Source organism: Mytilus galloprovincialis, chromosome 6 (assembly GCF_965363235.1).
Source record: "Mytilus galloprovincialis chromosome 6, xbMytGall1.hap1.1, whole genome shotgun sequence".
NCBI classification, from domain to species: domain Eukaryota; kingdom Metazoa; phylum Mollusca; class Bivalvia; order Mytilida; family Mytilidae; genus Mytilus; species Mytilus galloprovincialis.
The window spans coordinates 20,620,995-20,693,083 of record NC_134843.1 but is presented as its reverse complement, the minus strand read 5'-3'; the positions used below and the strand labels follow the sequence as shown (position 1 = coordinate 20,693,083).

At 32.1% G+C, this 72,089-nt stretch overlaps 2 long non-coding RNA genes across 2 annotated transcripts; both read right to left on the bottom strand.

Annotated features, from left to right (window-relative positions):
- Positions 1-17,191: 17,191 nt before the first annotated feature.
- Positions 17,192-17,870, bottom strand: LOC143078029 (uncharacterized). The gene is made up of 2 exons (XR_012979006.1): positions 17,767-17,870; positions 17,192-17,287 (listed from the first exon to the last, which is right to left on the bottom strand). It is a non-coding gene; the product is annotated as an uncharacterized LOC143078029 (long non-coding RNA).
- Positions 17,871-41,733: 23,863 nt separating this feature from the next.
- On the bottom strand, positions 41,734-46,886 carry LOC143078028 (uncharacterized). Its single transcript, XR_012979005.1, has 2 exons — positions 46,789-46,886; positions 41,734-43,036 (listed from the first exon to the last, which is right to left on the bottom strand). It is a non-coding gene; the product is annotated as an uncharacterized LOC143078028 (long non-coding RNA).
- Between the last annotated feature and the right edge of the window lie 25,203 nt (positions 46,887-72,089).

The following is a 72,089-nucleotide window of genomic DNA, read 5'->3' as shown; positions in this document are numbered from 1 at the left end:
GAGGTACACCAATTTGATTTTCAATTTATATGGAATCATAGAAAAATTGGTCTGAACTAACCTCCAAACCATCAATGATTCTGTAATGAGGAGTACCCAAATTGCATCCATGCTTAAATTCGCATCGTCAAAAGTCGAATAACAGAGCTTTTGTTTATTTTTTTCAAATATTTTGAACAATTGGATATTTGTCCATGCTTACTCTTCTTTTTTTAAGAAATGAATACTTGAAACATATTGTATTTTCTAATTTTAAAAAGATGACGTTTTGATGACGTCGCATTGCGACGTTTCAGTACATTTTGCTTTTTCAGTAAACACTTCATCTGTTGATAAATACTGTGAACGTTTTGTGTATATCTAAATATATTTACCTATTTTGAAAAACATGTATAGTATCAAAACATGAAAATACAAATTGTTTAGTCTCTAGGAGATCTTGTAAGATTTCCGCTGCTATTTTTGATAAATAGGTGCAATTTGGGTACCGTTACGTTATACATGCATGTACCGGAACCATTTACCAGACTAAATAGTAACCAGACCACTTCCGTATAATGTGGGCTTGTTAATTCCTTAACAAGTTGCATTTAGAGAATAACTTCCCGAGAGAAACGTTATCTTTTGACATTGAATTTGATTTATCATTTGCCGATAACCAAACCGTAAACTTTAGGTATTTATATTTCCGCTATCCATTTTCTTTACGATATTCTAATAAAGCAAGGTATTTATTTGTTAGACTAGAATACTGTTAAGTTATATACTATTTGTATGAATTGTTGATATATAATGCATCTTAAAGTAAATACAAGTTGATTTTTATCTAACGAGTCTGTTATTCTTACAAAAACCTAAACAGAACCAAACTAAGATCTACCAGCATACCACTAAGTACCACAAAACCTATACAGAACCAACCTTAGATCTACCAGAATACCGCAAAGTACCACGATATACCAGAGTACCACGCTACCAAAGAAGGGTCGACAGTTGTATAACTTTAGTTCATAAATACTTAAACATTGTTATAAAACACATTCTTATAGCAACACACTAAGGGTTACACATTTATAGTTTAACACTAAAGCCTGACCGCTCGGTTTTCGTTATAGTATTATGTTTGTCGAATATCAAGGACCACATAAGTATTTGAAGTATGCCATATATTGTGTTGTTGTTATTAGACCGGAATACAATATTGATTTTTTATTTGTTGTTCCTTCTTTTATAGACTGGTTTACTTTTATAAATAGTGACTTGGTAGGAGAGTTGTCTCATTGGTACTCATACTTGTTGACAATATCTGTTGACATTATTTGACCTTTGTAGTAATCGACGGTAGTAAAACAAGTTGTCTGTGTTTGACGCCCGCCCCTCTTTATGCTTTAATTGTGTGTAGAATGTTGAATTTTCGCGTAAAAAGGACTGACAAAAACATTATGTGCAGTTCCACCTTCATAAATAATTTGTACTACCAATCTCTATGCACATTTGGTCGCTTAAACGTTGAAGAGTAGTCTTATTGAGTATATGTTGGTTATCTGAGTTCTATATATGTAACACTCCCAAACGTGTCCTTCCCCCCAAACGTGTCCGATTTCCCCAAACGTGTCCGATTTCCCCAAACGTGTCTATTCTCCCCAAACGTGTCCATAATATTCAATATTCCCCGAACGTGTCCGATTTCAAAACCCCCAAACGTGCCCGATACTATTGTTATTCGCCCAAACGTTTAGGACATGTTTTAGCGCTAATACATGTCCTAAACGCGACATCAATAACGTTCACGGCAGTTCTATGATGGGGACACAGTTGATGAAGTGGTAATTTATTAGCATTAATTTGTTCAATGCCGGTTGTTAATGATTATCATTACTTAAAATTTAATATGTAACATATGCATTAACTTTCGACTGAATTTGATATTTGTCCAGTTGCAAGTATTTCATGCTCATTTAAAGCGAACATACAAATAATTCTAGTACAGTTGAATTAATCGTTTACTTTGTAAATTATTTTATACTATTAAACTCCGATGATGCCTTTTATATTAATCAGAATATTGCACGGTGGGCTTTCAGTCGAATTGAGCTCCCATCTTTTTTTAACAGTTCTAATTTTTTAATCTAATAAATTATAGGTTACGAGCGTCACTAAAGACACACGAACAAGAGAAATAACGTCCAGTGCCAAATATTCCATTCGTTATTTGAACGATATTATATTTAGACAATATACGTATAGTGTCTTGAAATATGAAATTTATTTGTATGAGACTTAGAAACGGGGAAAATGCGAGGTTCTACCGAGCATTTTCCCGTTTCGTGCCGAATACAAATAAATTTCATATTTCAAGATATTTGCTTTCACAACATGTTCTCATCGCAATTAACTAGGTGATTAAAAATTACATCCATGAGATGTACTCACCTACGTCATAGTTCACCTGTGTAACATACACTAGCTTTAGTTTTGATTTGTCGTTTAATTGATTAATTTCAATAAAGTGAACAAGAAACTGAATTTATTCCAGGGGTGGTGGTGGATTGTGGTAAGTATATTTAACCCTATAAATTCATATAAAATCTCTTTTTGAGATTTCAAAAATTTTCGTCACCCTCTTGGGGTACCATTTTAGGGTATTTCCCTATGAGCGTAGTCAAGGCGGTAAGACATTGAAATTTTAAGGAATTAGAAAGGGAAAATGAACTTAATTAAAAACATTTGATACACATGGTATATAAATTACCAATTTGAAGACATAACAAGTTTAAATACATAAAAGTTTGACCATTGTTACCACACGTTGTCATGGTTGTGACGTGACGTTGTTGATGAAATACGGTAGATCCGGTAAGTAGGCGGGGCTTATATGTTAGTTGAGGTCATTGACGTATAAAGCTAACGTTTATACGTATAGCTTTATCTGTATAGTAAAATAGGTGATTGCAGTATAATAGAACCTATCTACAGTATAAATCTTTATTATCAAACCAGGAATTTAAAATTGGGCATTAGTTTTTACGGTTATTTGGGATGACCACTAGTTGGGATTTTAATCTAAAAAAATAAATGCGAGTAAAGACCGATTTGTTTATGACTTCAGTAAGGATCAGTAAGAAACTACTGCAATGTATGTTATGTAATATAGAGGCTGTTTCAAATAAAAGTTGCTGAAATTTAAAAAAAAATGTTGCCTTCCAAAATACAACTTATGGCACATTATAAAGAGTGAAATGCTACAAACATTTTAATGCGCATAGAAAAAGAATTAAAGTAAAAGTAAAAGATCGTAAAATGATTATACAATAATAATAATAAAAAAAGCCACACAAATAACCTACGTTTTTATAATATGAACACGAATGATAGTTCCAGTAAAATAAAAAGCTTGATATGGACACGTTTGGGGGATTGGACACGATTGGGGGTTTATTAAAAAATGGACACGTTAGAGCGTTTATACAAAGGACACGCTTTGGCGCCCTTTGACAACTAGACATGTTTTTGCAGTTCAGTGACGTCGATGTGGACACGTTTGGGGGAATCGGACACGTTTGGGGGGAAGGACACGTTTCCGGCTGAGTGTTACATATATATGTAACACTCAGTTACGTGTTCAAACTTTTATGTATTTAAACTTGTTATGTATTCAAATTGGTAATTTATATACCATGTGTATCAAATGTTTTTAATTAAGTTCATTTTCCCTTTCTAATTCCTTAAAATTTCAATGTCTTACCGCCTTGACTACGCTCATAGGGAAATACCCTAAAATGGTACCCCAAGAGGGTGACGAAAATTTTTGAAATCTCAAGAAGAGATTTTATATGAATTTATAGGGTTAAATATACTTACCACAATCCACCACCACCCCTGGAATAAATTCAGTTTCTTGTTCACTTAATTGAAATTAATCAATTAAACGACAAATCAAAACTAAAGCTAGTGTATGTTACACAGGTGAACTATGACGTAGGTGAGTACATCTCATGGATGTAATTTTTAATCACCTAGTTAATTGCGATGAGAACATGTTGTGAAAGCAAATATCTTGAAATATGAAATTTATTTGTATTCGGCACGAAACGGGAAATTCCCCGTTTCTAAGTCTCATACAAATAAATTTCATATTTCAAGACACTATACGTATATTGTCTAAATATAATATCGTTCAAATAACGAATGGAATATTTGGCACTGGACGTTATTTCTCTTGTTCGTGTGTCTTTAGTGACGCTCGTAACCTATAATTTATTAGATTAAAAAATTAGAACTGTTAAAAAAAGATGGGAGCTCAATTCGACTGAAAGCCCACCGTGCAATATTCTGATTAATATAAAAGGCATCATCGGAGTTTAATAGTATAAAATAATTTACAAAGTAAACGATTAATTCAACTGTACTAGAATTATTTGTATGTTCGCTTTAAATGAGCATGAAATACTTGCAACTGGACAAAAAGCAAATTCAGTCGAAAGTTAATGCATATGTTACATATTAAATTCTAAGTAATGATAATCATTAACAACCGGCATTGAACAAATTAATGCTAATAAATTACCACTTCATCAACTGTGTCCCCATCATAGAACTGCCGTGAACGTTATTGATGTCGCGTTTAGGACATGTATTAGCGCTAAAACATGTCCTAAACGTTTGGGCGAATAACAATAGTATCGGGCACGTTTGGGGGTTTTGAAATCGGACACGTTTGGGGAATATTGAATATTATGGACACGTTTGGGGAGAATAGACACGTTTGGGGAAATCGGACACGTTTGGGGAAATCGGACACGTTTGGGGGGAAGGACACGTTTGGGAGTGTTACATATATGCTATGTGTTGTCCTTGGTTCTTTTTATCAACCATTTAATTTCTCCAGCCCTAGGTGATTTATATGCATTTCTTCGCGTGTCAGATAATATAAACGTCACATAGGAACATAGGAATAAATATATAATATTTTTGTCGTTCATAGTTTTGAAACAAATATAATTTCACATGGGGAAGGGTGGTATACAGAGTTACAAATTCAAAAGTTATGTTAGAACTAATTTCAGAAACAGACCGAGATTTAAAAATTTCCAGATTCTTTAGAATTTTTAAGAATCCACATATGGTTAATACCACTACGCGAGTAAAATAGTTTTGTCGTTAAAAGTATTTTCAAGTTTATTATAGAACAATAACATTATGATATATAAAAGAACAATAACATTATGATATATAAAAGAACAATACCATAATGGAGGGATCTTTAAAATTACAGAGTCACTTTATAAATAAATATGGACCAAAGAAACACAAAAAGTCTCACATACAAAACACACCACCAAAAATGTAAGATAATACAAACACATTGACGGGATGTATAAGTACCGAGCCACGTCAAATGGATATCTCAGAAAACAGACAAAACAGTAATAGTAATATAAATGATAGAACAAAAGAAAGTTGAGTTTCAATTAAGTCTGTAAGTTCTGATAAAACGTGTGTTTGTGCTTGGTCAGGACTGGTTACTTTTAAAAATTTATTCAAGTTTTTCAATATTTTGATAATTTCTTTTTGTTTAAAAGTTGTGTGTTTAAAAGTTGAGGAAACTTATATTTCTTTCAAAAAAAGGTTTCATATTTTCGTCACCTTTTTCAAAATACTAGTCTAGTTTGTGTTTAGCAGTATACATGGTATATACGATAAAACGATGTACCTGTAGTTTCTACTACAATATATTGTATCTATATAGTCATACCTGTTACCCCCTTCCCCTCCCCAGTCCTGGAATAGCTACCCGGTTTTTTTTTGTTCTTTTAAATTTCGAGCCCATGTCAAGAGTTTGAAACAATGCGTCTGTCCAAATTTTGCGTAACAATGAGGCTGCAACTCCTCAGCAAAACCTACATATTACTATAAATTTAGCAAAAACGATCTCCTTTACAATACATTAAATCAATACCCAGTGACATCCCGAATGTAGACCCTCTCTTGTATTCTATACTTATTGTTTATACCGTCATTTTGATTTTATAATTTTTATAGGAGTTATGATATTTTTACCATATTTTGACTATTTTTCCACCTTACATATTGTGGCATTAAATTTGATTCTTCATTAATACAGCGCAGGTGATATTCCGTTGAAACACAGCAATCTTGTTTTCATTGTCTCAGTTGTAAAGTAACAAGACAAAATATCATAATGTCGATGAATTGAACAAAGAACTGTTTAAAATAATCTCGTAATATTCTTTGATAAATGTTCACTTTGTTTATGTATTTGATTATTTTCGGTACTATGCATCCTATTATTAGCTTTTTTCTGTAAAATAAAACGTTCTTGTTATGTTAAGGTCCACATATTTCATCTGTGTTTCCATATGCTGACCTTATTACAGAATAATATTTGCAACTCATTCTTCTATACATGTAATGGCTGTATTTGATCTATTGCGAATTTAGAATTCAAGTGGCTTCTCCGGATGTCATTTCCTTCACTATAAGAACAAGAATCACTCTAATATATCTATAACTGTTTGTCAATAAAGTTTTATGTATTTAATGTTGATGGTTTAATTTCTTAATGCCCGCGTTACACTGTCCCGATTTTTATATACGATGGACACCCGAATGCTAAAATTGTAAGTTCGTACGAAGTTGGTCCCGATCTCGTTAAAATACCAAAAAGTGACCGAAGCAAGTACGATGAATAACGAAATCTATACGATGGTGCCGAAATTGTATACGATAGCAAAAGATGGACATACGAAGGTTAACCGAAGACGGGTATTTAAGCTTCATATCTCAGCCGTAGCCTACACGATGGATTACGAAGGCTACACGATGGATTACGATGATGGCGCGATGGCCATACGATGTCTAAAAAATACGAACAGAATTTCGACAACATATCGTTTCTGTACAAGTCATGGCGGGTAATCGATCTTTTTGTCTAATTCTTATAAAACTTAGTTTTTTACCCCCTCGCCTACTACATGTAAGTTGCGTGTAGATAAAATTGTTATGGACACTCTAGAACCAAAATGCTCAAAACTTGGTATGGTGTTACTCGTTAAGAATGTCTTAAGCGCTATTGACTTTAAAGTTCAAAGGTCAAGGTCACAGTGGCAGTTGTAATACAAGGCAATATCACCCTTGTGGACACTCTAAAACCAATATGCTTCAAAAGATTTTAACCACATTTGGTATATTGTTCCTCCTTGTAATGATCTGACATTTTTTACGTTCAAGGCCAAAGGTCAAGGTCATGCAGATGGACTTGTTTTTTCTCCTTGAAATAGCATAATACACAGGAAATTGGTGGCTCATTTTTTTACCTGCTGGTTCTAAAGACAATATTAAAGGTATTTCCAGTTACTAAATGTTTTGGTTGATTTCTAAAAAAATAGTTTATGTATCAAATATGCATATTCAATTTATCATTTTCTGCATGTGTCATATACAAATATAGTGTCCATATTTGTCCCCAATATGTTACATACGAGGGGATGCCATGCTCGGCATTGCCATGTTTGAACTGTAAAATGTGTGCACTAGTCTGAATAATCACCCATAATTATGCCCATGTTTACTGATCTATCTTAAAGGTAAGGTAATGGGTTCGTTGATCCCTTTTATTCAAAAAGAGCTCTTTCCAGGAGAATATCACAATAATATAGGCAAAAGGAAGGATGTGGGGAAAGCAACATAGGCGGCAAAATATGACATATAGAAAACAAAATGGTTATGGAGTAAACATTCGTGTGACAACAACTCAGACGATACATAAAAAATCAGAATAATGAATAAAAAGTTGGTTTCCCTATATATGTGTACCTGCAGTGTTGGTGTACGAGGCGCGTTTATTTAAAGGAACCCCAGCATGTAGTGATATGAAACAATCCAGATGGAAAAGGCCTGAACATATCGCTCTTATCATAACTAACGTTTTTGTCTTTTCGTGTTGTTGTTGTGAATAGAAGAAATTTAATATGTACCGACATTGTCTAATATAAATTAAAAACTCTAAATTCTTTATCACCTTTAATTATGTTACTTGATATAAAAAATTGACAAAAATAAAAATATTTTACTTGTAAAAGTAAATCCTGAGCCTGTAATAGCTGCTCTTCTTGTTCCATTTGAATTAATAGAAACAACGCTGTCGCCTTTCTTGTTCTCATAGAATCATATGATTTGAGCTCCATGTTTTGTGAACGTCTTTCTTAACTGTCGTATTGGACTGACCAGTGCATATCGCGCATGGCACTTTAAATGTATTTTAGCGCGAAAATTAACTTACATTTAGCTGGATTTATTGCCGTCGTAGTTCCATCTTGTCGCCTTCGTACTTTTATTCGATGGCAACACGACGGGATTACGAGGTCTTCACGAAGTCGTGTTGCCATCGTAAGACCTTCGGGTACCTTCGTGATTCATTCGTGTAGACATCGTAATGTCAAAACTGCCCGATGGAAACGATTGAAACACGAATGCAATACGATGTGCAAAGATGCATTCCCGGTGACATTACGATATTAAGGATGGTGATACGAACTCAATACGAACCCTCAACATCGGGCTCACCTTCGGGGATTTTTTAACATGTTAAAAAATTTAGAACCCTTCCCGAAGTTATCCCCGAAGGCTAGAAAAAGTGGCCGATGGTTAAAGATGGCACTACGAATAGCCCGATCTGGATACGATCACCCCCGATTTTGAAAATTTCCATTATCGTGTTGCCATCGGCGTAAAAATCGGGACAGTGTGACGCGGGCATTAGGAAACGCATTTCACAATATTTGCAAACCTTTATTTGACGACATTTAGGGATTTATCTTTGGAATTATTTTTTTTATATATAATTTCTGTCAAATGTATGTCAAATGTTCTAAAACATTTTTTTAAATACACGTATGGTAATTGTTCTTTTTTTTCTAAAAAAGGCAATTTAAAAAAAATCAAAATAGTTTATCGATATTTTGGAAGAAGCTGAGATGGATAGGCTTTATTTAAGCCCTATATCTGTATTGATATAACCAAGCTCCTAGGATTTGAATTCAAATTTTAGTCGAAAATAATAATTATGGGTCAAAGGAACGGTAACAAGATAAGGTTCCAATAATATCATGGTTTATTTTGAAAGAGACTGTGCCAACTTCGCCATAGTTATTTACACCAGGGCCATTTTTAAAAATCTCGAAATCTAATTCTAATTTATGTATTACTGAAAAATTATTACACCAGGGTTTTCAATATCACCAACTAGTCAAAATATTTATTAAATTTTATCATCGGTATAAGGACATCATTCGTAAATATAGCTCAACATGCAGACTTCTTATACGTTCAGGTATTTCACATCCAATGTTATATGGAAATATTCTTTATAAATGTCAGTATTCACCTCAGAAGCTAACAAAACCTTTAAATAGACTTATTAAGAAGGGATATAGTTACGATACTGTTGTCAGGTCATTAAAGATTGCATATTTTGGCGTTAATATCGATTCACTTATAGGGTCTTTGCATCGGAACTAAACACATTTATTATTAATAAACCAGTTGTTGGCATGACACGGGTTATGGTCTTCTCATATGTCTTATGATAGAATGATACTAAACCCTTAAGGGGGAGGATTGTGCCTGATATTCATATGATGAAGACATAATTTTTCAATCAGTTTAATTGAAGTCCGGAGCTGGCATGTCAGTTAACTGCTAGTAGTCTGATGTTATTTATGTATTATTGTCATTTTGTTTATTTTCTTTGGTTACATCTTCTGACATCAGACTCGGACTTCTCTTGAACTGAATTTTAATGTGCGTATTGTTATGCGTTTACTTTTCTGCATTGGCTAGAGGTATAAGGGGAGGGTTGAGATCTCACAAACATGTTTAACCCCGCCACATTTTTTGCGATGTCCCAAGTCAGGAGCCTCTGGCTTTTGTTAGTCTTGTATTATTTTAACTTTTAGTTTCTTATGTACAATTTGGAGTTTAGTATGGGATTCATTATCACTGAACCAGTATATATTTGTTAAGGGGCCAGCTAAAGGACGCCTCCGGGTGCGAGAATTTCTCGTTGCATTGAAGACCTGTTGGTGACCTTCTGCTGTTGTCTGCTCTATGGTCGGGTTGTTGTCTCTTTTCGGCACATTCCACATTTCCATTCTCAATTTTATTTGTTTTATTTTATTGACCTAAAACACTTCCAAAGTCTTAAATGATGCACATGTCTTTAGTTTTCTATGTTGTGTCATATATGTACTATTGTTTGTCTGTTTGTCTTGTTCATTTTTTGCCATGGCGTTGTCAGTTTATTTTCGATTTATGAGTTTGACTGTCCGTCTGGTTTCTTTCGTCCTTCTTTTGTTAATAATGCATTTATTATGACTGTTATGTGTAACAATTTGAAATTGACATATTCGACCTAGATACAACAACCGTTCATGTTCCCTGTTCAAAACTCATCCCTCTGAAAAATCCCATTTTCAGACGTTTGCTTGCAAAACATGAAAAGGAGGTTCATGGAAGAGCCTACATAAACGCTCTACACTTATACAAATCGGACATAGAAATTACCTTAATTGTCGAAATAATTGATGCAAGCTACTAGTATACTTTATTGTAGTTTTTAACATGGGTAGGTATTATATTCGTGTAATTTGAGCCCTTCTATTGCTCTGGCAAAAATTATCACGAATATAATGCCTCCCCATGTAAGAGCAACAACAAAGTATAGCTTGCATCAATAATTTCTTAATGAAATTCATTGTAGGGTTCCTCTTACGTTGGTCTCATTTTCATAGTTATTGGTCGTTGAATTTTCCTGGTTAATGTTTGTTTATTGGTTACTATAACAAATAGGAGCATGTCTGTGTGGCATGCATTATTTACTTTGACTTCATTTTCATTGTTCATTTGTTAATGTTAAGTTTTATTGTTCTGTTTCTTAGACAGTATAAGTAATAATATTAGAAGTCAACTATAGGTGGTGTATGGAATTCTTGTAATGTTTACATGTCTAACTGGTTTGGTTGATCTGGCTTTGATCTCATTGGCATGGATCATTGATAATCTTAAATTTATGCGATAATTGTAGTTAAACTTTTATACTTAAGACAATCATCATAAAATCTGTTATATTTATTAAACGAGGCGAGACATTTCAATGCGTGCAAGTTTGTCATCTTTCTGTTAATGAAATATTCCCAATGGAAATATGCTCTCACTATTCGTATCAACTGTAATACACGAACAGTATAGACTGGGGCAGATGTAAGTGTAACTGCTGAAAAAAAAGAAGTTTAAAACTGAAAAGATCGCGTTTGACAAACCAATATTTTGAAATTCTGACGTTTAAAATTAGTTTTAAGTAAAAAAAATTCTCAAAAGTACACAAATGCCAGATGTATACAATATTAATACAGGGTTTTGGAAACAAGAAAAAAATATTATAATCCGTCTCCCTAATGAAATTCCGTTGGGTAATTGATATAACTGCATACTGCATTTTTTTTTCTTTTCTTTTCACATACAATCACACGAATACATACATGTATTAGTATTACCAGTTACAAACGATTAATCAATATCACACTGCTCCCTTGAACATCCAGTTTCACGTGATAATGCCAATAACACTTATTGTTACTATGTTTATTTTAATTTGTATAATGCATCGTTCCTTTGTACCTCGTACTTTTATAAACATTATGATTTAGTTATCCTTCATGGTTATTAACTAGGTTCTTCTTACTCTTGCTCTATGTTTTTATCGTGTTCCTCATTACCAGGAGAAAGTTTTTCTTTTAAAATGGAAACTAGTTCTGCGTTTTGATGTGCTTCGGATGCATTAAAGACTACCGAATTGATTTTCCAGTTAAAAACCAGAACCCCAAGTTTTGCACGATCTGGTTTAAGTCCTGAAACAAGGAAATGAATGACTGCTTTGACAACATCGTTCACCAAGCAGTCCTTTTCATACTCATCTTTGTCCAGCTCAGTAAATTTTAATTCGTAAAGGATGCTTGGTTGGGAAAAATCTACTAGCAAATGTTCTTTCAGACCCGGAAATATTGCATTTTCAAGTGTTGTTCCAAAATTTCCAACATCTGCTTGGTCTTGAATATATCGAATAGTGTTCCACGCTACAAATGCCGCCTGTCGCATTCCGTCACCATACTGCTTAAGGTTGCCACCTGCTTTGCAGTACTCGCGGAAAAACCATTCAAACTCTTTCCAAATTCTATCATCTGCATGGCAGTTAGTTGCAGCTTGCTTGACACAATCCTTAAATATCTTCTCGTGAATTGTTGCCTGTTATTTCAAGTTTGATTGGGGAAGAAAAAGATGACAAGTTTTTGCTTCCAACACGTTTTGAAACTTTGCATAATTCTCAAATTTGATTTCACCACTTTGACGAAGATAATTTATAAAATCTTGAATTTCCATAATGTGTTTTTATAACATCTAGAATCGTGATATTAAATTAACATCAGGTTTGCTGTTTACTTATTACAACCTAGGTGATATATATATTATCTATCTTGTTAATCAAAAAAGTAATTGTTACAGCTGTAACAATTACTTTTTTGATTAACAAGATAGATAATTTAACTGAATTTTGAATCTTTTGTTTCTGTGACTTTAAAAGGTAATTAAATGATAAGACTAGATAAAATCTGTTAAGTTAAATTAGTAGGTTAACAAAACAACGGTTGGTAAATGTATTTTAATTTGTGCTTAGTGTTGCTAGAGGTGGCACGGTAGTATTTGCTTTCCAGAATTTAGGTTGCTCTTTTGTGTACCCTACTTAGGTAAATGTATCTAAACAGTGTGATTGGACAAAAAATACAATATCAACTGAACATACTTTCCCAAACTGAGTGATGAATCAGGTGTAGAAAAATATGAAATAATTTTATATACAGATGAAAATGAATTTTTGAGAATTTTTTTAAATTTTGCATTCACTGCACCATAAAAGACCTAAAAGTACTAGTGGCCTTAGGATTTTAAAAATAGCAAAAAGAGTAAACGGTCATGGTACATATCCAAATTCATTTCTGAATGGTAAAATGAAAATACTTCAGTTAACTGTGAATGTAGAATTTTTTGCAGTGTTAGAAAGTGGTGAAAATTCTAAAAAGGCTATCATTATCCCTTATGGCCAGGAAATACTACCGTGCCACCTTAAGGGGGATATATATTTTTACACTAAATCAATAAAGGAACTTTTTTTACCTATGCAATTTGTAAGTTTATCAATACAAAGTTGATTAAGGGCAACTATGATAAAAACAAGCCTTAAATTCCACCCCTGAGAGTAAAAATTGCTGATTCAGCAAATTTTGCCTGATCTGTAGGTAATAATGTAAAAAATTACCTAGAAAGTAGAAATTCATTATTTTCATGTAACTTGCACTACATTTTTAATTATAAATGCTCGCTTTGACTTTTCACAGTGTCTGACACATGTGCAACCACTGAAATTTGAGACGCGATATTCTTTGGTTGCATGTACATCCTATTATTTTCACCGAAATAAATAAATTGCATAATTTGTTATTTTTTTGAACACAAATACAGCTATACTAGTTTTATTGAGGTTTAATTTGTAGTTTTGATGTAACATGACACCAGTTGGAGCTTTTGGGGAACTAGTAAGTGGTTAAGGGGTCCTTACTTATTCATTAAGCTCTCATACTGGTCTGAAATAGGGATAGAAATAGGGGTTTCTTTACATTGAATAGACCTTATTTTTGACAAAGAATGTATTTATGATGAGATATAAGCAAGATTAAATGGTTTATTCATTTTCCATGCAAATACCATTAGTTGTTAAGATTTTCTGACAGTGAAAAGCACAATAAAGGCAAATTGATTATGTAAGGGGACATAATTTAACTAAATGCATACATGAGAAATAGACAAACAGTCAACTTAGAGATGTGTTCTAGTACATGTAATGTCAAACAGATTTTGGAATAATAGTTAACTGCAATCTAAAGACTCTTGTTGTATTATTCTCATAATCTGAAAATGTTTAAAGTAATATAAGGCATGCTGTAAAATGTGGAATGGACTTTAATACCAGTTTTCATGATTTGGTTCTAAAACTGTTTCTTTCAGTCAGATTAACCATATTTAGAGAGAGTTGGCAATCCACTAATTCCTCCTGAATCATCATGTTTGACTTCTGTGTTGATTTGAAACATCATATATTTGGGTTTTGTTCACTCCTTGAGTAAAAATGGTAAGATGAAAAAAAAGTGAAAATCTGCCAGATGGGGTAGGGATGTAATGTTTCATTTTTTTTGGGTAGGAAATGAATGCAGACTAATATTCTTTATTGTAATATGTTCCAAAATAAGAAGTCAATTCATCATAGGTGTCATGACTGGTTTCAAGTTTGTTATGTCTTGTTTAAGGTGGCACGGTAGTATTTGCTTTCCAGAATTTAGGTTGCTCTTTTGTGAACCCTACTTAGGTAAATGTATCTAAACAGTGTGATTGGACAAAAAATACAGTATCAACTGAACATACTTTCCCAAACTGAGTGATGAATCAGGTGTAGAAAAATATGAAATAATTTTATATACAGATGAAAATGAATTTTTGAGAATTTTTTTAAATTTTGCATTCACTGCACCATAAAAGACCTAAAAGTACTAGTGGCCTTAGGATTTTAAAAATAGCAAAAAAAGTAAACGGTCATGGTACATATCCAAATTCATTTCTGAATGGTAAAATGAAAATACTTCAGTTAACTGTGAATGTAGAATTTTTTGCAGTGTTAGAAAGTGGTGAAAATTCTAAAAAGGCTATCATTATCCCTTATGGCCAGGAAATACTACCGTGCCACCTAGAACGGATATATTACATTACCTCCGTTTGATATTGCAATTTTGTTATTACATATAGTTTATAAATCCCATACCCAAACTCAAACCGCCCCTTTTTACGCGTTTCAAGGACACTTATCATGAAAGAACGATATTGACTAGAGACGGTGACGTTTATTGTCGCTTACAAGACCATATTTACATCCTAAAGTTCTGTAATGCTTTAATATTTTTTTTTTATTTACTTACAAAATCATTCTCGAATCAATATTTTCTCGGTACGGATTTTAGTTCCAATTATCATGCATTCTACTTTCAGTTAACAGCAGATTTATTTCAGTATCAGTAATTTGTACAGACAGGCATCTCAGAATAATTGTGTGACCTCTCTTTTCAAGTTGAATAACCATGATATATTTCATCCATTTCTATTGTTGGATAATTACAGTTTATGTCTTCTGACGTGAGATTTTTGTACTATAAAAAACACCACAAATTAAGCAAACTTACAAGAAAAAACATTCGGTTAAACAGATTACAAGTACACGTTTGATGGGAAAAAGGATAAATGTTCACTCTTTATGAGGATCTAATCAGGATTATATGACAGCTTTTGATATTGTAAATGATATAGCTCCCTCTTGTTTAAGCAGTTTAGTTATACTAAGTCTACTTGCATTAAAATAAGATGTACTAGTAAAATGATAGCATATGAGACAACTATTTACCAGAAACCAGATGACAAAGATCAATTAGATGGAACATAGATATAAGCAACTGGTGCTGCTTCAATGCCATCTTTTACGTTTAAAACTGCAGCAGAACAACTTGCTTCCATTCTTACTGAGCTGTCTCAAACATCACTGAATACTGGGGACGTACTGTAATTCAGATAAAAGGCATTTAATCTAGAATTATAGACATTCATCTCTTACCTCAACTACAATGCAAGGTTTAATAACAGACAGAAATAAAAATTCTTACTTACCAAGATTCCAAAAAAAGGATTTTGCGAATCTCAACTCATCATTACCATGCATGAAAAGGGCATTGTCAAGTAGATATTATCCTTCTGATTTTGTTAAAGTATGTCACATCACTGCCTACTCATAAGTTGAAATAATACGGAACTAAAACCAACAGGTTCGATCCTTCCTATACTACAGAAAATCTATTCTAGATGGAGGCAATTCAAATGCCAGTACTCATTGGTGTACCTAAGGCACAGTACTTGGATAATTACTGCTCATGGTCTTCATCAACGACAGCAACAAACAGCAATTTTATTAGAGATCAAATGATTTGCCGATGTTTGTTTATTACTGTCACCAAAGAAGCAGACAATGACCTTTTACAAAGAAATTTGACATCATTTGAAGACCGGGGAAACATGTGGCAAATGATTTTCAATGCCAAAGAAATTCCGTGTAACTAGACTACTAGTAGTGACCCGGCAGCTTTAGCTTATTTAACAGAAGATGAATATTTGTGTACACCAATTTGAAGCATACTTATTGCCTGGTAAGAAAATGCAATTACTTTTTTGTCATCGATACGGCAGATTTTTTAAGGGCATTATCTCCCCCTTTGGCGCGTTTTCTTCCCTGGGGGAATCTGCTCTTTTCGGTAATATGGCAATTAGACTAAATAATTGGCATTTTGCCATTTTAATATACCTAAGTAATTTCTAATACATATAATGAATCACTATTGATAATTATTAGATTGTTTCGGGACAGTAAAGAGCATGAACATGGTTGTGGCAGTAGCCCAACATCATATATCAGCACAGACTGAAGTGCAGAAAATAAAAATATTTCATACCAAGGAAACTTCTGAGCAATGCATATCATTTAAAATGCAATGACTCTTTAAAAGAATACAATTTGATAAAAACATAAAAGAAATTAAAGAAAAAAGACTTACATAATATAATATCACTCAGTCACCATCGAAACCAATATAATTACACAGAGAGAAGTCAATATGAAGTGGGATGAAAGACATAACGAGACAAGAGTAGAAGATATTTCAAAACATATAAAATCAGTTGTCATATTGGCAATTATACCACATCTCCTTCTTTGTATACTGTTATATCCATCCTAAATGTGGAATAAATAAATCATTCATAAACAAGTTCTGAAGCTATAAATCTGAAACCGTGCAAGTTGCACCAAAGCCTGAAAGAGTTGCTAACTTTCAATTTAATTTATATTAAAAAAACACACAAATTTCATTGTTGCATGAAGTTTGAAAACCTCTAAATAGCTATTGGGATTGTGCTGCTGGCTTGCTGTCTCATCAAAGTTTATCCCAATGCTCATATTTGAAATATATAATAAAGAAAAAATAGATTTATTTCAATTTCAAGCTAAATGTTTATTAAAATGATGACTCTCATTCTTTTTTCACTGTTGTTTCTTCTACTTCTACATCTATAAAAAACCACAAAACACCAATTTGAAAAATAAAATAAAATTGTTGAAATTTGTGTGTGCTGTTAGGTTGTTTCTATATTTAAATATCTAAAGCTTACTGGTAGTTTAAAATCAAGACAACAAATATCAAATGGATAAAAAAAATGTAATGAATAGCTGTTTTCATAGATTTTATGTTTTTTGCAACTGTGACTCTTCCATAATTGCTATCTTGCAATTTGTCTAGTGTGTTTTGTAAAACCTTAAATATTGATAAGTATTTTTCAAGTCAAATGAACTAGTAAATACTTTCAGCATAATTCAACAATATACATGAATACATCTACTTAGTAATTTTTAAGGCCATTTAAAGTTATTTATTCAAATATTACTATCAAAATGTTGTTTTGTTGCTGTCTCGACAACATATGGCTAATTTCAATGTTTTCTCTATAACATATTTGTTTTATGATATGTCTGTAAGAATAACTACATACCTGATATATTTCCCAACCTAATCAAGATCTCTAAGTTAGACATCGGCATATCTATCATATCAGTAGAGCATAGTCAACTAGGCAAAGATAATTCTCCATTCTACTTCCAAATAGATAAAATACTCAATTGAAATAATTCCTATGTATCAAATGACTTTCAAAAATGTATATACGGTTTTATACAGGTCACAAAAAGAACGGGCAATAACCATATAAAAATAAAAAAAAAGATAATCAATGATGGGTTAAATGGTATAATACATCAGTAATGAAGCAACTAAACAATACAAATCTAATAAGAATGTATCAATAAGTACATGGATGCCTCACTCACACTATCATTTTCTACATGCATGTTAAGTGGACCATGAAATTGAGGTCAAACATCTAATTTGGCATTAATATTAGAAAGATCATATCATAGGGAACATGTGAACTACATTTCAAATTGATTGGACTTAAGTTTCATAAAAAACGACCTTGACCAAAAACTTTAACCTGAAAAAGGACAGACGGACAATTTTACCATCGGACGAACAGACCAGAAAACATAATACCCATCTACTATCGTAAGTGGGGCATATAAATTCTTGGTTTTCTTTTTAAGTAAAAAATATTGTACGTGCAAAGCACAAACAAATTTATTTAGTTTTTTGACACGATTAATCAGATTATTTTTATTTTTATTTTAAATCACTACCTTATTGTACATGTTGTAATGGAAATGGGAAAAAAAAGAAAAAATCTGAGCATTCAGAATTTTTTTTTTAAATTGAAGATCCGTATACATTGTAAACATAACCCCGCCTTCTTCAATTTATTAATTCTTTAAAATTAATTAAATTTAGATTTAAAAAAATATATTGAAGGCGGTTTCAGACAGGAGGTTTTTCTATACTAGGCTATTCCTGTAAATGAACATGGTTTAATTAAATTGAGAATGTGTTTTGGGGCCGCAAATTCCCTGCCTGTAACAATATGCACCAGTCAACTTCCGCATACAGATGCATGATTAATTTCATTAAGGCCCTTTTGTAATTATAAGCATTGTGTATAAATTTCATAACATTTAGTTGAAGCAAACAATAGGAAGAAAAGTAACCAACTCTGTATGTCTATAAATAGTTCGTGCATGCGCAAAATTGATAAATGCATTAATTTCCTTACATGAAAAATGTTTTTAAACCAAGTCATAGTCACAGATGATATTGGATATGTTCCTTATGTCGTAACAACAATCCCGTTCCCTTTTCACGAATGTGACCTACCGAATTAGACTGTTTACCCCTATTTGTGACATTTTATTGTTTTTGTTTGTTTTGTTCACACACTGTTGTCAATATAATGGAATTTGTTGCGACTGTCATACAAGTGAGAGGTTTAGCTAGCTTTAAAACCAGGTTCAATTCACCATATTCCACATAAGCAAATGTCTGTACTAAGTCAGGAATATGACAGTTGTTATCCATTCGTTTGATGTGTTTGAACTTTTGATTTTGCCATTTGATTGGGGACTTTTCTTTTTGAATTTTCCTTGGAGTTCAGTATTTTTGTGATTTTACTGTTTTTCTATTAAATACGTCACATGCAAGGAATGTAGCCACCAAACCTGATAATATTTTTCACTTAAAGAAGGTCAACGAAAAGCTTTCCAGAATGAATAGTATTTTCGAACTGGAAAAAACAGCAATTTTTGAAAATGGCCGTGGCCATCTTGAAAACATGATTTTTTTAAGGCCAGCAGTTTTTCTTAAAAGGTATATACCAATGATGCTTCCTGCTAATTTTCCTGCTTGTATCATCATTTGCATAATTCTCTCGATTCTGCTTGCTAATATCTTCCACTTTTTCCTTCTGACCAACCTTCATTATGCATGATTTTGCCTAGCAGATGTTATAGGTGGTCTTCTTGATCTCGGAAGGTTTTAACATCGTTTGTTGCCTATTTGTTATTTTCAAAACGACTAAAGTGGAATGGTGATTACAAACAATATTTGCTATTGTCACAGCGACATTCTTGCTTCTCTCATGCTGATAATCTGCCATCTTGCTGCAGTTAAGAGCTATGGAGGACCCTTTCCAAGGTGTCAATCACATAACTTTATGAACTTGGTAATTTAAAACAATGAGGATAAAAACATCATGTGCAGATCAGAACTTTTTGAGTCAAAATTTATTGATTAAACTCAGGTGAGATTTATATAATGTTTAACACCCATTTAAAACTAGTTCTTTTTCAACAAATGATATCACAAAAAAAAATAAAGAATGTTTTTTAATTTTGAATTTCAATTCGGTGTTGCAATACTTTTTTCCATGTTTATACAGTAAAATCTCGTTATGTCGAAGTCAGCCGGACCAGAGAAATATTTCGAGATACACGTAGTTTGACTTAAAACGAACCTTGGGAGTTCGACAATCTAAGGGACACAGCTCTTGCTTAGCTAGGTAAAGCTAAAATAAATTCGGGTGAATATGACAAAGGAGTCGATATTTTAGTATCAGATCGATGTATTTGTATGTCACAGTCTTTTATTATTATAATGACATTATTTTTTACTTATTCAATTGTTTCAATAATAAAAAAATCCTATTGTTTTTCCAAGAGAGTAATTTCCAATCGATAGTTTCGTTATTCAGGTCGGTTATAGCTGACAAAATTGTTTATTCTTGGATACAAGAGATTTAAGAAAATTTTGATTTCTATTCATTTTGTTTTATCTCACTCTTTCTTTTCAAAAGGAAATATAACAAGATTAAAGACGCCGTTTGAGTAGTTTTAGGTGATCATCAACGGAAGCCATAATCCTCACTTTATACACACACAAGCTCATTAGTGTAAATCACAAATTAATTGTTTTGTAAACATTTTAAATACTTTTTCATAAACATTAACAATGTATCACTAATTATTTATCAAAATTCTATCAAAGACAACCTTAGGTAAACACTCATGGAAATAGCATGTCATAAATCAATACAGTGGTCAGTGACCGGAAATTTAATTACACGTGTATTGTCAGATTAACTCTTCAATCCATTGGAATCCCGGAGGTCATGTTTTGACATATGTGTATTAGTTCGAAATAAAGAATGAACTTTTAATGCTTTTGTTAACCTTGGGACAGTAAATTTAGTTCGACTCAACCGAAATTTCGACTCATCCAATTTCGACTCATCAGGAGTCGAATTACATACTTCTGTATGAAATAAAGTTCGGGACCACGTGAAAACATCGACTCAACCGAAATTTCGAGTCAACCGAGTTCGAGACAACGAGAGTATAATGCTATTATGTAAAGGATATAAGGCTATAACAGTCCATTCTGTAAACAGTGATAAAAGAAAGTGTAGCAGAAAACAAAAGGAACACTCTTGTGAATAAAAACCAAGTTAGAATACAGAACTAGGAAAATAATTGTAAGAAGTGAATTACATTTACAGTGATGAATTATCAGGAATAGACTTTATAATTTTCATTCTAGACGTGATTTAGTAATGTGTAGACACATGAAATTAAACTTCTTACAATTTGCTGGTTGTCTACAGTGCCTAACAAGATTTTGTGAGGTAGACGAAATTGACCTTAAAACGATCGTATTGACTTTTTTGCTCCAAAAATAGGTAGATCGGACATATTTTGACTTTATTTAATGACTTCCTTAGTTTGGGATTAATCGTAATTAGCATGTTCCTATGAGACTGAAAAATGTTGTTTTTTTGTATGATAAATAATAATTTAACCTGGTGTAGCGGTGTGTAAAGTGTATTTCGGCATTTCTCTCCGAAAAATGACTTCTTGATGAAATAAAACGTCTTATTTGTAAACTTTTTGTGTTTTTCTCCTCAATTGACTATTAAAAAATAAACTATCTACTGTGTATTTTGAAAAAAATTGTGAAAATAGGAGAATTGGCAATTCTTACCTTTCATACCTATTATCTAATTGATAAAACATAACATGGACTCATCCAGTGTCAAGATTGATGGTCATTTTAGTTACTGTCACATTCATGCACGTTCTGATTTAATCAATAGTCATGTATGAAAAGCACAAACAGTATGAAGATAAACTAATAATAACTTAACCCAATCAAATTGCGTAATATTCAATAACAATGACCGGTCCACATTATAATAAGGGAAAGGATAAAATGCAAGATATTCAAAGTTTATTTTTTTGCAGTAACGAACAAAAATTTGTCAAACAAAATTTTTGCTATAATTTCATAGACATGTCGTTCTGTATTGGTACAATTTTTGAATCTTTCATTTATGTATTTAAGGCCACACAAAGTTTGGGCTTCAAAAGTCCACATAATTATGGACTTTATACAGAAAATGTGTCCTTTCAAAATATAAAGTGTTTCCAAAACAATACGTTACTACAAAATAAAATCATTTCTAAAAACACTTTCAAAATTTTCATTTCGATTGGTATAGAAGTATTGTCATAAAGTGCGTTGAAATAAACAGTGGTATAGCAAACATCGAATTCACTAGTAGCAAGATTTAGGTCTGAAATGGTCATTTTTGTCTGATCATATCTTAATTGACTGGATTTACCGCTAGAGAAATATGTTAAGACTTTTTTTACCGTTAAGACGCCTTTCCGATCGATAGTCTCATTAGGTAAATCAGTCTGTTAAGGCCTGTCAAGATAGTCAAGACTGAATCTTCTAGCGAGCTGTTAAGACCCGTTAAGACCGTGTCAGACCAAAACAGATCAAATCTCAAAATTAAAGTTCAAAATTGTCAGACTCTGTTCAGATCCGTTCAGTATGACGGTATGATACTATGAGTTACGCCCCTTCTGCTTGATTAGTGCATTTTAGATTAATAATATATTTATTAGGAGTTAAAGTATTATATCTCTGGAATAAATAGTTATAAAAAAAATTGATAATTAAAAGATTAAATCCTCTGTTGATTCCTTGTTTATGGTGTTGTTTTGTTGAGGAGCTAATAAAATTATTCGTCTATTTATGTTGCTTATCTTTTAATAAATGTTATTTTATTTATTTATGTAAAATGTTAAATGCAAGAACGTATGTTAATCGTATACACATAAAAATTTTTGCCATACATTTAACATTAAAATGTTGTGAACCCTTTGTGAAAAAATGTTTCGTATTAGAAAATTAGAAACAGAAAAATCTTAAACGTTACCACAAAAAAAGGAGATGTGGTATAATTGCCAATGAGACAATCCACAGAAATGAAGCGGAAGCAAATTAACACATGCGTATTTTTTTATGCCCTCTCCCCCTCCCCCTCACCCCGTTCAGGTCACCAAAATTTTAAACTTTATTTAAAAGTTTTTAAAGAATAGGTACAAATGTATGTTTACTGTCGATAATGGTAGTCACATTTATATTTGGATATCACGTCTTTCAAAATTCAGTACTCACAATAACATTTCTTGTGGATGTATTTTCTTATTTTTCTTGGAAAACGTCTTTTTGTGAATTTATTCAACAACAAATTAAACTGGCTATCTTTTTTCAAATACCATACAACATTTGTTTTTAAACGGAATGTCGTATTTCCTTCCCCTTTTATTTCAAGGGAAATCGACAATTTGTTTTAATCCCTCTCTCCTTTTTCCTCCGGTCCAGGAAAATGAGTTGGCATTAATAAATAATAAAATGCTTTTTTTTCACAAGATTTATTTTGGAGCAAAATCTCGGACTTATACCTTTCTCTAAAAGCCCAAGCATACAGTTGTAAAATTTGTGTATTTTGTTGTCTGAATTACCATGTACATGCATGAGGATAATAATAGGTCACCATTTATAAAGATATCATATGAAGGTGTTTTACGGATATCATGGATATAAGAATAATGTACAGAAAAGTAAGCCTGGAAGCGAGGTAAAAAATATGGATAAAAGAATATACAGAGGTTATGAAATATAAAGAACATATTGATTTATTTGTTCGTTTTTTAACATCAAGTGGCAAATATTTGATGCATTTAAGGCAGGCAAATATTCAGTAGAAAGATAAATGGTAAAACATAAAAGATATAGAAATATAGAAATGATGATCTGAACTCCCTTCCCCTCAAAAAACCTCAAACGCATAGATGCATATATACATTTCTAAAAAATAATCTGGATCCGCCTCTATAGTACATGTATATGGCTTTTCAGTCAAAATGCTTGAGTTCAATGACACGTGCTAGTAATCAACCGGGTTAACAGGTAACAGAATCAATGATCCATAACGCAAGAAGTGCATGACTATTGTCATTGACAATATACAATATAATAAGGTGCCGTAGGGCTAAAAGTTAAGAAAGAATTAATTTTGTGTATACGTAAACTATTAGTATTTAAGCTGTTGATGTTTGACCGTCAGTTTTAATATATGCCAAATATGATTTATATTCAATAAAATAATGAATCTGAATCTATTATAGCTTAGTATGTGCAATTTAAGGTTCTTACAATATTATATATTTCTAAACACTAAACCAAAAGATAATGCAAAATATTTGAGCGGTGCATGGCAAACCATTGTTTAGTGTTCAAAAGAAACTTTTCGTTTCTTTACTTATATAGTTAAGAGAGTATTCCTTGAAATTGTGTCGGTTATATAAAGTGGTGGGTATTTGTATTCTATTTATTAGGCAAATTGTATCACTATTTATACATTTTATATTCAAAACTATATATACTATAAGTTGTGAATTGGGATTGATTGTTGGTTGTGTAAACTCCAGGGACAAATATTTCATGAATACATGTTCAGGACGAATTGTGGGTTGATGACATGGAACCCACCAGTGTAGTTTTCATGTGGTGTAATATTCAAAAGTAACTTAAATTGATTAACATGAATTTTGAACAAATCGAAACATAACGGGAGCTAGACGCATGGATCACCCGGACCTATCAGTTCTTTTCTCTGTTCTCAATGGGGGTTTTGCTCTCGATTTATTTTGTACTTTTATATAATTTACGATAACTGTGGTTTATACGTGCTGCCGGACGAAAAATATATATATGTCCTCTAGATGCCTTTTTTTTTTTAATTGTTTGCCTTGTCAATTGCTTTGACGTTTATCACAAAACATTTTATTAAGTACTATGTAGAAATTCAAACACACTTTTGAATAAAAAAAAGGTCATTAAATAGCCACACAATTAAAAGAATAAGAAAAATGTAAGTGTTGGAATAACATAAACAATATATATGTGCATTGTTGAAAAATGTAATTTTGATTTTCAAACATTGGTAACTGAACAAAAAGAGAGGCACACCAATCTATTCTCCTTATGTGTAGCGGAATGTAGGAAAAAAATCACAGGAAAAAAAAGTCACAGAAAAAAATCACGGAATGAAAATCACAGGAAGAAAGGTCATAGGTAAAAAGTCACAGGAAAAATGTCACAATATATATTATGTTTGAAATAATCATTTGGAAAAAAATCCCAATATATATTTAGTATGGAAATGATAAAATTGAGAATGGAAATGGGGAATGTGTCAAAGAGACAACAACCCAACTAGAGAGCAGAAAATCACCCAAGGCCATAAACGGTACATTAGATTTTATCAATCAGAAACAGAAATATAAACCGTACATTAGATTTTATCAATCAGAAACAAAAATATAAAACGTACATTAGATTTTATCAATCAGAAACAGAAATATAAACCGTACATTAGATTTTATCAATCAGAAACAGAAATATAAACCGTACATTAGATTTTATCAATCAGAAACAGAAATATAAACCGTTTATTAGATTTTATCAATCAGAAACAGAAATATAAACCGTACATTAGATTTTATCAATCAGAAACAGAAATATAAACCGTACATTAGATTTTATCAATCATGAAATAGATATACAGTCATATTAAAAGACCACAAAAGAATACCATCCAAGATGTAGAGATTATATTCATAAAGGGGAGTAACCCCTGATAAAAACAGATAAAGTGTCGCCCGTTTTATTCAAAATATTTAAAATCTTAACACAACTGAACACGGTCTTACAGCAACTAAACAGGTTGTTCACCTTTGGTCTTATTTGATCTGAACGTGATCTAATCAAGTCTTATTTGAATGCTAGATGAATCTGTCTTGTTTATCTTGACACGACTGATCTGACTGAACACAATATATCTTAACAGAGTCTGAGTGTCTAAACAGGTCTTAACGTTTTTCTCTAGCGGTAAATTAAGTCGATTAAGACTTGATCAGACCAAAATGACCGTTTCAGATTTAAATCTGGCTACTAGTGATTCCCTCACAAAATCTTGTTAGGCACTATAGCTAAAATAAATTATGTATATTCGTACCTTTGTGTTCACTGTTTAAGAAAAAATGTAACATGGATGTGGATGGTTAAAATTCTAAAGAACAATTCTGGAGAGAAAGATTGCTTGATTGATGGTTGCTTAAACGTTCAGTGGCAAATGTGCATGCATGTTCAGGAAGATGAAGAGAAAAACAACGTTTGATCAATGCATGTAGATACGTTAGACCATTGTTGTACCTGTTAGTCTAGGTTAAATTTGTGTTCAAGATTGTTTGCACAATGTTTTAAAAAGGTTCCATATTGGTTACACAAGGTTTTAAAATGGTTTCCGATTGGTTACACAAGGTTTTATAAAGGTTCCATATTGGTTACACAAGGTTCTATCAAGGTTCCAGATTAGTTACATAAGGTTCCAGATTGGTTTTTCATAACGTTATATCACAAAGTTCTTACAACGTTACTGGTAGTCCACACTTTAACGTTCCCACAACGTTAAATCGCAACGTTTTGACAACGAAGCATAAACGTTCCAGGAACATTTGCTGAACGTTTTTGTGTTGTTTTGAGTACCTGTAGGAATCAGTTATGCTACCTTTAGCTGTCCAATATTTTTAAAAAGGAGGAGGGCTATTCTTTAAAATATTTGACTGTTAAAGGTAACATAATGGTTTCTTACAGGTAAATTATCGTCCAATTACTGAAATAAAGAACGGGTAAAAAAATAGAATGACGTCACAACAATGTTTCAAGTTATTATTCTGATATCATTTTGAAATATCTGAACGACAACTGAACGTGTACATTATGACGTCAAACACACGAATCTATACATCTAGAGTTGATGTGAATCTTGCCATTCAGTTACATGGCAAATATTTCTGTCCTTTATGGGTTGATTTAAAATACATTTATAAGTTAGCAAGGAATGTGGATGTTTAATTTGATAGATGCATTTTTTGTCTTTCTTTGTTAAATATTTGTTTGTTTTTGTTCTATTTGAGATTATGACAAGGAGATGACTTTTGTACTTCTGTTATGACAATTTTACCTATACTGTCCGTTTTCTTCACGCATCGTAGTAAATATTATAAAATTTGATGCGACTGTCATACAAGTGAGATGTTTAGCGCTATGACACCAGGTTCAATCCACCATTTTCTACATTTGTAAATAATGATTGTACCAGGTCAGGAATATAACAGTTGTTGTCCATTCGTTTGATGAGTTTTATCATTAGATTTAGTCATTCGATTTGGGACTTTACATTTTGAATTTTCCTCAGAGTTAAATATTTTTGTGTTTTATATTTTTTTCACACATATACATAAACTCGGTGTTGTGTTTGTGTAATTCACACGTAAACTATACATAAGTGTGTTCCCATTGATAAAACTCAATGTTTACATGTAGTTTAAATCATTTGTTGTCTATATGCAGTCGATAGTCAATACAGGGCTTGTGTGATTTAAATGTACACGCACTAAGGTACTTAGAACATGGATTTTACCATGTCTATTGAAAAAGGAGACGTTGTTGGAATAAAATTGATATATATATAACAATTACTAATCAAGTTTTTACCGAATTATTTCTCTAAACTAGATGTATTGCTTTGTTACAAAACAAGATCAACTTGAGGTGGCGTTATTAACCCCTCATCAAGACAAAACGCATCATCATTGCCAAGCAAATATATCAATTTAAAATGTGAAATATTTATCACTGGCCTACACTCTGCTTACCCTTCCGGAGCACCTGAGATCACCCCTAGTTTTTTGGTGGGGTTCGTGTTGTTTATTCTTTAGTTTTCAATGTTGTGTAGTGTGTGCTGTTGTTTGTTTGTCTTTTTCATTTTTAGCCATGGCGTTGTCAGTTTGTTTTAGATTTATGAGTTTGACTGTCCCTTTGGTATCTTTCGTCCCTCTTTTACAATTTACTCATACATGTATTACTAAAATGAGTGTGCGTCAATTGTATTGTTTGGCCAGTATCTAAGATCTGGTAACATTTTGTCTTGCATTTTTTGAAGTTGTTATCACTGTACTGCCTTTTTTTATTTTATTCGGTCCTGCATTGATTTATTGGTTTATCCTGACTTTTTTTACATAAATTGTCGTCCTCCCTTTTTTGTTTGCAAAGTTGCTCATCGTGCATTTTTTTTACTCAAAATTCCTGTTTGACTTTTTTTTCAAATTTATTTCTCAGCCGCCTCTAAAAATCAGATGGTAGCTTCCCAATTGCTAAAAAAGTTGTCCGAGAAATTTAAATTCGATTCTATGTAATGAGCATTCAAATGAAATAAAGTTAACAAGAGTGAACAAATCTCGTTTACATGTTATTAAACCTAGTGTATAGATGTGAGCAAATTCAATGTGAAACCAGTGCACATTACATTAAACTAATTGTAAAGATATTAACTGTACATGACGTTTGGTGTGAACACGGCCTAAGATAACTTACTGTGTCTTCGAAAAAAAGAGATTGAGAAATAATATCAAAGAGCACTCTGAACCAACCCCACGCTCAACAAAATCTTGCAATCGCTATGAACTTGAATTTTCATTTACAAAGGCAATCAGCATGATCAGGGCTCCAGTCATATGTGCAGTAGTCCTTTTCAAAATCCACATTTAGTCCTAACTATCGCTTTCATCAACTGTCCTGTTTGATTTAAACATATTCGATTATTTTTAGAATAGAGCGAAATGACATTGTGGTGATGACCCGTATCAGTACGGTTCTGAAGATGTAAGTGATTTTCACATCAAGGAATATGATTGTAATCGGGAGTGTGTAGGTGATTCTGAACAGATATGTGGAGGTGGATGGATGTTATCAGTGTATGAAACAGGTATGTTAACTGATTATGGATTTTGAATGAACATTTTTAGAAAGGTTGTTCGCTAAATATGGAAAATGACGGTGCAAATCATGTTGTAAATCCTTATTTAATTATCTTCATTTAAATATAATATCACGGTTCAAATGAAAACGATAGTGTTATTCTGTTTATTAACAATTATTTACCTGAATGAGTACATACACTCTGTTCTAGAATAAAAACAATCACAGTTTCCAAATAAGAGTGACCAATACATACTTTTACAGAATTGAATCTTTTATTAGTGTGAGAATTGAAGAAAAGTGACGACCCATTTTACATGACCTCGGCTGTTGCCACTGTTTTTTGCTCTAATTATAGATTATTATTAAACAGTACCTTATGCCGTTATCAACTTATCTTCAAAATAAACTCTGTAAATCCTCTGTAATCTGGCCAAATGAGATTAAAACAAATCCCTATTTCAAAGCGTTGTATCAGTTTTAATTTTCTTTTCTGTTTTGTCCTTATATACTGCGGTCAGATTCATATTTTAGTGCACCATTTGGATTCATTTATTTTGCTCTATTTCGGTTGATTATCGTATAATTGTATAATGCCAATATATTGTTTTTACTTCATTTTTCTTATAAATTTACCACTTTTTCGGTTGATAGGAATAATTGCAAACATAAGAAATAATCTGAATAAACTCGATAAAAAAAAGTTACCGATGCTGAAATTGCACACATTAATTAAGAACACAAAAATTAAAGCACACAAAAAAAGACTTATGGATATAAATTTACTGAAAATGAACGAGATTAGAAGCGTCAACAGGATGAATGTGTTTTGCTATTCAGAGAAAAAATACCATATCCAGAAATCAACGCCACTTTGCTTATTTTAATATTATACTAAAGAAATCGGATACGGGTCACGGAAATTACATTAAAATGATAGGGAATTTTGAATAAATGTCTGTTTTAATTTTAAAAAAAGGTTGCCGGGGCAGAAAATGAATATACACAACAATATACACCATTTAAACGAAACATAATGACTGTTGTTGCAAAAATACAGGTTCCTGAGCTATTTTAAAAATCGAAGCGAGAGGCTTTTAACATTGCAGTGTAAAATACAGGCTAAAATGGCTGAAGCGTCAAATTTGCAAACTTCGTGTTGAAAATAGGCTTACAGGGTCACTACAAAAACAGGTTGCCGGGGTGAAATATGAAACTTGAATTTCCAAAGAATAAGCAAGTCCAAACCTTGTATGTGTAGTCGTTGAACTCTAGGTTCCCACGTAAAATTAAAATGTCACTATTTTAAGAAGAATAAACTCACGAAAGCACGAAAAATTCACTAAATTCGCGTTCATTGTTTTGATTTTGACCGCCTGACAACTTTACGGAAATATCAAAGTGATTGTAAATAAGGACTCTGTGACGGGCAACTTATAATATCCGTGTTTTAAAGATTTTAATGATATCAAGCCTATCAAGCCAGTCCAGTTCAAAGTACTATCACGTGGTACAATCTCATTTACATATTATGAATATTAATTAGCAAAACCACTACTAATTTCTGGTTATGCAGTGAAATGGTTGCATACATTAAAAATTTCATTTGTAATTTCACATTTCGATAAGACGTGTCACGGTACTTGTCTATCCCAAATTCATGTATTTGGTTTTGATGTTATATTTGTTATTCTCGTGGGATTTTGCCTGATGCTTGGTCCGTTTCTGTGTGTGTTTCATTTTAGTGTGGTGTCGTTGTTCTCCTCTTATATTTAATGCGTTTCCCTCGGTTTTAGTTTGTTACCTCGATTTTAGTTTGTTACCTCGATTTTAGTTTGTTACCTCGATTTTGTTTTTTGTCCATTGATTTATGAGTTTTGAACAGCGGTATACTACTGTTGCCTTTATTTAGCACTGAAGCTGATAGAGTCGATTGTATTCATTGAAAATAGTTTAAGGTTTAGTTTTTCCTATTGCATTGGAGATGAATATAAACTTTGCCTTTCTTCTATTTTATTTTTAAACGTATTTTCAGGGTATGTACCTTACAAACAATGTCGAATTTAGTATTAGATGGTCCCAAATAACACGATACTTGAAGCACCGGCCAACAAAGTCCTGACATGTGGAAGTAAAATTGAATGTGCACAGTATTGCCAAATGGCTGACAACTGTAAAGTATTCGTGATTTCTACAGAAACAAGAGAGTGCCGTTTGTATAACAGCTTCAACGTTACGTGTAATGAAATTCAGTTCGCACAGGATTTCCAAGTTTATATGATGAAATAAGTATAGAATATACTTGTTACAAAACTGTGATTAAACTACCTTTAAAGTTTTGTTTTGACTTAGATATGAAACAATTTGTTCATAATGGTATTAACACTGCAATTATTTTTGAATTGATGAGAAACCCTGTTTTTAAAGTTTGACAGATATGAAAATAAGCGGGTTTGTTTATCTCTTATAACCTTCGTATATTATAATAATATAATTTAATATATAGCATAATTGAAAGCATTCGTTATTTTTTTATATCTGCATATTTGAGATAAGGATATTTTTAATTATAGCAATTTTATTTGTTTTTGCAAAAAAAAAAAACATATTACAGCTCATCTAGTATTGAGGGTCAAAGTTGCACACTTTATTATCTTTTGTTGTCTATTGTCTGTCGTTGTATACGTTTTGTAACATTGCTTATTCTATATTGTTGAGTATTAGAACAAAACAAGTATTTTAAGAAAATACCGATTTCAAATGATAATCATAAACGACATTACACTACAAAATTTACTGCTGGACTAAATCAACGTAACCAATGGAAAAAATGAAAGATCTGTCTGAATGAAATTTATTTGATAAATTTTAAAACACATATCGCTACTTAGATGACCTTTTTGCTTTAAATATTCAAGATATTTAAAAATTTAATTGAGGTTGTATGCCCGAGGAAATAACTCTTGATAAATCCACCACAGACTGCAAAAACTGTCATGTTCTTGTATTGGATATTATTGTTTCACACTTGAGACTAAATGCACACATGTTTGACAACTCACATAATCTCCCAATCTCGATAAATAAAATGCAGTGCAAAAAACGATCAAGGAAGCAGAGACACACAAATAGTATTCATAAAAATTCATAAATCAATCAGTTAACAAAAACACATAAAAAAAGGACACACAATTAACCCAGACAGTACCAGTAAAACTGAGATGTAAAAGTGTAGCTTTATTTTCGATCCCCTGCGAAAACTCTGTATTCATCGTAAGTAGATTTTTTTTCGATATGATAGCCTATTTTGAAGTTTATTTTTCATATAATAATAATGTCGATGTCTCCACTCTGGTATGTTGGGTTTTCGGAAAGAAGTCGTATTGTATGATAGTTTGATGATACTATTGATGTAAAACATTTATTCTGAATTGTGTATTTTAAATAAAAACATCTTAACATAATACATATTGTCTTATTAATCATGTATACAATGCCCATTTTGATGTTCAGTAAAGCTTAAATGTAAAAGTGTTGCTTCAATTCTGATCCCCTGGGGGGAACCTAAGTATTAGGACAACGGGAGTAGGCGTGGTCTTCTTTTACAACTTTTAACAACTGCTGGTCTTATCGAAACAATGTATTTTATTCCATGATTAGCACATTCAAAATTGATTTCTTTACCAGCAAATGACTTCACGGCAAACACGCTATTTTGTTCATTAATTAATTCAGAACCTTATATTTAATTTGTTCCACGTATTACCAATGTTATTTCAACTGATCGGGCGGAGCTTACGTTTTTAGTTTGCATAAGGACAGTCTATTTGAAGATGTGTGTGATAAGGATGATTGCCGTTATAATTATTACTGATTTTTAATCATCTATCAGTGTCATCAAAGGAATGTACAGAACAATGACCTGACACTTCATTGATGAGTTTATCCTATAACACCTATCTATAGATGGACTGGTTTAATGTGAGCGAATTGGTTAAACTCCGCCCAGTCAAGTGAAATAAATCGAGTAATATTTGAATGTCATTTTGCATAATTATTATTTTATCATTGCAACCCGGGAAAGAAGGATGATTATAAACTGTATTGTTTTGTTGTCTTTTGCTGAAATTGTGAATTCAATTAAGGTAACTCTTTATTTATTAATCAAAACATAGTAGTATATTATTATTCAATTGTTAACTTTAAAACACCACCTTTTTTTCAGGAAAAAGTATAAAAAAATACAATTTTATGTCATTACATATAAAGGGTGAATTTGCATGGTGTGGTGTGCATGCAAAGTAGGAGACACTCTTTACTTGTGGAGTTCATGCGACCAAATCTCTCAGTTTTTTTTTGGTGAATTAGATAAGATTTCCTAATGGAGTGATGAGACTTTTATATCTGGGAAAAAATCACCAAGCAAAACAAAGCTGTACAAATAGAAAAGTTTCTTGATTGTTTTTATTTGTATAGTTTGTTGAACATTTGTTTTTGCGTTTTTATGAACAAAAGCATCTTGTCGAGAACGTGTTACAACACTTAACATACATGACTTATTTACAGGTTTTTTAAAGGGGGTAATTATTGCTATTACCACACAAAAGCCTTGTCTGTATCATTTACATGTAAAATCAATCTTAGATAAACTTAACAGCTTTTTCTTCAGGTTGTACTTTGTAAATACAGCTGTTTCTCAAAACTCGCCTCTTTTGGGGAGATCTTGAATATTCATAGAAAATTAATTTTGTTTACACACTAGTTCCCAGTTATGCTCTCTGTGTTCCATCTCACAAAGACATAACTTGGGAATGTTACCAGTACATTTACATGTGCATATTGTTTACATTGAGTGGTAACCTTTCATTCGAGGTAGGAGTAGTTAAGAAAATTAGTGTTAGTTTAAACTCTGAGAAGTTCAGGGCATATAAACGTTGAAAATATGCTGCACAGCCCTATTTTTTGACATTTGAAAAAAATGTGGTGCAAAGGAACTTTCAATTCTAGAATAAGATTTTTTTCAAAACTTCATTGTAAAAGTGGTACAGAGCTGTGAAAGGAGTTCCTATGGGAAATTGCATTGTCAATATTTACAAGAATGCAACCTTCAATGTGAGGTTATTCCACGACAAACAGTGGCGAGTGTAAAATCGAGTGCTTTTAAACTGAGGCAACACATTTCTTTGGCCAATGTAACAGACGCGTTATGTTTTAACTTCCGATTATGATATATAGATAAAATCACAACAAGTTGCCTGTTTAAATTATGATAATGATTATCATACTCTAAGATATTTGGGCAAAAGGATTTTCGACGGTTTTAATAAAGACAGTCAGGAGACAGAAGTGGTTCAAGATTGGTGTGTAAAATTAGGGGACCTTGGATTGATTACGATTTTAATTTTGTCATATGGAATTTATTGTTAAAGTATATAATAATGTATATAAGATAAATATATTTTTTACATCAAAATAAACAAAATTAAAGCTTCAGGCAAAAGCAATAACACTGTGAAAAGTGTTTCAATTAAAATACAAAACGTATCATTTACAGTTGGTTGCAGACCAAGCATTACACAAAGTAAACGCCTGTTAACGCCGAGTTCACATATTCAGCTAGTTCACTTTAAATTTTGCGTTTACTAGTAAACGCGCGTTAACTATAATTACGTTTACTTGGTCAAAATGGAAATTTCTAATGTCTACCCAAGTAAACGTGCGTTTACTCTGTGTCCGTTTAGTCAGTAGTAAACAGGCGTTTACGTTTACTTCAGATTTCACAGGTTGATTTTTACGTGCACGTAAAAGTAAATGGGCGTTTACTACAGATTTCACAACTAAATTATTACGTGCACTTGAAAGTAAACGCACGTTTACTTTACGCGTTAACTGATTGAGTAAAATAAAAAATAAACTTCGTGTTTGTACATTTCTTTTATGAAAACGACTTGTATCTTAAGATTTTACGTATATGAGTTTCGAACCAGATCAATTTAAAAATCGCTTTTAATTCGAAATATTAAATTTGATCAATTACAAAAAATCAGTTCCAATAACTTTACTGAGTTGCAGACTATTTTTCCTCTTTTAAAAAGTTACATATTCAAACATCAAGGCGGATAGATGCCCACCAAAGATAGGTTATCCAACACATCGGCAACATATTTTTATTTGATGGGATATAAACATCACGGTTTTCGTTGCTTCGTTCCCCATTTGTAATAGTCTCTTCACCTTGTTTGCATTGGATTTATATGATTTACAATTCTGTTTTGCCAAATGTTAAATCGGAAATTGTACATTGTATAAAAAAGATACTGATATGGTCTTGTATAAGTATAAACATTTGTACCATTTCCCGTCAATTTAAACAGACTTATCCGTAACAATTATCAATGATATCGGGGAAGTCCGAAAAAAATACTCGTTGTGAGCATGAATACAGAATTAGACAAAGAACGCTAAGCTACAACCAAAATCAATCAACCGACATGATAAATTAACAGTACACTATTCCATGAAGAGAACTTCTAAAACTGTTCATTATAAAAAAAATAACAATCAAAACCAAGGAGTAAACAAAGACTCACAAAACCAAAGGACATTTACATAAACAGTTATAAATAATAATTGAGAAACAACACGATCTCCATTAAAAACCGGGAGTGAAATCAGTCATGAATAATTTTGTTATACCAGTCTTAGGTATGAAAACTTCTGACATTTTGTGTACGATTCAATATTTTGAATTAAAAGAGGACATGCTGACAATATAAATTGATGCAAACCAAAATTGTAAGTCATTTTTTCCAATGTTGCTGTTATTTGTATTCCACAACCCATCCTGATATGAAAATATAACTGATTTGCTATGAGGCTATTAAGATTTACACAATACATTGCAAATATGGTCAGTTTTGGTTGATCCAGACAAATAATTTTGTAAAACCAGTCAGTCTGTGGTATGAAAACTTCTGATATTTGTTAACGATTCAATATTTTGAATGTAAATAGGACATGATGGCAATATAAATTGATGCGAACCAAAACTTAAAGTCATTTTTTTCCAAAATTGCTGTTATTTATATTATACAACCCATCCTGATATAAAAATATAACTGATTTACTATGTGGCTTTTAAGATTCACATAATAAAGTGCAAATATGGCGATATACGGAATTCCCAAAGCGAACAAAAATGTTATCTAGTAAAAATTCAAGGGCATATATAGTATCAAAGCATGTCCAATTGATATTTGTTTACAGTTCAATATTTTGAATAAAATGAGGACATGCTGGGACTATAAATTTATGGAAAACAAAAGTTTTAGTTTTTTTGCCAATATTGCTTTCAATGATATAATACAACCCCTCCTGATATAAAAAGTAAAATCACAAAAATACTGAACTTAGAGGAAGATCAATTGGGAAAGTCCATAATCACATGGCAAAATCAAATAACAAAACGCATCAAAAACGAATGGACAAGAACTGTCATATTCCTGACTTGGTACAGGCATTTTTAAATGTAGAAAATGGTGGATTAAACCTGGTTCTATAGCGCTAACCCTCTCACTTAAATGACAGTCTCATCAATTTCCGATATTTTTACATTGATGCGTTAAATAAACAGACACAATAAATATAATAGTCAAAATATGGGTACATCAGTCATCATCGTTTAACAATTTTAAAAGGAACAATTTAACAGAACACAAAAACATCTACTATCTACGAACACATTTATTGATTTGAGTGTCTGACGTCAAAAAATTTTTATACGTCACATAAATTTGTCGTTCAATGTGCGTACAAACAATTTTAAAATTTTCATGGGAATGTTAGCATACAGGGTTAAAAAATGAAAAGTGTGTAAGAATAAATTTAAGAAATAGACCGAGATTTAAACTAGTCCAAAAGTTATATATAGAATTTATAAGAATCCAAAAATAGTTAATTTCACTACGCGAATAATATAAATTATAACTGATTTACTATGCGGCTTTTACGATTTACATAATAAAGTGCAAATATGGTCAGTTTTGGTTGATGCGGACAAATAGTTTTGTTATACCAGTCAGTCTGAGGTATAAAAACTTCTGATATTTGTTTACGATTCAATATTTTGAATAAAAATAGGACCTGCTGGCATTATAAATTGATATGAACCAAAATTTTAAGTTACTTTTCCCAATATTGATGTTATAAGAATTATACAACCCATTCTGATATAAAAATATAACTGAATTACTATGCGGCTATTAAAATTAACATAATAAAGTGCAAATATGGTCAGTTTTGGTTTATGCGAACAAAAATTTTGTTATATAAGTTAGTCTGAGGTATGAAAACTTCTGATATTTGTTGACGATTCAACATTTCAAAAGAAAGTAGGACATGCTGGCACTATAAATTGATGCGAACCAAAATTTTGAGTCATTTTTTTCCAATATTGATGCAATTAGTATAATACAACCCAACCTGATATAAAAATATAACTGATTTACAATGCGGCTATTAAGATTTACATAATAAAGTGCAAATATGGTCAATTATGGTTGATGCGGACAAATAGTTTTGTCAGACCATTCCGTCTGAGGTTTGAAAACTTCAGATATTTGTTAACGATTCGATATTTTAAATAACAATAGGTCACGCTGGCACTATAAATTGATGCGAACCAGAATTGAAAGTCATTTTTTCCCCAGTATTGCTGTTATTTGTATTATACAACCCATTCTGATATAAAAATAAAACTGATTTGTTATGCGGCTTTTAAGATTCACATAATAAAGTGCAAATATGGTCAGTTTTGGTTGATGTTGACAACAGATTTTGTTATACCAGTCAGTCTGAGGTATGAAAACTTCTGATATTTGTTGACGATTCAATATTTTGAAAAAAGGACATGCTGGCAGTATAAATTGATGCGAACCAAAATTTTAAGTCATTTTTTTCAATATTGCTATTATTTGTATTATACTGTGCGGCTATATAAATTTACTTGATGAAGGAAAAAAATGGTCAGTTTTGGTTAATGAGGTCAAAGAATTTTGTTATACGAGTCATCCTGATTCAGACAGTCTGAGAAATGAAAACTGCGGGATTTTGGTGATGATTTAATTATGGTGGTTTTATTTTTTTGAAGAAAAAAAAGACATGCTACAACTGATTATTTTTTTCAGAAAGAGAAATTTACTATAATTAATTGCAATTAATAAAAGAGGTGTAATAGCATTATAAATAACGTATAATCGTCAATATGTCAATCGCAAATGAACAGTTGGTCGTTTAATTTTGCTGCACTTTTCCATATGATATTTAAGCTCAGTGTATCCAGGATACGATGACATTTTTCGTTAACGAGCGTTTACTAAAAACAGTAAACGTGCGTTTACTTTTGACGAAATTAGAAGACCCGTTTTTTTTAAATGTTAATACGGAAGTGAACGCGAAAGTAAACGCCCGTTTACTCTTCACAAAATTAGAAAACGCACCGATCTTGCGTTAACGCAGAGGTAAACGTGAAAGTAAACGTACGTTTACTTTTTTAAGTCTACTGAATTATCGGAGTTAACGCACAGTTAACGCGACGTTTACTTGAAGTGCACGCGAGTAAACGCCGCGTTAACTTTTTTTCGGCCCGTCTACATGTAATGCTTGGTCTGCACCCAACTGTAAATATGATAATTTGTTTTACATCTGAAATGGAGCAAACCACTGACGCACCAGAACGTCACACCATTCTGATAAAAATTTGAACAAATCATTCTATATTTTTGTAGTTAACTGCAATAGATAGACATACAATACTGAGAGTTTATTTTTTTTAAGTTATATTATATTAATTTTAAAAAGTGTGTTAAGTTAAAAATGTCATACTGGTAATCGTAATCATTAATAAGACTACCAGTAATTTGATGGGTTGATCCCACTAACTATACATTTTTTTTTCACTTATTCTGTTGTACATGATGCATATATTTAGGTTTTTCTGAAAGTTTGCTCTGCTCTACCTGACATAAATCTTTAAAAGTATCATTGTCTGCAAAGATTTGCACGAAATAGTATATAAACTTATTGAAGATAGCAGGATTAAATTGTGTTTTTACGCCAAACACGCGTTTTGTCTACAAAAGTAATGCTCGAATTAAAAAAAAAAGTAAAAAAAGGCCAAATAAAGCACAAAGTGGAAGAACATCGAGGACCAAAATTCCTAAAGGTTTTGCCTAAGGTTATCTTTTTGTTTGATGGAAAAGCCTTAGTATACTAATAATTCACAAGTTTGTAAACAGTTTATTTATATGAATACGTATGACCATATCAATGATAATTCATGTCAGAACAGAAGACACGGGGAATTAAAACTTCACCAGCTGTTGCATCGATCCATTTTTATATTAGCATGCGCCGGAATGAATGGCTGTGAAAAATTTAGTAGCGAAATATTTAATGTTGTTGGATTATAACATGAGTTAAAGTTATGACACGACGAAGTAGAAAAAACAATCAAAATCAAAATAAGCAATATACTAACTTTTGATTCCTCGTCGTCAGATCAAAACAGTTTTGTAGATAAACGACAGTGTATAAAACAGTCTACGGTAAAGAAACAGAAAGACAAGGTACATGTAAATACTAGTGAGCAGAAATCAAATGACACCTATAACGTTGTAAAAGATATGAATAATTCCTTTCAATACACACCTTTAACAAGCACACCTGGAATGACATTTCAACATAATTATTCACCTGTTTACCCCGCCATCCGTTCCCCCATTTATGACTTATCCCATGTCACCGGGAATCGAAAATACATTAAGAGAACTCTGTCAAAAGGTAACGTGCATCGATCTCAAAATGACAAAGCTTGATTAAATAGAAGAACGATTGGAGTTAATTGATAATAGGTTTAAATCTGTTGATACAGATATGAGCAGTTGTAAACAACGGTTAAATCATCTTGAACAAAACGGCCAATTTCTATCAGATGAACACGACGAGCAAGCTGCGCTGAAGAAAAAAACTTGACACAATGACAAGTACAATTGAAAAAACAAAAAAACTTCAGTAGTAAAAATTTAGATATCGAGACACAAAACCTTGAAAAAAAAACTGCTGTTTTTCATTCGATGAGGAACCAGTTAAAATTAATACAAATGATAATAACACCGACAAACAGGGGGAAGGAGACCAAAGTGGTGAAAATGAACGTTGTAAGGAACAAATACTTGAATTCTTAGAAAACACTATAAAGTTAGAAGGTGTGACCAATATACATTTGGAAAAGGTGTTTCGTTAATAGAAACGAAAACCCGACGCGATTAGACCAAGGCCAATAGTTGTGAAATTTAGTCGGCTGTCGGATAGAGCAAAAGTTAAAAATGCATCAGGTCGTTTAAAAGACACAAAGTTCGGAATTAGTCCGCAGTATCCCCGAGAAATTGTTGAACGGCGGAAAAAATTGGTTCCGATAATGCTGAAAGAAAGAAAACAGAATAAAACAGCGTATATTGTAGATGATAAACTTTATGTGAACGGAGAAATATGGGAAGGTGAGTGTAAATAAAATATCTGAAACCCAATAAATTGCTATCAATATATGTGCTTGGAATATTTCAAAAGGCCTAGTGCGAAAGCTACGTGATAAGGAGTTTGTTCAAATTGTATCTGATAACGACGTCTTATGTTTAAGTGAATGTTGGGTCAAATGTCCGGATGAGTTTGAATTAGATGGCTATGAAAAGAAATATTTGGCTAGATCAAAATGTGGTGGTATTGGAGTAGTATTGTTCTATAGTGTGATCTGGTTAAAATTTGACAAACGAATTATGCCAAACAATAATAATTTATATATGTGTGTTATTTACATGCCACCTGATTGAAATGTGTATTATAAAAAGTACAATATAGATGTATTTGATGTTTACAAGAATAAATTGAATTATTTGCAACTTTAGGAACTGTGTCTGTCATAGGTGGTTGGTATAGAACCGGATTTTATTGTAGAAAACACGCTAGATATACATTTACTTGACACTATTGACTTGATAAGTTATGTTTCTGATGTTAAAATTACAGATAGATTGTCCGAAGACTTAAAAGCCCCAAATGGTTTTGGGCGTCGTATACTTGATATATGTAAATCTATAGGTTTACGAATATGTAATAGCAGATTTGGTACTGATAGTAGTAAATATACTTTTCAAAATAAAAACGGTTGTAGTCTAATTGATTATATGTTGATATCACAAGACAGTATTTTTACTTTAATCAAGGCATTAACTGTTAATTACATCCCAGCTCTATTGTTCTACTTCACAGTTTCTATTTCTGAAACAAGTGTAAATTGAATAGATCTATTGTTATGAATAACAATGGATTTTGGCCACAGGGTGTAATGAGCGGGGTTTTTGGAAACCCCTGCTTTTACATCCAGAAAGCCGAGTTCATTGTTATTCATAACAATAGATTTCTTTTTGCCAATAAAATGAACTGAAGTGATAGTTAAAAGTGTTCACAACAAATTGTCTCGTGACATATTAAAAAAAACATAGTTCAATATAAAATCTCATAGTAAAAAAAAATTTCAGCATCAATTTGGAATAAAAAAAAATAGGTTTAAATACACCTTTCAGGCGCGGATCCAGAGGGGGGGGGGGTTCCGGGGGTTGGAACCCCCCTTTTTTTGGACGATCAATGCATTTGAATGGGGACATGTAATTGGAACCCCCCTTTGTCCTGGGTTAGGAACCCCCCCCCCCCTTTTTTAAAATGGCTGGATCCGCCCCTGCCTTTGCTTGAAAAAATTTTAAACCTTTATGGCACCTTCTCAAGGAACATAGTATTACGTTTAAAGCACTTTTATTTTCATTAAATTATTTACATTAGACACCATCACTTGCTAAAATAGATATTAATGTTTGAATTGTTGAAAACAAACGATGGAACTGACTCGGCACTTATTGTGGTGGCTTGCTTAGCCACAGTAGGGCTGCTGCTGTTGGTTGCTTGTTTTGACACGGTCGGTCCGATACTGGTGCAACTATCTTCATTCAGTTGCAAGATTTCGGACACTTTTCGCTTCTGTGGTTCAGATGGTCGGCTGTATGACCACAAAGCGTTGCTCCGATGACCAGTTTGCTCCCGTATTAGCTGCTCCGGAATGTTCGCGTTAAATAGACGAGTTGCTGTAGTTGCCCTAAGAGAATGGTTGGTGTAAAATCCATCTATGCCTGCCTTTCCCATCACAGTTTTAACAACAACTTCAAGTTTGTTTTTCCCGACTGGTTGCTTCGAAAACCAAACGGGCTTATCTTTATAGCATACAAGGGGCTGAAAATAGAAGGCTTCCTTTGCTCTTTCTGATGGTAATTTCTTGATGTATGTATTGAAAATGTGTACAGGACACCTATCTGGTTGCTGCCTATTTTGAAATGCTCTGGCCGTGTGAGGTTCTATGTTTCTATGGTCCAGTCCTCCCCTGTATGTTTTTGACACTGTTTCCCTATAAACTAAAACTTGTTCCCCGTTATCTGCTGTTTCTAACCTAAAGTTTTCCATGGAGAGGTCGCGATGTTCTTGACCTCCCCGAAGACCAAAATTAATACCTATAGTCCAAAATATTGTATGGAATAGGGTTTCCGGATCCCCGTATCCAAGAAACCCGTTTTCCCACAACATGGTTTCCGTTTCTTTCGGGATAACCTGGGCCTGTCTTTTAAAAAGTCCAATTCCCTTTTGTACTTTTTCTCTCATGGTGTTGCTGACGCAATTCTTAATGCTATTGAATTTTATATCCGAAAGAAGCGAAATGTTTTTTCCATTAATTTCATAATACTTTTGAATTGATGTTATAATCGAAAAAATTGTGTCACTTTTATATTCTCCACAGTCTTTTCTCCTGACAGATATTATAAACTTGGGAAACAGAGATATTATTTCAGCATCAGTAAGACAAAGTAAATCTTTCTGTAGAATGAGTCGTTCTTCTTCTTCTGCGTTCAAGATTGCACCAAGGCGCCATGAATTGTACATGTTTTTTGCCCAATTTGCCTTTTTAATTGTATTGGCTGGTATGTATGGTTTTGATTGCCCATCAACTTCGCCGTTCTCTACGGGTCTGAATCTAGAATCCACATTGTCTTTTTCTGAAAAACAAGGTTACTATTGAAAACTTTTGTATTCAATAAAATGCACTTTATCTTAATATATTCAGTAACGGACCCAGGACAAGTGTTACGAGGCAAACAGTATATTTGTTTTTACATTTTAGGCCACTATATAAAAAAGATCGGATAATGGCAATGACATCCCAGAATCACCAAATGCAACATATAAAAGAAATCGAGAGATCACCACATGAACTATGTTCTCGCGGTTTTTTTTTTGTTTTAAGTTGCACCACACATTTTAATTATTTTTTTTAAATACGTCTTTCAATTGTTATTATTATAGATAAATTCTTTTTAAGCGAGTTGTCAATATTTAAACTCAGTTGGAATCGCTGGCAAAATGTTTTAATACAGACGCGGATTTAGCACTCAGATTCCAATTTCCATTTTTTTTAAAGTCCTGTATCCGCCATTGAATTGTAATAAATCTTTTGTTTAAGAGTGAGTTAACTAGAAATGTCAGTACTGTGCTATGATTGCAAAGGGGCTTTGTCCGAATTTCGAAAACAAACTTTTGATCACAGAGATGGATGAAAATATTTTCTGGACAATACTTGTAATTTACAAAAAGTAGTAATTAAATCCTCTGTGCGCCTATGCCATTTGTTTTTAGATTCAACACCCTATTTATTCATCCTGGCTCGGACATTTTGTAAAGATGTTCGCTTCTCCGTTTCCAAAATACAAGCTTTTTGGAAGACTGTCATAAATTGATAGTATATAAATAAAGGAATATAAAAGTAAAACAAAAAGATAAGGGTCTGTTTGCTTGTTTTATAAGGCAATGAAAATAGAATTTGGCAGGGAATGATTTTCTTAAGATTTTCAACCATTTAACAATTTAACCTTATTCTTTCAAAAACGACTTTTAAATATGTTTTCTTTAAAATATACTTGGCAAATGTCCAAAACCCGATCAATCATCTTCAATTTGGAATAATTCTCTCACTTGACCCCCCAACCTCCTACCTCGGCCCCATCCTCAATTTTACAATGTGACCTATTTGTTTATAAACAGATCAGTATATATTATATACAATGTTTATCGCTATAGCATTTTGAAATCGAATATTATCCTTGTTGTTTACTGTTATTTTTAGTCCTGTGTTCAGTTAATTTCAGGGATACAAGAATTTAAGCAGGTTAAGATCCAGTTGACGTTAAACATAAGAAATGAAACTCTTTATCATAGAATTTCAAATAGGCAAAGTTGTTTAAAATCAATATAAGGAGAAAATGTGCGCACAAATCTCATTGTGTAATTTTCAATTCTCATGCAGTGTGTGTTTTTCAGTTTAATTCATCTCAGCGTGTCTTTTTCAAATCTCAGTGTGTTGTTTTCAAATCCCAATGTGTAGTTTTTCAAATCTCAGTGTGTAGTTTTCAAATCTCAGTGTGTACTTTTCATATCTCAGTGTGTAGTTTTCAAATCGCAGTGTGCATTTTGCAAATCTCAGTGCGTCTTTATGAAATCTCAGTGTTTGTCTTTAAGTTTTTTAATCTCAGTGTGTGTCTTTAAGTTGTTTAATCTCAGTGTGTGTTTTTTTTTTAATTCTCAGTGTGTAAATTTTTGGAAAAATGGTTTAAACATAGTTTTGACGAGAACAGCCTGTCATAGAAATGGTATGATTGCGATTGAGACAACTTTCCACAAAAGTTCAATTGAAGCGGTTGTAAGCAACTTTATTCAACCATACGACCTTCAATAATGGAAAAAAAACCATACTCTATATGTATTGTAAGTCGGTAATGAAAACGCTCCGACTTCTGTGTTAGGGCATCCTGATCCTCGGTCAAGCAACAGCAGCATAAAGAAGTTAAATCACGCTTTCAGTTAGTACATTTGTTGGGTGAAATCAACTGTTTAATGTTTAATGTTTCATTTTACGACATAATTATCGGAAAACAATATGAGCTCCCCCATCAATTGACATATTATAACTATGTTGATTCTAATTCTTTAGGCTGCTGTTACTTGACCGAGTACCAGGATGTCCAACCACATATTAGGCAACCTGTCGAAAAAATGAAACCCGTCTTTTTAGAAAACTAACGGCCTAACTTATAACAAAACAATTTATGAGAAACAAACAGAACAGGCAGGAACCAAAGACAACCAAGGCTACTGACTTGGGACAGAAATATACATCACATTGCGGTTTGAACAAATAATGAGCGCTCTAAGATATATTCCACAAACCTTGAGCAGTGGTGTAACCGAGCACAACACAAGAACAAACTATAATAAACAGCTGCGCAACGAGCGCATGATATGCCCGTCGCTTTTTCAAAGGAAAAAATCCAATAACTTCTCAATGTTATATTAGAAATTCATGACGAACTGTGGGGAGGATATCTTAACAGATATAAAAACAAGTCACCATAGTTTCATAATGGAAAATCCCTTCTTTTTATGAATAAATCCATTACTCGAAGCGTAAAATCTATAAAAATTGAAAGGAGCTTACGTCAATAAATATAAACAATTCACCAAAGTTTCATGAAAATGCTGAAGTATTTTTGAGTTATAACTCGGAAACATAAAATCTAATATTTACAAAAATCAAAAAATCCGAAAGGGACCTCATGTCATTAGATATAAACATTTGTCATAAGTTTCTTGCATGTAAGTTAAAGTGATTTTGAGTTATTGTCCTAAAACTTGAAAATCCCCATTTTGAATGAAAAAAAACCCATCAAAACTCAAAAACTAACAATTATAAAAATTATAAAAAAACGAAAGAGATATAAACATCGATATAAACAATTCACCAAAGTTTCATGCGAATTGGTTCAAGCGTCTTTGAGTTATTGTCCGACATATTAACGACGAACAGACGGACGGCCGGACCGATGGATTGACAGACCGACGGACTGACGGACAGACGGACAACGGTATAATCCGTCCCGTAAACGGGCGTATAAAAATCAGTTGAAAAAGTCTTAAGCAGATTTGGCGTATTTGAATTATTTATGTACATCTGTTTCTATGAGCTTTAAATTATAAACATAGGTGCATGATATAGGATTTAATTTGTCACGAATGTGCATCTCATCAACGTATTTTTTCCAAGAAACCCACGAGACAGTGGTTTAAATTTTACTCATTAAGGTCTCTGAGTATATTTAACTAATCTTAGTAGCTAGTAGATAACTTCTTTTTTTTTTTTAACTACAACTGGCATATGTAAGGATTGAATGATGTTTTGTGGGTAAATTGATCGGTTTACAATAGCTTAATTAATAGAGTGTCATCAAGATTGAAAGAATTTGGTGGCGTAATATGGGGATCTTGACTGAATGCAACTGGGGTACCCCAACATTGCCGATAACATTTTGGCATATACATGTATATGGATATCATAATTATACAGATTTCGACGATAGAAGCACTAAACATTCAATGCAATCTAATTATCCCTGAAATCAAGGATCGGAGTATACCTAAAAATATTTGATATTTATGAATTAAAGCTTTAAACTAAGGAAGTACATAAGTTATGACAGTTACATGTATACGTCTTTGATTATATTAAAGATGCATTATATTAGCCCTTTAGAAACTTTTCTAGTGGCGGATCCAGATCTTTTCATAAAAAAAAGGGGGCACTCCAGTTATACTTCAGTGATTCCCTATAAAATCAACCAAACCCCCTAGATCCGCCCATGATTTCATTGTTGAGTCCGATCTATGAAGCTGCATAACATATTATTTACTGTAAATATACCTTTAGGAACAACCTCTTCTAAGTGTAAATCTTCCCTTTCATCCTCAAGTAAAAGTTGAAATGCACCGATGTCAGAACCTTCCTCAGCTATGTTATCTGTGGGAAAAAAGCCACGATTATAAAGAGTTATAAAATGAACATCATGATTTATAGGTTGATTGTTGGTTGCGTAACGTCCAGTGGTGAACATTATGAGAAGATTGACTTGTAACAATAGCCAAACTGACTTAAAGACATTATTTCATAAACAGCAATTTAATAAATAATGTATGGACAAGTTTTATCTATTTAAAAAAGGGTGTAAATTTTCGACATTTTAGAAATAAAAAACAGATACCAATGGTACCCATTCGTCACAACTCGGCCAATTATGTATCTTGATTTACATTACAAAGCTCTGTTGATTTAGAACCTTTTTTTTAAAACAGGAACGAATATAAATTGTCTATAAAATGTCTGTTATGTTTTGGATTTGAAATGACAGAATGGTATGTAGGAGCATATATAACTGTCATATTTGCAAATTTGAAAGGTTTTGTTCAACGTGAAGGTCATTACCAGAAAGGGTGCGTTTTTCGTAATCCCATAACAAAACAATAACTGCCCATAAAAGTGGATTTTTACATGTGTATAAAAAAAAAGAAGATGTGTTATGATTGCTAATGAGACAACTGTCCACAAGAGACTAAAATGAAACAGACATTAGCAACTATAGGTCACCGTACGGCCTTCAACAATGACCAAAGCCCATACCGCATAGTCAGCTATAAAAGACCCCGATAAGACAATGTAAAACAATTCAAAAGAGAAAACTAACCGCATTATTTATATAAAAAAAAAATGAACGAAAAACAAATATGTAACACATAAACAAACCAATGAATTATAGGCTCCTAACTTGGTACAGGCACATACTTAAATAATGTGGCGGGGTTAAACATGTTAGCGGGATCCCAACCCTCCCCCTAACCTGGGGCAGTGGTATAACAGTACAACATAAGAAAAAACTATAAAAATCAGTTGAAAAAGGCTTAACTCATCAGATGGACAAAAATACAAGTGAACGTGGCCGGGTACTTGTACATCCCGACAAAAAAAGACACTAGGAACAGATCTGAGAGTACTCGCAGTTATCTGACTGCTAGTTCAAAGCCACTAACAACTAATAAAACAAATCATGCATCTATGATTAAATTATCAATCCGTATACATACTCTGGTTTTTTTTATGTAAGGCGTGTCCAGTCGTGGGGTTTTGTAGTCCAGACACACATATTCCCCAGTGTGGAAGTTTTTTTCAAGTTGGGAAAAGGGGGAGGGGATTTTTTTTTTTAATATAAAACATGCAAAATACATTTATGATTACCTTCATTAGACTGATAAGTATTTTGGGTAATAAATATAGCATCATCTTCAATCTCTTCTGCCAAATCTAATGCCTGACTTAAAATATCGTCAGTCTCATAACCGTCCATACTGGCAACTGCATACAAGGAACGTGATGTTGTTGGTTTTTTTTTTTTATAAAAATGCATGATACGGTCAACCTTGAACTATGTAAAAGCTACGGCCAAGGTTAGAACGTGTATTTGATACATAATTTTCAAAACAGACACTTTGACATTTGTAAAATCTACTCAGTAAACTATTGTAAAAGTTTTAATGAAGATGGTCGACAATGGTCAAAGTTAGGACATTTGTAATATCTACTCAGTAAACTATTGTCAAAGTTTGAATGAAGATGGTCAACAATGGTCAAAATTAGAAGGTTACTAGTGGGGTTTTGAATAAACTTTTTTTGTTTGTTTTTTATTAATCATGGTTTGATAAAAAGTATCCGTTCTTTTTCACTTGTTTTGCAATCTTAACAAATATATGGTTTAGCATCGGGTGTAAGTCAGTTATACACCGTATCCCTCGGTGTATAACTCTTACAGATTTTAATATGTTTTCATGTCATGCTCCAATAAGTGTTGTATTATATTTAAATGTTGATAGAAAGATTAATGATCAATGTAATTGTGTAAAATCTGTTTACAATAGAGTGAAATGGAATGAAGGGTTTAAAGACGGTCTTGTAAATGACATGCTGACAAATGTTCAAAAGTTTGATTATTTAATGTTAAATTTAAGGGAGCATGAGAACGATATTGACAAATGTGTTGGCGCTTTGAATAACCTGAACAGAAGTTGAATTTACAGATTATTGTGAACATTGTAATGCTAATAAAAGTCGAAAATCGTTTGTTAAAATAGATAAACCGTGGATTTCAGAAGATTGCAAGAATCTTTATAGACAATACAAATTAGCTTTGCATATTTTTAATGCAAACCATTCTAACGACAACAGAATAAGACTAAACTTAGCTAAACAGAAATACAAATGTACGGAGACTAAACTTAAAAGACATTAGAAAAACCAACAAGGTAATATGTTGAAAAATTTGCGAAGACAAACCCAAAGAAATTCTACCAGAAATTCAAAAGACCAAAGACCGAAAACGGACACAAATAACTTTGGAACAATTTCAGAAACATTTTAAAAACTTAATGTCAAATAACACAGAAACGGACAAGGCAACGAATACAGAAACTTTACCAAACGTACACAAGGAGCTACACATTCCATTTACAGATAGCGAATTAGAAAAATGCTTGAGGAAATTGAAATATGATAAATCTACTGGGTTCCACAACATCATAAACGAATATCTTATTGCTGGTAAAACTGTACTTATTCCAATATTGTGCAAACTTTTTAATAATATTCTTTATTCAGGAAATTTGGGTTAACAGTATTATCGTATCTGTTTTTAAAAAAGGAGACGTGAATGACCCTAACAACTACCGTGGAATATCTTTAGTATCGCATGTTGGGAAATTCTTAACCTCGCTGCTGAATACAAGGTTGCTACAATGGAGTGAAAAGAATAATGTGTTGACAGATGCACAATTTGGTTTCCGTCCTGGATTTGGAACAGTCGATGCCGTCTTTGCCCTTTATTCCCTTATCACTAATTCTTTGAGTAAAGGTAAACGTTTATACTGTTGCTTTGTAGATTACACTAGAGCTTTTGATAGTGTCACACATTACAAATTATGGCAAAGATTAGTCAGATGTGGAGTAACTGGTAGACTTTTAAATGTCATTAAATCTATGTATAGCAAATTAAAAACATGTGTAAAACTTAATGGAAAATTTTCTGAATTTTTTTAATGTACTGTTGGTCTAATGCAAGGGGAATCCTTATCTCCTCTGCTGTACTCATTATATGTATTGTTTATATTTCACAACTTGTTCGCTATGCCCGTGTCTGTAGTGACGTTTTTGATTTTAACGAACGCAACATATGTATTACTGGTAATTATTAAACCAGGGATATCGTTACCATAAATTACTTAAAACCTTTACTAAATTTTTCCATAAAGATTTGGTTTTGAAGTTTGGTTGTACCTTAGAAAAATTATTTCAAACGGGATAGCACATCCTTATTTTTACAGAAATGTTGTTAACCGTGCCCGGATATTTAAAAATGATCCATGTACACTTGTCGCTCCTTTAAATAAACTTATTCCAAAAGGTTACCTATTCAACACTGTAATAAGATCATTGAATATTGTTTTTATTGGGATAAACATTGATTTTGTTATCAGTAAATTAAAAGCCAACTAAATATCACTAATATGTTATAAACATACTGTATACATATTCATGGATCTACTATCTGTCGATACCTGTAACTTGGCATTGCACAAGGTCATATTTTTCTCTGGCTGTTTATGACGTCTTTACACTAAATCCATTGGATGTTAAATGTGTATGGATTGATAGTTTAGTCTTAGATGCATGATTGTTTTATTAGTTGTTAGTGGCTTTGAACTAGCTGTCAGATAACTGCGAGTACTCTCAGATCAGTTCATTGTGTCTTTTTGTGTCGGGATGTAAAAGTACCCGGCCATGTACGTCCACTTGTACTTTTGTCCATCTGATGAGTTAAGCCTTTTTCAACTGATTTTTATAGTTCGTTCTTATGTTGTACGTTTATACCACTGTCCCAGGTTAGGGGAGGGTTGGGATCCCGCTAACATGTTTAACCCCGCCACATTATTTATGTATGTGCCTGTCCCAAGTCAGGAGCCTGTAATTCAGTGGTGTTGTCGTTTGTTTATGTGTTACATATTTGTTTTCGTTCATATTTTTACATAAATAAGGCCGTTAGTTTTCTCGTTTGAATTGTTTTACATTGTCTTATCTGGACCTTTTATAGCTGACTATGCGGTATGGGCTTTGATCATGTTGAAGGCCGTACGGTGACCTATAGTTGTAAATGTCTGTTTCATTTTGGTCTTTTGTGGATAGTTTTCTCATTGGCAATCATATTTTTTTTTATACAAACAATTTTAAAATTTACATAGCCAATGTTAGCATATAGGGTTTAAAAATCAAAAGTATGTAAGAATAAATTTCAAAATAGACCGAGATAGAAAATAGTCCAAAAGTTATATATATAGAATTTATAAGAATCCACAAATAGTAAATTCCACTACGCAATTGAATGATTTTGACGTTTATGGTTCAACGTATTTTGTAATTCATAATAGAAATATATCATAATGACATACTCACGGGTTCTTTTAAAGTACAGAGTCACGTTATAAGAACCAAAGAAATACAGACAGTCGCATATACAAAACACGCCACAAAAAATGAAAGACAATACAAACACATTGACGAGATAGTAACTCGAACTGCTAATGAAATATTTAGTATTTGAAATGTATAAAATTGAAAATTGTTTTGTGAGCTTGCACGATGTTTAGTACTTATTAAAAATCAATTATTTATATTCCATATTATTTCCCTGACAAATCATCGGCTTTCAAACATGTTTTTCTTTATGTCCCCCCAGATACTGTATGAAACATATTAGCCAGGACATAATTTATTATTTAAAAAACCATTTCCTGAAATGTATCTACTTCGATTTTATAACAGATGCAGTAAAATTACACTTTTCGTACAATAGTCCAGATAACGTTTTTTCTTTTACACTAACAAACGCATGGCTTGTTAGGTATTATAAATGTGTTTACGAAAAGAAACAGAATTATTAAAAAAATCAAATGTACGATAATTTTACTATTCACAAGAGTCTAATATAACTCAAATACAAAAAGAGTAGTATGAAGGAATAGATTTAAAACATAAATGCATTCTTAGAATTGTGAATGAAGATAATACTTTGTAAAATTGTAGTGTATTGAGACTCTTCATTGCTGTTCTATTAAATGAATTTTATATCAGCTTTTATACATATCATGTGACACAAAGTTCATAACCATATATACAATCTGTACTACTCTGATACATTGTGACAGTTTTAAATTAAAAGTAAATGACGATACTAAAAGAGTAAAAGTCAGGTTTCTGTTGATGAAATATTAGAAGTGGAAAATGTTTTTTTCCTTCGATTTCAATGTTCTTTAATTATGAAAAGGGACCAAGTTTATTATGAAAGATCTGTTATGACAATACATGGATGAACCAGAGTATTTCTAATATCTGACATAAGGTTAAAAAAATCCAATAAATATTTGTAATTAAATTCTTTATAGATTCTATGATTGAATTATATTTTTAACGTGACTAATATATTTTATTGCACTCTATTGCTGTTAACAATTTACTTAGTGTACAGCATTGCACTAAGTATCCCTGATGTATTAGTTTTTAGGTATCCAGGGAGAATATCTAATAAAAGTAAATTGATGTTACATGTACATTACAATATTTTAAATGATTTCATGTTTACCGGAGAATTTCACTTCCATCCGATAGTGGTTTTTGATATTAGATAAATGTGTTTGCCATCATCATCTTTGTGATTTGAATAAATTTAATTCATAATACTTAGACAATTTGTCTGTTTTTAAAAGGTAAGTTAACCATAATGTTCGTGATGTTTTGAATCATAATCGAAGTTCTAACTTATTTGAAAAATGATGTATTTTAGACTAAGATCATACATGATAATATGTCTAAACTACTCAGGTAAACATGATTATACACAACATCAGAGTGTACAACCAAAGTTGCCAAAAATAAAATAAAATAAAAAGTAAAAGAAGAAGACAAAAAAGTGTGTATTATACAATATTGAATAATATATTATTATTTTTTAACATGTGTTAGATGTTAAAGTACATTATTGTCATCTGACATGCTCAAGTCATGTGACTTAATACTTAATTTTTGGGTCATGTGACCTCAGGGATATTTATTATTATTTATGATCATTTATGTAGTTTAGGGTTTTTATAAACAATTTACTGCTCTTTTAATTACATTATTGACATCAACTATGTTTTTTATTTCTGCCTTGTTGATTGAAATCTTATATTTATACCAGACGCGCGTTTCGTCTACAAAAGACTCACCAGTGACGATTGAATAAATGTTTTTTTAAGAAGGCCAAGTACGAAGTTATATAGCATTTAGGACCATAATTTCCAAAATTTTGGCCAAATACAGCTAAGATAATCTACTCCTGAAGTAGATAAGCTTTAGTATTTCAGAAATTCAAAGTTTGTTGACATTTAATTTATAATTATGAACATATAGATGATAAATTATTTCAATACAGAAGTTCTGATGTCTGGGCTGTTGATACTGTCGGGGAAGTAAAATTCCGCCAGCAGTGGCATCGACCCAGTGGTTGTAAATAAACTCATCATAGATACCAGAATTCAAATTTTATGTTTACGCCAGTTACGTGTTTCGTCTACAAAAGACTCATTAGTGACACTCGAATCAAAAACAGTAGAAATATCACAGTGATGTAGCGGTAATTGCTTTAACGATATGTTTTAATAATGAACTGGTTTAAACGGGACTTCACTGGGTTGATTTTGGTCCTCATTGCTCTTCAACTTCGTACTTTATTTGGCCTTTTTAACTTTTTGGATTCGAGCGTCACTGATGAGTCTTGTTAGACGAAATGCGCGTCTGGCGTATATACAAAATTTAGTCCTGGTATCTATGATGAGTTTAATTGCTAACTGACGTTGGCGTCACTCCCAGTATTTACACCATATATACAATTTACTGCATTAGTATTAATGACAACCATGCAATAAGAGTTCGTGAATAATGTTTAAACTGTAGATGACACATGAACAATAATATGATAGCTAAAATGTGCGCTCATTAAATTATGGTACGATTGAGTATACATTTATCATGTATAAGTTCTACTGTTCATTAAACTATAATTTTTTTTTCAATAAACGGTTAATGCGTATTCACTCAAATAAGAAGTTTTATCTCATCATGATGGCCCAAGTCTGACACTGACTCAGTAGTACAAAGTAACATATCACCGAGTACTTCAAATAGTTTGCCAACTCAACCTCCTATAATGTTCACGACAACTGAAGGTCAGTCAGTCAATTTATCAGAAGTTCTTAAACATACCATTCCTAGTTCAGATTTTGTTGATTGTTTCGGTCCATTAATTGGTAATGTTGTTAAAGCTAGTGTAGACAGTGCTTTGTCAAATTATGTTTCCAATCTCGAAGCCAAAATAGAGAAACAAGAGCAGATAATTTCCGATTTGATGGTTTAAAATTCAGAATTTAAAGAAAGCAATAAACAAATGAATGATAGAGTCGACTTAATTGGAATTGATCTAGAGGAACTACAACAATATGGGAGGCGAAATTCTCTGCGTTTTCATAATGTTCCCTTGAGGAAAACCGGATTAGAAGATAGTTGGTTTATACAAATCTCTTCTTGATGTTAATATAACAGCTGATTATATTGACAGGTCACACATAATAGGATCTATAAATAAATATGGCAATGCCCAGTTAATCTGTCGATTTAGGAATTGGAAAATTAAGAACTCTACATTTCAACAGAAGAGAAAGCTTAAGAATAATCCGGATAAAACAGTTATGACTGAAGATCTCACACAATATCGACAGTACTTGATGAAAAAGTTAAATGATGTCAGGAAAAGACACGAAATCGACTCGTTCTGGACGATGGATGGACATATATTTGCTAAAAAGACACCCGAAGCTACCAAAAAGTTGGAGTATTGGAGGAATGAAGGACTTAAATGAACTATTTTTTCTAACTAATAAATGTATTATCAAAAACTCATATTTTTACTGACTATGTTATAAAATGAATCCAGAATATTAATTATATGCATATGTTAAAATATTTCAGATTATAACATTATAAAACACTTGTAACGAACATATTAGAATATCATCAAATAAAAAATCTAGACTTACCTTAAATGAGATATTGATATAATTCTTAATCTAGTTTAAATAGTATATAATTCACAGTTTGTTTGTTTACCTATAACTAGGTCATTTGGTTTTTGTGCTAGGGTCTACTCGATTGTTGTGATAATTTAATTGTTTTGGTTTCTTAAGTACCACCAATATTTTCGATCTTTTTTATGGTTTTTTTAACGACACTACTGTTATGTGATAAGATCAATTTTTTATTATTCTTTAATTTTTTTTTCTCGAAAAAGTTACGCCTAATACCAATTTACTCATACGTTGTCACAATGTCTTTATGTAAATACATTTTTTGCTTATGTTTGTTTGTTTTGTTCATTTGTCTTTCATTGTCGAGTACAAATTTTATTAGTTAATAGAATCGTGTATTTATGGTGTATTATAACATATACTTGTTCATATACATGTTATCATATGTGGCTATTACCTATTAGAGATCCTACATATAAATCAATAGAAGATGTGTGTATCATAGACAATTGGTAATGATTTAATTCAATACAGGATCTCAATAGGCACATTTAATTATAAGTGTTATTCAGTTATGAAAAAGAAAATGTCGTATCATGTGAAAACATTTTCGCTGTTTTCACAGTTTGTTCAATTTGTTTTATATAGTGTTAAAATAAGCTTAGATTGTATCTACAAGTTTACTTTTTGTAACTTTTGCGTAGATATTAGTTTTACCTTTATCATGTTACTTTTGATATTGCTTTGCAATGATGTAGCTGAAAAACCCGACCCTTTTGAAAACGAAATTTCGATATTACATTTGAATGTCAGAGGTGTCCGAACAAAACTTGAATACATTGAAACTATAGCCATAGGCTCTTCCATAGTTTGTATCACAAAAAGTCATCTTGATGAAAGTTATTCTAGTGAAGATATACAAATGGATGGGTACCATCAGGAATTATATCGAAATGATCGAAACTGTTTTGGAGGGTTGTTTTGGCTTATGTATCGGAAATACTAAAAACTAAGAGACGATACGATTTAGAATTTGAAATCGATGAACCTATATAGCTAGAAATTTTTCTTTTTGCTGTTTATCGATCACCAGGTTCAAGCCATCCCCTCTGGCAAAATTTTAAACATTCAATAGAACAAGCATATAATTATACAACTAAAATCATAATTACAGGTGATTTAAATGTTGACTTATTTACTGAACACAGTCATGTTTTAAATGATCTAACGAATACTTTTGTTTAGGCCCGCTTCACACTGTCCCGATTTTTATATACGATGGACACCCGAGTGCTAAAATTGTAAGTTCGTACGAAGTTGGTCCCGATTTCGTTAAAATACCAAAAAGTGACCGAAGCAAGTACGATGAATAACGAAGTCTATACGATGGTGCCGAAATTGTATACGATAGCAAAAGATTGACATACGAAGGTTAACCGAAGACGGGTATGTAAGCTTCATATCTCAGCCGTAGCCTACACGATGGATCACGAAGGCTACAGGATGGATTACGAAGGCTACACGATGGATTACGATGATGGCACGATGGCCATACGATGTCTAAAAAATACGAACAGAATTTCGACAACATATCGTTTCTGTACAAGTCTGCCATGCATGGCGGGTAATCGATCTTTTGTCTAATTCTTATAAAACTTAGTTTATTATCCCCTAGCCTACTACATGTAAGTTGCGTGTAGATAAAATTGTTATGGACACTCTAGAACCAAAATGCTCAAAACTTGGTATGGTGTTACTCGTTAAGAATATCTTAAGCGCTATTGACTTTAAAGTTCAAAGGTCAAGGTCACAGTGGCAGTTGTAATACAAGGCAATATCACCCTTGTTGACACTCTAAAACCAATATGCTTCAAAAGATTTTAACCACATTTGGTATATTGTTCCTCCTTGTAATGATCTGACATTTTTTACGTTCAAGGCCAAAGGTCAAGGTCATGCAGATGGACTTGTTTTTTTCCCCTTGAAATAGCATAATACACAGGAAATTGGTTGCTCATTTTTTTACCTGCTGGTTCTAAAGACAATATTAAAGGTATTTCCAGTTACTAAATGTTTTGGTTGATTTCTAAAAAAATAGTTTATGTATCAAATATGCATATTCAATTTACCATTTTCAGCATGTGTCATATACAAATATAGTGTCCATATTTATCCCCAATATGTTACATACGAGGGGATGCCACGCTCGGCATTGCCTTGTTTGAACTGTAAAATGTGTGCACTAGTCTGAATAATCACCCATAATTATGCCCATGTTTACTGATCTATCTTAAAGGTAAGGTAATGGGTTCGTTGATCCCTTTTATTCAAAAAGAGCTCTTTCCAGGAGAATATCACAATAATATAGACAAAAGGAAGGATGTGGGGAAAGCAACAAAGGCGGCAAAATATGACATATAGAAAACAAAATGGTTATGGAGTAAACATTCGTGTGACAACAACTCAGACGATACATAAAAAATCAGAATAATGAATAAAAAGTTGGTTTCCCTATATACGTGTACCTGCAGTGTTGGTGTACGAGGCGCGTTTATTTAAAGGAACCCCAGCATGTAATGATATGAAACAATCCAGATGGAAAAGGCCTGAACATATTGCTCTTATCATAACTAACGTTTTTGTCTTTTCGTGTTGTTGTTGTGAATAGAAGAAATTGAATATATTCCGACATTGTCTTATATAAATTAAAAACTCTAAATTCTTTGTCACCTTTAATTATGTTACTTGATATAAAAAATTGACAAAAAATAATATTTTACTTGTAAAAGTAAATCCTGAGCCTGTAATAGCTGCTCTTCTTGTTCCATTTGAATTAATAGAATCAACGCTGTTGCCTTTCTTGTTCTCATAGAATCACATGATATGTGCTCCATGTTTTGTGAACGTCTTTCTTAACTGTCGTATTGGACTGACCAGTGCATATTGCGCATGGCACTTTAAATGTATTTTAGCGCGAAAATTAACTTACATTTAGCTGGATTTATTGCCGTCGTAGTTCCATCTTGTCGCCTTCGTACTTTTATTCGATGGCAACACGACGGGATTACGAGGTCTTCACGAAGTCATGTTGCCATCGTAAGACCTTCGGGTACCTTCGTGATTCATTCGTGTAGACATCGTAATGTCAAAACTGCCCGATGGAAACGATTGAAACACGAATGCAATACGATGGGCAAAGATGCATTCCCGGTGACATTACGATATTGAGGATGGTGATACGAACTCAATACGAACCCTCAACATCGGGCGCACCTTCGGGGATTTTTTAACATGTTAAAAAATTTAGAACCCTTCCCGAAGTTGTCCCCGAAGGCTAGAAAAAGTGGCCGATGGTTAAAGATGGCACTACGAATAGCCCGATCTGCATACGATCAGCCCCGATTTTGAAAATTTCCATTATCGTGTTGCCATCGGCGTAAAAATCGGGACAGTGTGACGCGGGCATTACAAAATGTTGTAAAAGAAGCGACCATATTTGATAACAGGTCTGGGAGAGCTACTTTATTAGATCCAGTTTTAATTTCTGAAGATTGTTGCGCTACCTTTACTGAAGTTATTGATATAAATAGACAAATGTGTCACCATAATGCTACAAAAGTATATTTAAGAATTCCGAATTTTAGCGAAAAAAAATTACACGAACTATTTGGTTATATAAACATGCAGATTTTATTACATTTAATAATAATATTCAGAATTTTGATTGGCAAACTATTTTGACTGCTTTTGGGACGACGTAGACGGAATGGCAGTTTTTTTTTTCAAAGAGAAATACATAGAAACTGCTAGTAATTATATACCTACTAAAACTGTCACTATTCGATCATCAGATAAACCGTGGTTTAACTCGGAAATTCGAAAAGAGATTAGAGTACGTGATAGACTTTTACGAAAATTGAGAATTTTAAAAAGTACTAAAAAAAATAAAATTCAACTGTTCTGTTTAAACGCTAATGGTCTTTCAGATGAATAGTCAAACAAAAACCAGAAAGCATTCTGGTCTTGCGTTAAAAAAAGTTATGGATTATTGTTGTTCCACGTCGATTCCTCCGTTAATAAATCCAAATACTAATGAAATGTCTGTTGGTGAAAAAGAAAAAGCAGATTTGCTTAACTTATATTTTTGTACTATTTGTACATCTTTGAATGATGGAGTTACACCTCCAGATTTACCACTTCGTACCCAACATAGCTTAGATATTGGTGAAATAACGAAGGATGAGATTAAAGACATACTCAAATCTTTGGAAATTGGTAAAGCATACGGTGAAGATAGTATTAGTCATCAAATGCTGAAATACACTGCTAATGATGTGTGTGTACCTTTATCATTTATATTTAATTGTTCAATAAGAACTTTCAAATTTCCAAGTTGCTTAAAAGATGCTAATGTTTTAGCTTTCTTCATAAAAGGGGATAAATCGATGGTTTCAAACTATCGTCCTATTGCATTGTTAAGTTGTGTGGGTAAACTTTATAAACATATTTTTAATTTCATTTTTGAACAGAACCTATTGTATAAATTCCAGTCAGCTTTCGTTCCTAGTCATTCAACATTTCATCAAATGATTGAAATTTATCACAGAATTTGTTTAGCTATGAAAGATAAAGAAATTATGTGTATGATTTTTTGTGATATATCGAAGGCTTTTGACTGACTTTGGCATAAAGGTCTATTAGAAAAAATCAAAACTTCTGGCATAAAAGGCAACTTATTGGGTTGGATTAATAATTATTTCAGTAATAGGAGACAGTAAGTACTTCTAAAAAGTTCAGAATCTGCATTCGGAACATTAGAAGCAGGTGTGGCCCAAGGCTCAGTACTTGGGCCTTTATTATTTCTGATGTTTATAAATGAAATAGCAGATGAAATTCAATGTTTAGTTAGACTTTTTGCCGATGATAGTTCACTCGTGTATTCCTCGACGAATAATGCTTTAGATATAGAAAGGAGATTAAATAAGGATCTAGAAACACTAAATGATTGGTCAAAACAATGACTTGTAGATTTTAATCCACAGAAAACAGAATTTATGGTTTTTAATGTCCGTAATGATTCACAGCCTATTAATTTGAAATTTAATGGACAATTTATTAAAAAGGTTGATTACCACAAACATTTGGGTGTTGATTTTTCTAATAATTGCAAGTGGTCAGTACATATAGATAACTTTGCTGTAGTGCCACTAAACAAATTTTTGTTCTGAGAAAATTGAAATATATTCTTGACAGAAACAATCCTAATAAGATTTATCTTGCATACATACTTCCACTTTTAGAATATGCATGCGAGCTATGGATTGGATGTTGTGTTAGAGATTTTGAAAAAAAATAAGCGCTTGCAATTTGAGGCAGCCAGAATTATTACTGGGCTTCCGCAATTTGCAAGTATAGAATCCCTAGTTTTTGAAACTGGATGGGAAACTTTGAGTTCTAAAAGAATAAACATAAATTATGATTATTTCATTAAATACACAGCAATAATGTTCAAAATATCTTATTGATTATATCTCAAACTAGACAGATGATAATTATTATAATACTAGAAACCGTTCTCACTATAGAGTACCGATATGTAGATTGGACATATTTTCAAAATTCATTTTTTCCTTCTTCAATTCGTGCATGGAATGTATTAGATATTAGATCCATTCAATAATCTCCAAATTTTAAAAACACCATCCGGAGATATGATATTTCATTTTTGGTACTTAAATATTATTTCAATGGAAATAGGATGGAAAATATACTACATACAAAATTATGACACAGATGTAGTCCTTTAAAAGCTGATTTATACAGATTTAATTTAGTAAATGACCCAAGTTGGGAATGTGGGTGTCCATTAGAAGTCTCGATTCATTTTTCCTTAGAATGTCCACTCTATTTTAACTTTAGAAATCAGCTTTTTAAAAACATTCAACACTTAGCTGATATCTCCATAGAACATATTTTATTTGGAACAAACGAAATTACTGTTGAACAAATCACAATCCTTTCCAGAAATGTACTAAATTATACACGCCATCCAAAAAGATTCTCTGATTAATATTGCTGTATCTTAAAGTGTACTCGTATCCAACTATTATACTGTTTAAACATAATATATCTATTGTATATATTTTTCATATTGTACTGAAATATATAATTACTGTCATCTTGAAATGGTGTATATTGTACTTATATTGAGAGGATTATCTTAAGTTGTGATAATTTGTATCCAATCCTATTGTATATCTAGACAATGATATATGTTTAAACTAAACTCAAGTACGATTTCAGATTTTGTTATTTTGCCTAACGACTTCTTACTTTTTTAAATGTATTTAAAATCGTTCAAAACAGTTCATCCTTAATCTATACAGTTGGAATATGTAGATACAGACTGTTACCCAAAAAAATAAGATCAGAGATTAAGTCCTTTGTAAAGTGGAAACAAACAACAACACCTGAATTTAATCATCGGTCATTAAATGTGCTTGCATAAGAGTCTTGAAGTTGAAACTATGAACAAGTGTGTGTATCCTCTCAATAACTACTAAAATAATAATTTCATCTTCCAGGCGTCATCAACTGATTTTTATCATTATATTGCTACAGAGTATGGTAACAATTTTCTCAACATTGCCAACAAATTTTAAGTAAAACAAAATAAACATGAAAAGATGGAAAAGGACAATATTTAAAGACATTTTATAATTTTGATAATATTATTATTATAATCAATGTGGTTTATTAGATGGTCGGTGATTTATCTTAATTTATTTCACCGATTTAATGATTTTAATAATTGCCCATTTCTATCGTTAAACACACAATGTTTCCGGAAGATTTTCACAGCAATTCACGAGAGAATTAAAAAACTTTCTCAATTGCTTCATTTAATATTTGACATTTCTCGTCAATTGTCTATTTATTGGCTAGAATTACAAAAGCACTCAAAGACACAAAATGTGAGATAAAATATACACAACAATATGATATACTATAATACAGTTACCATTTATATTACGATTCTTACAGACGAAAACAAACACAATACTTTAAATCATTGCCAATTTGCGCATTCGTGAATAACATTTGCAATGTGTTTTTCGGTCACTCTTTGAATACGTTTCGCTATTTGAATTCTACGATTATATTCTATAACTATCTTTTGTATTGTAAATGTTCATTTTTCAGTGTCAGTTACCGGTCATTGGTGAGTTTCTTATATTGGAAATTATACTATTACTCTTTTTATTCATGAAATCATGAAAATGATTTTCCCGACAGCACAGGAACTCGGAGAGGGAAATTAACTGTATTGCTAACCTTTTTCTTTTTTTCTTTTGCCAATTTAAAATATATATAACTCAAAATTCAATTTGTTCTTTCTTTCCATTACCCGGAAAAAGTCAATTAAATGTTCGATGTGCATTTAACACACATGTAACGATTGCACAGTTATTTAACTTGTAATACATGGTTTACCAATGGTCCGTGGTCTCGTAAACTGTGTTCAAGTATTGTTTTATACAGGTAGCGATGAGTACGTTGGATGTTTCATTGATACACATACAAGATTGTTGCCACACGAATATGTGTTGGATGACGAATCTTTCCACTCAGATATGGAAAACAACATGTGTTTGCTTCACTGTAAAGAACTAGGTTACATATACTTTGGAACAGAGGTATTGTTGTTGTAATATGAAAACCCAACACTTTCAATACATTACAAGCGGTACTTTCCAAAGATAACTGATTCCTAAAATGATGACAGACAGTGAGGAAAAAAAGAAAAATAACGTTTAAGAAAAGTACACCAATTCCGGAGAAAACTATCTAGGATTTCGCTTAGTTATAATATATTTCTTGTTTTGTCCTTCCTTCATCGGTTACGACATCTAACTTGTACTTTTCGAAAAGAAAAAAAAAGAAATAGCAAAAAAATATCACAATGTATTCAAAACTTGATTAGACATGTTGATGCCCAAACTATAGGTAGTACGTTCATTGATTAAAGCTCCCCTTGAAAGTATTTCTACACAGTTGCATCTGAAAGTACGTGTTAATAAAACAGCTCATATTAGTTTATAAGAACATCTTTAACAATTTTATGAATTCAAACACAAACATGTAAAAACTGGTCGGTTCATTTATCCACAGATACAACATTTTTAAATCATTAAATACTAGTAGTGTGCTAATTTTAACATAATAGCGAAGCTATATAAAGCGATATATTATTTTAAATTAATGGTGCCCTTACTATGATATAATTAATTTGATAAAAATCCGTTTACGTCATCAGATAGTAAATAATGATGCATCATTGCAGGTTATTATTCGTCTAATAATATTTGATTCAATTAGAACATAGATACATACGACACAAGTTACATGTTTATGAAATTATAAGAAAACTATCATTCACTAACACAAGATTTTTTAAAGAAGTTATGCTGTTAATAAAACAAAAAAAATATTCCATTATACATTTGACCTCTCTTAAATTGGAAACACTCAGCAAAGACTGCGATAGACAAAGGAGAACTGAGATATATCGGTATGTAATGCAAACCTTTACCTTGGATATTTCAAATTAACAACTCCTTTACAAATAAACATGGTAAAAGTATTTGTCAATACTGAGATTTCTAACTTTGTCTGCCAAAAAAAACCCGATAACGAAATAATAATGCAACAAATAATGCGAAACAACCCCCAAAAAACACCAAGATAGTTATTATAAGTACTTTTTTTATTTGTAATCTATATAAAATACGACAATATAATAGCTATTTAATTTAAATCTTGAAACTGATAACCAAACACACAGTAATGTAAGTGAAACAAAAGCTGTATATTTTGTGAATATCAATGCAGTAAATGTGTTGTTTGACTAATACTTTACCTATAACATATTTCATTTTTTCATTTTACAAATGGCAATCAGCATGGTCAGGGGTAACCAGTCAATAAAATTCTTGAACTTTATTTGGGCAGTAGTACTTTTAAAAATCAACATTTTAATAACCTGCAAATCGTAGCAATCATCAACTCTCTTATGCGATTTAAGCTTACTTATTTTTTACCTGAACTTAAATAGAGATTCAATTATTTATAGGCGGCTGTGCATTGTTTTTGTGGTGATGACCCTTATTGGTACGGCCCTGAAAATGTAACCGATAATTACATCAAGGATTATGATTGTAATCTAAAGTGCATCGGCGATCCTGAACAGATTTGCGGAGGAGATTGGAGGTTATCAGTATACAAAGCAGGTATGTTAACTGATATAAGAATTTACATGAACATGTTTAGAACAGTGGTTGTAAGCTCAATACCGAAACTAATGGCGTAAAGCTTGCTGGAAATCATTGTTTAATATTCTTCACTTCTAATATCAAGGTCAGACTGACAATGATACTACTATTTTCTTTATCGGCAAATATTCACCTGAATGATTAAATTAAATCTCTATTTGCATTATTTTGTATTGATTTAAGGTTGGAAAAGATTAACATTTGCTTTTTTTCTATTCACACAACAAAACTCAGTGAAATGTTCCAAGAAAAATAGTTACAATTAAAATTTGAATAAAATGAAGTTTTCGAATTATATCAATTGAAATATGATTGATGTTTCATCCACCAAACAGGTTGAATTGCAATTTATAAAACAAATATCTTATATTCAAGAAACTAGTTTTTATAAATGTGTTTTTACAGGGTATATACATTTTAAAAAGGGACAAGCTCAGTATCAGTTAGTCTCAAATAACACGATGCTCACGGCACCGCCCAACCAAGTCATGACTGCAAGAAGTAAAATTAGATGTGCACAGTATTGCAAAATATCTGACGACTGTAAAGTGTTCGTGATGTCCACAAAAATAGGACAGTGCAGTTTGTATTACAGCTACACCGTTATGTGTGAAGAAGTTCAGCACGCACAAGGATTCCAAGTTTATATGATGAAATAAGTTAAGAGTGATGAACAACTGCATATATATATTGGCTTAATTATTGTCAGATAATCCCACAGAATATTTTTTTTTGTGACAGTTTGCACATGTTCATTATCGATATAATTTTTCGAACGATATCAATGTGGGGATGTTTTTTTCAATAAGGCATATTTTTGATATGTTATTATAACTGTAGATAACAATTCTTCGTTAAGCCTGACGCAAAATGAAATTACCATCTATACGCCCTACGAATATGCAGCAAAGTTTTTATCAGATTTTAGCTTAATAAAACAATATGCTTTAAGATGACATTTTCTTAAATTTTGTTTGTGTCAAATGTCGATCCCTTTACTTATTGTAAACAACAAAATATCATTTATTTATCATGATTGTTATTTACAAAAATATAAAAAAATATTATGCAGCCATGTTTTACAATTCAATTATATATTCAATTCCACAAATGAAATTTACAGTTATTTTAAACCGTTTTCCAGCGGTTATAATGCTCTACGTACCAACTTAGTTAGCTCTGGCAAGTGTTTTTAATATTATAAGGCTCTAAAAGAGATTCTAAAAAAAGAGCAGTATATATTGCAATTAGGTAAATCACACGTTGAGAACGCATTATTATTTCTGCATGCATACATCTAATCAGATCTAATTCTGTTGTAGTTTTTTTTTTAATTGAATAATAATCGATATCATTCGTTTCGAGTTATACAATTACAAGGTTATAAGAGAGAAGACGTTATTAAAATCAAAATATATTTTATTGGCGAAGTAAGATCATGGCTTCTGTCGGTTACCAACCCACAAACAAAGGGTCTTTGGGCAACCGTAAATTAGATGCAAATAAAATAGATAAATAAAATTCAAAATTCAAATAAAAACTAAAATGAAATAAAATTTTGAAATAATGGGGTGCTGACTTGAACCCTGGCAACAGATGTCAAAATCAACATGAGAAACTACGTTTGAGGTGGAAATGAAGATTACATGGATTAATGTTCTAAATTAAATAATAATACAGTGATAAATCAAGTTCATCGGTACTGGTGCAGCCTATAAAGTCCGACCTAGTGATGAACTCTGCTAAAAGACTGTCATAACATTATTTATCGGTACACTATGACTGTTAATCCGTTATCACTCATCAGATGGACTTCATGCTGTGGTTAATTGTGTTTATAAACTGGTGAAGAGTTGTAAATCCAGAAGCCGTGACAGGAGTTCTATGTTGAGGTTAAAAACAAGCAGAAATCTGTAAAATAAGACATAAAACAGCAGTATCGAAAAAATAAAAGAGGAGGGATGGGTGGGTTTACATTAATTATGCGTACAATAAACTCAACAATCTGACCTTAGATAAATTCAGTTACTTCCTAGCAGACCGTGCATTCAAAATATTGTTAGGAGTGCTTTAGCTGTTAAAATTGATATGCCGTGTAATCGAATTAAGACATGCGCGTTACATTGACCTGTGCATGAACTGTCGCAAGTCTTGCCTTCCACTGATAACGCGATTTAATGGTCAAGCCCTTTAAATCGAATTATAAATCTAAGGAATATAGACTATACGTAGTATTGATTTGTGACTCTAAGGCACGCTTATATAACCTATGTATACTATTCTACAGTAACTCTTTTTCGTGTTCACATATTGCAGTTAATTGGTTTTTTTTTTTTTTGGTTCGTGTTGCTAATTATTAAAATTTCTTGTGTGTACTGTTATTTGCATTTTGTCTAATGATTTTTTTTCTAGTTGTGTCAATGTGTTGTCAGCTTATTTTTTACCAATAATTTTAGATGTCCATTACGAATCTTCCGGCTCTTTTTCAATTATTTTTTTTTCTGCAAAGAAAAGACAAGGACGGTTATCTATTTGGATTAAACCTACATGTATCTTTTTTTTATTAAGTAAACAAGCATTTTAACCAACCTAGTCACGAGAACGAATATAATATCCTTTTTATCTCTTGATGTGAATTGTTTTTCAATGCAACATTTTTCCAACATTATTTTAATTTTGTTAATCATTGTCATAACTTATTGCTGGTGAAAGAAACTGGTGTGCATGGAGTGAGCAACCCACCTTCTGAAGACAAACTGATAAAACTAGACAATTCAAATTTGAGTCAAAATCATCTACAACATATAGATTTTTCAAATCACTAATTCAGACTGTAGTCCGACTATTTAAACAGTTCATAAATTTGATACATGAAATCCAATATTTATTTGACCAAATTAAATATAAATGAAAATTGACAAAATGTTTTATAAATAATTTAGTGTTTCTTTTGATAATAGAAATGAAGCAAGATTTACTAAAATTACATAGTGTTTTTCTTTTGACAGGTACTTAATTATATTTAATTGTTTGTTTACGTATGTCAGTTATTGTATGTGTCAATTCTTGTTACTAATGACACATAATTACACTTTCATATTTGAGAAAAAATGTTTAACGTTCATTATATTGCTTATTCTTTATTCAATAAAAACAAAATGTTCTATCTTTATGTGCATTAATGTAGATATAGATAGTGATACACGTAAACTTAGTAACGTGGTAACTATGAGATATCGAAAAGCATTAAAATCTATAAGATCAATAACTATGCCATATAAAATACCCCTGAATGATAATGTTGGCGAGACATTGTAGTTGATGATATCTGCCTTTGGATTGTATGTGTAGAAAAACAATCTTAAAAAATGTATAAAATACACACAACGGCGGGCTTCAGGATTACCCTTTACAAAAATGACTAGTGTAGCAAAGATGGACTTCACATTAAACCCCAAAAATATACAAATTAACCAAACTTTAAATAAAATAAAAAATTACAAAGGTCGAGGTTAGAAATAGCTGCGGGCTTCAACAGTGTTTATGACTTCTCATTCATTCCCCTATATCTCTACTAATATGATATACACAAACAAACAACAAAAGATACAGTACAATTTAGTTGGGAAATAATTCCAGTCAATGTTAGAATAGAGGGGCGAAAGATACCAGAGGGACAATCAAACTCATAGATCGAAAATAATCTGAAAACGCAATGGCCAAAATATAAAAATACAAACAGACACAAAAGACACAACATAGAAAACTAAACACTTAGCAACACGAACCAGCTCAGAAACTCGGATATATCTCAGTATACACAAACGTATATGTTACAAACGAAACTTAGGGAAAATGACAATCAACACAGATTAAAAATATATTGACATGCCAGATCCACATTTCAATAAATTTCTTAGAATATTATGTAATCATAAGGAAATCAAGCAGAATCCTGCCCGTTATGCGTTTTATCTTTAAATAAACATATAATCTTTGCCACGCTAACAACAGGTTTCAGAATGACTGTTTTTATTTTCGCTGCAAAGACCCAAGTAGTAGATCAATATCAATTCCTAAAAAAGTCATCTTTAATGAATCGTCAACGGTATCGGTACAATATTCCTTTAGTCTTTTAATGGTTTGGTTTGCTTTTGAGCCGAATTGCAAAATGTTCGTGCTTTGTTAAGAGTATTACCATCATGGATTTGAGGAGAATACTGTTGTAAGTCGGAATTTATCAACTGATATATAAAGATATAAAGGTCAACCAATGCATACAATATGTGCAGATCGTATGCTCCTATTCAGGAAAAAAACTAATTTCTAATGTTTGTATATAAACTAATCAAATATACCAAGATTAAAACGGTTGTTCACAAGACATGCGTTTCATCTACAGAAGACTCATCAGGAAGGCTCAAAGATAAACAAAAGTCACAATAAAGTTACCGTGATGATATCATTGAGCTGCTTATTTTGACGAAAAAAATGATTTGAATAAGAAGTGCAAGTTATTTTGTTGCCATGCTTTATTAGCATCAACTCAGTGGCAGTGAAAACAATAGTATATTGGAATAATCATCATCCAAATTAAACATGTTAAATAATTTACTTTAAAAAAAACTAGCCATTCAAATTAATTTTTTTTGGTCACAACCACATATCTTTTTCTGAAAATCAGAGCAACAACTAGTTTAATGCACAATTACACTGGTCTTGTTTAGCATGGCATCACTCATTGTTGAAAAAATAAGTGTGTCTTGGTAATAAACATATATATTTTAACTTCGAGTTTAATCTTATATAAAAAATAATGAAATAGCATGTCTCGTTCAGTTTTTACATGAAAACAAAAGATGTAATAACGAATATAAACTCTTTCTCAGTTTGTCATACACATTAATAATATTTGTATACAAGTTACACCTAACACGTGTTCCAACACAATTCCGAATTCTGATAGCAAATCTTATTCGGAAGACTCCGTATACATACTATCAATATTTTATTGTAAAATATATTAAAAATGTAATGATCACATGATGCTAGTATTACTAGACTTGCAATTGCTTTGCATTAGACCTTCCTTTGTATCATCATTTAGTTGGTGATCCGTGTTCCTAATCTTTCTAGAGCTCGTTAATAATTAACCTTGTTCCTATAAATAATGTAAGCGATGCTATTACGACGGGAAAGCATGTGAAACATTAACATTGCTATATGTCACTGAAATAAATCGCTTACTAGTTGAAAAAGTTATTTATTGTTTCGAGAAAGGATGTACGGCACCTTTGGTCAATCCTTTCTGATTTACATAATTGGTGTTAATGTCACATGTACTACTTCAAACATGATGCTGCCGAGACAGATTCTGAAAAAAAATCATATATTAACACGTTAAAAGAGTTACACTGAGGATCTTCATGTGAAATCTTTGGAAATCCAAAGCACAGAGGAAGAGTTTTCCAACGAAAAATTGGATGATTAGAACATATGAATTTGTAATTGTTGCATGTTCTCGTGATCAGAATAAGGAATAAACAATAAATAGGTTTAATTATTGATTTACTTGAAATAACTAGTCCATTAAATTAGCATGTATTGAACTACTTGTTACTCCTAACATAATTACAAAAGTATTTGAGGTAATGAAAATCCATCACGCCTCCGACCATTTTGTTTTTGTTAATATTGCCTTCAAAAAAGTCTTTCAGATACGAGTCTACGATATGTGTTCAGAGAATTGGCTAGACATTATAAGATATTTTCATAATAAGTAAACATAAACAAAGGATGAAAAAACCTGCCATGCAGCACAGTTAGCTAAAGTTGATGCTGTCACAAGCTAGAAAACTATTGTAAATATTTCGCATAGAATATTAACTGATGACGAGTATTTGGTATTATCCAGAGGTTTAGAATACATTCCTTCACCGTCCGTCAAAAAAGCAAAGCAGGATTTATTTCATGATTTTGATGAATTAGCCAGCAAAATGAGATGTCGATACGTATATCATTGTAACTTGGATGACATTGGTCCCTTCAGAGTTAAATCTGGACACACACCCCCTATAAACTGCAACAACCTTGAAAATTACCTGTTTAATACAAAGTATGAAGTATCTTCAATGTAAATTCGAAAATTTGGAAACAATTTTGGTGTTCTACAGAGGTCCGACCTTACTCCTCTGTTAAATGATGAAACATTAATTATTAAGAAAGCCGATAAATGCAATAATGTTGTTATTTCAGATAACATCAATAACCTACTCAAAGGTGACCTCCAATTAAATACACAACATTACATCAAATTGGAAATCTTTGACCTGAAGGCGCTTAGATGTTTTATCAATACATGTGTCAAAGGCATGTACACCAAAGGTGTTATACATTACTCCACCTTTTATTTCCTTAATATTGGTAATCAAATAAATAATGGGCCTCTATATATGCCTATCTTGCCTAAAATACACCGATTAATGATTCGGAATTAGTAAAAAAATAATAAATATGGGTTTATCATTCATAACATAATGCCGCCAAGTCGGCCAATCATACTTCATATTGGTACTGTCACATAATTTATTGGACGCTATATCGATTATTTTCTGGTACCTATAGTACAGAATCAAAACACATTGATAAAAGATATGTCTGATCTAATAGAATGAAATTCAAAACAGTGTGGCTGTGGCTATTGATTGACACATTAAATTCATCCATTGGCTGGGACAATTTAGGTGAACGTTTGTATGTAACGACCACTGCTCACTTAAAGACACTTAAACTATTGGGACACCAAAGGTTCACAACACCTTAATAAAGTAATTCGAAAAATTAATCAGAAATAACACGATGTTTTGATTTATACTAATTATATAAATCAAACATAAAGGTTATTCCTGATGATAAATTTTTCGAATTATTTTATAATTAAAGGCGTTAAGAAACCTTTGGTGACCCCACAGTTTAAATGTCTATCGTAGGTACATCGTGAACAGTGGTCGTTACAGACAAACGTTCACGTAAATTGTCCCAGTTAATGGATGAATTTAATGTGTCAATCAATGGCCACAGCCACACTGTTTTGAATTTCATTCTATACAAGTTGGAAATGATTAAGACTATTGCAGATTGCTGGCTGTGTAGTTTTGATGTAGTATCATTGCACACTAATTGTCCGATTAATGAAATATTATCGATAGTTAGAATTTCGTATGGTCAGTTTGATAAATCAGATTATAAAATCAAATGCCTACCTAACGCATGATTTAATCTATCTACTCAGATCAATTTTAGAGAACAACATTTTTGATTTTAATGGAAGCTTTAGAAGGGAAAAAAATAGGCGCCGCGATAGGAGAAGTGCCAGGCCCGGAAATCTGTGATAAATAATTATGAAAGACATTCTTTCTAAGTTTGACCATAGAAACAAATATCGTTTAATATGGAAGGTATCATGATGATTCTATTTTAATACATCACGGTTATACATTATAAGAAGGAAATAAAGGATTTGTTAACGATATCAAACAATTATCAACTATTCATGAAATTCCCACTTGAATTTTCGTTTGAGCAAATAACATTTCTTGATGTCAATATTTTCAAAGGAACTAGGTTTTCCAATGAAAACATATCGGATGTGGAAGCACACTTTAAACCGACAAATGGC